Here is a 72,089-nt window from a genome sequence, read left to right on the forward strand (position 1 = left end):
AAGAGTACAAGACTGCATGTATGGACATTTTTATTTTTTTACTGAAATTGTAAATCAAATCAAATCATCATTGTATGGGCCTACAGAGCTGAGATATTCTTCTACAAATCTTCATTTGTGTTCAGCAGAAGAAAGAAAGTCATACACATCTGTTATGGCATGAGGGTGAGGAAATGATGAGAGAATTTTCATTTTGGGTCAACTCTCCCTTTGTTCTAATTGTTAATTTGAAATAATATTCGTTTTAATAAAAAAAAGCTAATTGCGGAATTAATGATAATAATTTTTAGAAAAGAAGTGACAAATGATGTTACATATCGTATATTTAGCTGTAAGGTATATACTGTATAGTAAATAGGTCTATCAGTTGTATAGTACAGAAGAGAGTAAAAACACACACGTTCATACACTGGAAGCTGCGATATTACGTCGTCCCCATTATAATATTATTCGACAAAGTAGTAAACAGCTGATTTAAATGTATGTGATAGTTTTGTCTTGTCTAATGTTAACCATTTAAAATTCGCACTGAACTTCAAAATTAGGGGCCGTTTACACGACAACGTTTTCAACTAAAAACAGAAAACTTTTTATGTGTTTTGACTGTTCGTTTACACAACAACGGCGTTTTGGGGCCTGAAAACTCAAACTTTTGAAAACGGGTTTCAAAGTGCAAGTTTTTGAAAACGATGCCGTTATCGTCTCCATGTAAACGTACAAAAACGATGACGTCATGCGCACGCGTATTACGTGTTATATAAAGAATGATGTATTGAAGGCATCAATTTTAGATGTATAATTATCAATATGAATACTGGTGTCTGTGCAAATAACAATAGTCAACAATTTATTAATTTGGAGTGTTTTGTATGGAGTGTGAACATTGTACAGTAGGCAGAACCTGTAATTTGAAAATCTTGAAATTAATGTATGGATTCAGATGGGAAAAAAATATTTTTTAATATGTTTTAATGTTTTTAAAAATTTAGTATTTTAAATGTTGTTTATTTATTTACTTATTTTTATTTGATGTATCTTTACCCTGCAATTCATTCACCCACCGCTTATGTATATAGCCTATAGACAGAGATGTGATGCCATGTACAGTATTCAATGATATGCTTCGAATATGAAAACATGAGGCAATGCATGTTAGATCCAGTGTACACAAGACCTCTCTCTCCATCAGAAGATATCCATATTTCAGAGTTCTGTCTGATATCCAAAACCAGTCAACATCAACAGCTTGTTATGTTAACATACTCTCCTACCAGCCCAAGAGTCAGCAGGGGGAATACAGAAGAAGGCAGGAGACGAAGTGATGGTAAAAATGAGCAGAGTTTATTGAATAATCTTGAGAGTTCATTCTATAGGCATGCGCGCGAGTACTTCAAAACAACGCGCGAGACATTCAAAACTACAATAGCGGACTACAGGACTGTGTTTATGCTACTCAAGATTTTGAGTTTATTGACGCTTCTCCAGCAAAGTAATTGTAGTAATAAAGAAACCTCATCGTCCGTCCAGACAAAATTGCTCGATGCTTTCGCTATCTTCATTGTTTGTATTCACCGCTCTGTGGAAGAATGCTTATTTGCACAGGTGCGTAGTGTTTCTTTACAAAGTGACAGCGCCAATCGTTTTGACAACGTTGTCGTCTGTACGCGAAATTTTTCAAAAACACAAAGGAAAAACTTTTCCGTTTTTAGTACATCGTTGTCGTGTAAACATACCCTTAGTGGCTGTTTGTTTTTCTACAACTTATACGATATGATGTCCCTCTGTTTACTATGGTTATTAAGGCTATACGAACGACTTCTCAACTGGCCAATCGCAGACCGCTTGTAAGTAGCTCTTAGCCAATCCGAACGCAGGAGGCGGGACCAACCGGAATACGGGTGGGGGAAAAATAACGCGCACGGAACGCAAAAGGACGTATGTTTGTTACTTAGCCGGAGCCGTGAACCAGCCAATCAGAAAACAGAATGCCGGAAATAACCGTCCAACATATCCGGTCCTTCTGTTGACATAAACACAGAGCATGTGGATTCTGTATTCATTCATTTGTGTGTGTTTGCTTGCAGATGTTTTAGGACCGTAAAATTATTTTCGCTTTAGCGCTTTGTTGTTTTGAAGACGCATTTAGAGATTCAATGTGTTTCAAAGTGAAGTAACTTTATTATTACTCTTCAAGTGACACAGCAGTAAACTCGTTATTTTGTTATCAAAGCACCGTTATCTGTCCAGCTTATCATCATTATCGATGTAACCTACAGTACACGAACAACCTGCGCACTTGATGTGCATTATATAAATTCAATCTGCGCACTTGATGTGCATTATATAAATTCAATCTGCGCACTTGGCGCTGCAATATATTTTAGGTGTAATTCAAAATCTGGAGCTGTCAGGTTACACTAAAAGAACCACTAAAAACAGAACAACCGTTTCAGTAATGTTTTGGGGAAGTGTTGTTTTTAAATGAAAATAACCAAATGGATTTCACCGAATGCTATGAAGACACCTGCTCAGCCGTCGCGCTAGTGGCCCGACAGGGGAAGAGTCGACGGGTGCAGAAGCTCATCCAGCGAGGCTTTGCCGTGGATGTGAGAGATAACCGGGGCTGGAACGCCCTGCATGAGGCTGCGGCGGCTGGATCCGCGGAGTGTGTGCGCCTTCTCCTCTCCGCAGCAGGTAAGGAGCTTCAGCCGGGGTCATCAAATAGAGTGTTTAAAAAAAAAAAAAAAAAAAAAAATCAAACACTGTTTATAAAATATCTATCAGCCAAATGTGTGTAATATTTTCCTTTAATGTGTAATAATTCATCTATTGTATCTCAGTGTCTTTTTTTTTATACTTCAGTCAGCTGCGAAGACTATGTCAACACTTTGACACACAACTCAGAGACTCCTCTTTACTTTGCTGCAAAGAATGGACACCTCCGGGTGGTGAAGTGGCTTATTAAGGGTCATGCAGACCTTAACAGGACAACCAATGACCTGTCCTGTCCCCTCTTTGCAGGTAAACCCAAAGAATCTGGGGTCATGATCTCAGATCACGTTTACAACGTGTATTTTTGTTATATATTTTGTCTTTTGCTTCATGTTTCAAGCGGTAGAATGTGGGCACCAAGATGTGGTGGAGCTGCTGGTGGAAAGTGGGGCAGAGGTCAATGGGACTCACTCTGTGTCAGGCTGGTCTTGTCTCCATCAAGCTGTTTACAAGGTATCACTCTAACTCTTCTTCATGATCTATGAAGCATTTATAATCTTGAAACTTTTACACTCAAAAAAATGATTTTGCTGCTCGTTCGAAAGCAACACGATTCAAGAACATTTTGTCACAACTTGATTTTATTGATTTTATCCATTTAAATGTATAAAATGTACTTCATTTATTTGAGTTGGGACTACATTAATTATTTTTGGTGTTAATGAAGCACTGATGCAACTCGGCAGGGGGGGGTTCCATTTTCCAGCTTGCTTTGCAAGGGTCTGGATAGGGAGAAAGTGTTGAAATTAAGTTTTATTGTATGCATTTTTGAGCAGAATGAGAATTGGAGGAGATTTGTTAATGTTTAATGTTCTGTTATATTGGTATTTTAAAAGATTGTCTGTAATGCTGGAATTTTGGGGATTACCATTGTGGTGGAGACTGGAGTTTAGGTTGAGGATGGACTTTTACTTTCAAGTGATACTTGATTCGAGTGCTGCTTAGCTTTATAAGCAGTTGCTATTAAATTGACAGTGCAACAGTTTCACTGTCCTTACACTTGCTCACCTGGCATACACTAATGATTAATAAAGCAAATTAATTTGTGCCAACATAAAAAAATTGATTGAATAAAACCTTAGTGAACCTAATGAAGTTGAATCTAGTACACTGATTTGACCTAATCTAACCAAATTATTTTGCATTAAATTGCTTGTAAAACTTTCTCAAATCCAATTAAGTAAGGATAATGACTTCATTTTTTGAGTGTAGTTTTGCACAAATGCTACATTCACATGCTGCATACACACTACAAAATTTCAGAAGTGACATTGGCATTTAAATGCGGGAGTGAATCCCCTAAATTTTCATGTGTGCAGAGGGTAACTGGCCATTGGGTGGTTTCCCGGTGGGCCTGTCACAAACGGGGCCGCTATATGCCAAAGTGGGCCGTGATATGGTGAAAGGGGCCACGAAATGGTGCCGCGATATGCCGAAGGGAGCCATGATATGCAAAAGGGGACAGCAAAACACATTGCCATAACTAATTTGTGCGGTTGTCACTCCCGTATTTTATCAAACTGTGTGTGTACAGAACAGGATTAAGTGCTAAAAGGCGAACTGACAACCAAATTTAGCTGCAGTGTGTATGTGGCCATAAAGTAGTGCAGCTACTTTTACTCAGTCTTGAATTAGTTAAATCTATTCATTGTACAAGGAAAAGGGAATAAAAGCTATTTAGAACAATAACCAAATTATTATTTCTATTGTTTGTTGTCAGTTTTTGCATGTACTTACAATAAATATTCAATAAATGTTATACTTGTAAATGCTTAATTAAACATAAAACAATTGAAAGCCCAGGGCTATTTTGCTTGTTATAAATTCATTGAGGTTGTAAATAATAGATCTGAGATAGCAGGGTGTAAAATGAAGTTTTTGCCACACCTGCCAACAGTGTTTCATTTATTTCATTTTGATTAAAAATATATTGTTGTCCCTTTGAAAGTAGAATTATTTAGCTGTTTTTTTATTGCATATTTGTGCCAAACTGCAGAGGGCATTTTGTCACTCGCAGCATAATATATTCATATATTAGCCAGCCAGTCTCAGTGTGAAATCTCTCATAAAAACACTGATACACTTGTTTTGATGGCTTAATGTGAAGAATATTTCACATATGTGTCACCACATTGAGTTCTGAAGGGGAAAAAAGTATTATTTATATATCTTAGATAAACTAGTTTAGATATTAGATAAACTTCTAATGGTACATTTTCCACTTAGGTAGACGATGCGCAAGTTGCGACAGTCACATAATAGGCTTTCCTGTTTATTAGTCATCATTATTATTCACTTTAGTAGAGGGCTGGAATGTCATCAATTTGATTCACTCACGCCACTTACGTCAGGTAAAAAACAACGAAGGTCAGACTATCATTATTCCAATTTAACGATTATTCCAATTTAAACCGTGCAGTATTTTGCAGTTCCTAATTAAAGGAATATTCAGGATTCAATACAAGTTAAGCTCAAGTGACAGCATTTTTGGCATAAAACTATTTTAGACTTTTTTTCTTAAAAAAAAAAAAAGCAACAATCAAGGTTATACTGATGCATTTACAATGAAAGTGAATGGGGCCATTCACGTTAGAGGGTTTAAAGACAGAAATATGAAGCTAATAATTTAATAAAAGCACTTGCATTAATTCTTCTGTTCAAACTTGTGTATTATTTGAGCTGTAAATTTGTTTAATGGTCCTTTTAGGGTTTATGGCATTACATCGTCATGGCAACAAAGTTGTACAATTGGATATAACTTTACACAGAAAAGGTTAGTGCGATTTTATCACACTAAAATCATGTTAACATGCGTACTGTTTACATCTTGAGGCTATACTTTTGAAACAGTGAGTATTTTAATGTTTACAGATTGGCCTCATTCATTGTAAGTGCCTCACTGTTACCTCTATTTTTGTTTCTTTAAAAAAAGAAAAAAAAAAGAGAGGGAATTTTCGAAATCAATTTATTTGGTAATCAACATTATGGCACAAATTCTGTCGATTAAGCTTAACTTGTATTGAACCCAGAGTATTCCTTTAAGTTACCGGCCAAACGGCCAGTAACGTTTATATAGCTCTTCGCAAGTGTCAGTTTGTACCCTGTGAGACAGTCATTAAGAAATTGAATATCTCTAATAACATTTACAGGGTCATACTGAGATTGCAAGGCACCTGGTGGGTGTGTGCTCTCTTGAGGCAGTGGATGACTATGGGATCACACCGTTATTTGTTGCTGCGCAATATGGACATCACCAATGCTTAGAGATTCTTGCAAAGGCTGGTGAGGCCACTTTTTCAATAATTAACCTCATATGAGCTGCATCTAGCCAATGATATGCTTTTTGTACATTGCTTGCTCTGGTTAATATTCAGTGCTACCCATTACGACATCATATTTACAGTGAAACATTGTTCAGAGGCAGATAAGCAGTTTAAAGTAAATGGTTAGGCTATTAAATAAAGAAAGCTTAAAGTGGCACAGCGGTCATGTATTAGAGTTAAGTTGCCTAAGTACAGGTTGTTTTTGCCACAGGGGCAAATGTGAACTGCCAGGCAAATGATCTGGCCTCGCCACTGTTCATTGCCGCTCAGGAAGGCCACGTACGTTGTTTGGAGCTTTTACTGGCCCATGGAGCTGACCCGAACCTGTACTGCAATGAGGACTGCTGGCAGCTACCCATCCATGCTGCAGCCCAGTTCAATCGGCTTAGGTATGGCAGCCTGGTCAATGATGTACCATATTTCAGACTTACATGTTTGTTGAGTTGTCCTAAAGACTCAAAATGATAGTTCACCCAAAATGAAAATTATGACATCATTTACTCACCCTCGTGTTGTTCCAAACCAGTATGATTTACTTTCTTCCGTGGAACACAAAAGGAGATGTTAGTCTCAGTAACAATATATTTTCCCATACAATAAATCCCATACATCTCCTTTTCTGTTCCACTGAAGAAATGCAGGTTTGGATCAACATAAGGGGGAGTAATGATGACAGAATTTTCATTTTTGGGTTAACTATCCCTTTAATTTTAAAAATTAAAACAGTGTAACAGTTATTTAGTATAATAATAACTATTAATGAAAGCTAACCTTTTATTTAAATTTGTATTTAATTTCTTGTCATTCTGTTTAGTATTCTAGAAAAGCTGATTCCAGTAACGAACAGAGAGTGTGACCGGGGTGAAGGAAAAGTCAGTCCAGTTTACTTGGCAGTACTTAGTGGGCAAGCGGACAGTCTTCGGGCCTTGCTAAAACAGGGCTACAGTCCAGATGCACAGAGCTGTCGACAGTTTGGATACAGCTGTCCTTTGGACATGGCTCTGTGGTGCAGCTCTTGGAAGTATGACATTTTTGTGCATTTGTGCCCTGCTTTTCATTTTAAACACATTATATTGGACAGTATGACATATTTTATTCTCATTCTGCTTGTTTCTAAGCTTGGACAGTGAGTATCACCAGACTCGGGAGATCACTCTGATGCTTTTGGCCGCAGGGGCCCATGTGAGCATGGGCATCTATGCATGTACATTACAGGGCCATGTACCTGAGCACCTGCCCTTGATCCTGGAGCACACTGGCCTACCTAAGGGTGACCGACTCAGGGAGCTGGTCCAGAGAGCCCTTGCTGAGATGCAGAGTGCCTCCTTTTGGCTCCCCCTTCTGCTCAAAGCAGGAATGGACCCCATGCTGCTCCTACAGGACAAAATGTAAGCAACACATTTGCAGTTACTGTGCCAAACAATATTTTTTTTCATCAGTGGACTCACCATGCATGGTTTTTAATAAAGATTGTGCTTTATTAATGTCAAAGTTAAAACCAAAATGTTAAGCTCTTCATTACGCTCTGCCTGTTATGCTCTAATTGGGTACAGGCTTGAAGAAGCTGAAAGCAGAGTGCTTAATTTCTTTCTGGAGTTCATTAATTGGAAGACTTTTCCCACTGCAATGCTTCATATTCTCTCTCACCGCCGAGCAGATGGCACATGGACACCACGGAAGCATTTTGGTAAAGAACTGGAATGACATATACAATTATGTCACATTTTAAAATGTATGAATGCAATTGCATTAGATTACAAGATATCAAACCAATTGGCTCATGCAAAGAAATGAAGCTAGACCTTTTTAAACTAACTTCACTTTTCATAGCCATTTTCGCAATTGGTCTCAGAATCATTTTTATTGGATGTATGGCATTTACACAGTTGTCCTAGCAGAGTAACACACAAACTGTTGATATACAACCAGAAAGATTCAAAATATTTGTATTCTATTATCTATTTTATATGTAATACTGTATCTGTTGTTTTATCATTTAAAAAATGACAATCTTCTTTTTGGTAAATGTTTTGCTTGAAAAGTGTGCTTGTGCTGTCTTCCATTAAAATAAAGGAAACTTGGTTTGATACTTTATCTAATGCAGTGACATTCAGGCGTTTTAAGTGTGGCTGAAGTGTCCAAATACTTTTTAGGGCCACTTAACATTCCCAGTCATATATTGATTTGTGTATTTGTGTATGTTCACGTGTGTGTCACCCTACCACTGTTGGGGAAGCTACTTTTAAAAGTGGAAGCTTCCCAAGCTACTAGCTTTTCATAATTTAAAGTATTTAAATTACACTCATTTATAGAAAGTAGTTAGGTACACTACAAGTTACTAACTTAAAGTAGCTAACTACGCTGAAGCTATTTAAATAGGAAAATATTTGTAAATATATACAGTTGAAGTCAGAAGTTTACATACACTTAGGTTGAAGTCATTTTAACTAATTTTTTAACCACTCCACAGATTTAATATTTGCAAACTGTAGTTTTGGCAAGTCGTTTAGGACATCTACTTCGTGCATGACACAAGTAACTTTTCCAACAATTGTTTACAGACAGATTGTTCTCTTTTAATTGACTATATCACAATTCCAGTGGGTCAGAAGTTTACATACACTAAGTTAACTGTGCCTTTAAGCAGCTTGGAAAATTCCAGAAAATGATGTCAAGCCTTTAGACAGTTAGCTTCTGATAGGAGGTGGACTGAATTGGAGGTGTACCTGTGGATGTATTTTAAGGCCTACCTTCAAACTCAGTGCCTGTTTGCTTGACATCATGGGAAAATCAAAAGAAATCAGCCAAGGCCTCAAAAAAATAAAAAATATAAAACATTGTGGACCTCCACAAGTCTGGTTCATTCTTGGGAGCAATTTCCAAATGCCTGAAGGTACCACATTCATCTGTACAAACAAAAGTATGTAAGTATAAACACCATGGGACCACGCAGCCATCATACCGCTCAGGAAGGAAACGCATTATGTCTCCTAGAGATGAACGTAGTTTGGTGCGAAAAGTGCAAATCAATCCCAGAACAAAAGCAAAGGACCATGAAACAGGTAGTCAAGTATCTATATCCACAGTAAAACGAGTCCTATATCGACATAACGTGAAAGGCTGCTCAGCAAGGAAAAAGCCACTGTTCCAAAACTGCCATAAAAAAGTCAGACTGCAGTTTTCAAGTACACATGAGGATAAAGATCTTACTTTTTGGAGAAATGTCCTCTGGTCTAATGAAACAAAAATCGAACTGTTTGGCCATAATGACCATCGTTATGTTTGGAGGAAAAAGGGTGAGGCTTGCTAGCCGAAGAACACAATCCCAACCGTGAAGCATGGGGGTGGCAGCATCATGTTGTGGGGGTGCTTTGCTGCAGGAGGAGGTGCACTTCACAAAATAGATGGCATCACGAGGAAGGTAAATTATGTGAATATATTGAAGCAACATCTCAAGACATCAGCCAGGAAGTTAAAGCTTGGTTGCAATGGGTCTTCCATATGGTCAATGACCCCAAGCATACCTCCAAAGTTGTGGCAAAATGGCTTAAGGATAACAAAGTCAAGGTATTGGAGTGACCATCACAAAGCCCTGACCTCAATCCGATAGAACATTTGTGGGCAGAACTGAAAAAGTATGTGCGAGCATGGAGGCCTACAAACCTGACTTAGTTACACCAGTTCTGTCTGGAGGAATGGGCCAAAATTCCAGCAGCTTATCATGAGAAGCTTGTGGAAGTCTACCCAAAACGTTTGACCCAAGTTAAACAATTTAAAGGCAATGCTACCAAATACTAACAAAGTGTATGTAAACTTCTGACCCACTGGAAATGTGATGAAAGAAATAAAAGCTAAAATAAATAAATCTCTCTACAATTATTCTGATATTTCACATTCTTAAAATAAAGTAGTGATCCTAACTGACCTAAGACAGGGAATGTTTTCTACAATTAAATGTCAGGAATTGTGAAAAACTTAGTTTAAATGTATTTTGGCTGTATGTAAACTTTTGACTTCAACTGTATATAATAATATCAACAATCTGAGCATATTATTTAATTCTGCAATCAAAAGTTCTGAGTGCAGAATTAAATAATATTACCGGATATACAGTACTGTGTAAAAGGTTTTGGCACAAGATGTTTCACAAAAACATTTGTCTTAAGATGGTTATTTATAACTTCAGTTTTAGTGTGTCAATAGGAAATCTACATTTTTAACTCCCAAATATTACTTTTGCAAATAGAATAGAATAGAAAAACAGGGAGCCCTGCAACAGATGGCAATGCCCTCACAGAGTCCCCCACTGAACATTGAGTCAGTCTGGGATTACAATAAGGGACAGAAGCAATTGAGACAGCCTAAATAGATAGAAGAACTGTGGTGAATTCTCCAAGAAGCTTGGAACATCCTATCTGCCAACAACCAAGAAAAACTGTGTCCAGGTGTACCTAGGAGAATTGGTGCTGTTTTGAAGGCAAATATTGATTTAGCTTTTTATGTTTACTGGACTTAGTATGATGTTAATTGATAAATGAAAACTATTTATGGCATTATTTTTGAAGACATCCTCACTATGCAAAATTTTTCACAGGTGCCTAAAACTTTTGCACAGTACTGTATATTTAATTAGGGTGACTTTGAAATGAACTTATACATTAATACAGAATATAAATATTACCTAACTGAGTTGAAATAGAGTGATAAACAGCAGCAATTAACTAAATATTTTCGCAGAGTCCCTTTAAGTCTTAAGTGAATCATTTATGCGAACTAGTTAATTTACATAAACGGTCCAAACAAACTGACTCACTGAAATGAACTGAAGTTCCCAACGCTAAATATAAGTGAATTGTTTATTTTAACCGATTCATTTACATGAACTGTATAAAAAAAAGATTGGATTTCTGCACCCTGCACCAATGTGACTTTGATCAGGCATATTATAATGTACTGCATTCTATAGATTTATCATCTGATGCGATAAGTGCCCTTTGCTTTTGCTTCCAGAATTTGTCCCTGCTCTCACTCATCTGTGCAGACTGGCAGTGCGGGCATCTGTGGGCAGCGATGCTCTGTGTAAGTGCTCCTTTGTACAACAGCTGCCTGTTCCAACTCTGCTTCAGGACTACCTCCAGTTCAGCGACGTCTCCCTTGCTTACACAGCAGGCTGACTGTCAGCTGTGGCTAATTAAGTTGTTGCAACTTGTTCCACTGTAGTATTTTGCACATAATGTTAATACAATTTTAATGACTGTTCATTGAAGCTGGATTGAGGCTCTTCGCATTACCTTGATATTTAAAAAATGTGGGAGGACAAACGGTGAATTCCACCAATTTATCTTCAACCGTTATGTTCCCCTTCTTACACAGCTGGCCTTTAGACTGAGTTGGTGTTGAAATTCATCTCTGCTCTGTGTCTTTGCTTTGCCTCGTTATCTTCTCTCTCGCAGCAGCTCTCCTCTCTGTCTGCCTCCAAGGTCACTGCCTCAAAGACGCATACTCTCTGCGAATGTTAATTGCCAACACAGGCACGCTCATTCAGAGATTCTGCTATCTGCCTTTGGTCACACTATTTATTTTACAGTGTATTATTGTACCTTTAAGGGATGTGCATAGCACACTGTCAAAAGCTTGCTGTTAATATAAAATTGTGCGTATCACTGCAGTGTGATGCGGTCACCCCATGCTGTTTTCAGAATAGAACCATGCCTTTACAAATAAACAGTTAATGTATGTTTCTATTTCACGCAGGCATTCGTTTTATGTTTTTTTACCTCAAGCAAAAGCAAAACATTTAGTTTTAAACTACAGTCAGTTCTGTGACAGATAGGTTTGGCTACATTTTGAAAACTAGTGACTACAAAATTCACACTGAAACCAAGTAAATTTGACAGCATTTTTCTCTGTTTCAGTGTTGGCCTAGTTACTGTGTTTGCCTTGTTTATTTAGCATTATTTATGGAAAAACCCACTAGTTCTGCAATCATTGTATTAAAGAAAAAAATCCTATTATATAACACAAGTAAAGGTGTTCATTATTTCTAAGCCATTTCTTTTGGAATATCTAATACCATGTGCAAACAGCAGGGGGAGAACATGTGTAACTGACTGCATACCAGGACTAGTTCAATACATAGCACCTTGCAGCTTGACTACATGAAAAAGCAGAGCCATTTCTGCTCCCTCCCTGTCCCTGATTTTTCACATTCAGAGCAAACCGGAGACTGTGTCTCAGCAACTCTGTGCCTTGTTCTAGACAATCAGGCCACCTCTCTGTGGGAGTCTCTGGAAAGGCAAGGCATCAGTAATCATGTGCATTAAGCTTTTCTTCTGCTGCAGGTAAGCTCAGGTCCAACAGTTAGGCTTTGATTAGCAATCAGGCTTTTGAAATACAGCCAAAGGACTGACTGACTTTCGGCATTCCACGTTATTTCTTATAAAAATAGTTATTAGGGCTGTCGATTCAACACTTTAATTCAGTGTGATCAGTTATATAAAAATGAGCGCAATTAATCATGTCCCCAGACCATAATAAGGAATATTCCTACCATCGGGCAATTCAAGCTTGAAGTACCACCTGTTTTCTCCAGGGGGCAGTAAGCGAAATTCCAGCTGTATTGGCAACGCGCAGGTTTATACAGAGAACAACAAGCCACCCAGCAGTAGTGCGGTCTTAATGGAGAGCATGCGCAAATCGACAGAGTCCAAAGGCTCGAAGGGGGGCCCTGCGAGAGATTTTAGGACTAAAGTTAAGTCCCAAGTTGGGACTGTAGCTGGCCGAGGTAGGTTTAATCGTCTTGACCTTTAAGGAACTTTATGATTAAATCATGCTTGTCTATAGAGGCGCCGGCTTCATGTGCGTGATACGCAGATATAGTTGCCACATACACTTTGAGCGTTGACGGAGTGAGTCCTGCGTCTAATCGCTCTTGAAGAAATATTAGAATTTCATGTACGGGGCAGTTTACTGGATCCTTGCTATGACCAATCAGTGAACACCTTCCATTTTAGTGCGTAGAGGCATCTCGTGGACGGTGCTCTGGCCTGTAAAATGGTGTTCATGACTGAACGCGTCAGTTTTGGTGCGTGTAGTGTGCCCCGTTCAGGGGCCACACATGCAGGTTCCACAGCTGAGGCTGGGGATGCCAGATTGTGCCTTGCGCCTGAGAGAGGAGATCCCTCCACAGTGGTATTTCCCATGGTGAGCTGTACAGCATCTCCATTATTTTCGGAAACCATGGCTTGTTGGGCCATTTCGGCGCAACTAATAGAACCATTTCCTTGTCCTCTCGGACTTTGCATATGACAGAGTGAAAAAGGCATACCGGGGGAAACGCAAATTTGCGTTTCACCGGCCATTTGTGTGCCATTGCATTCATTCCCAGCGAGGCTTGGGACTTCGAATACAAGAGGGGACAGTGGGTATTCTCCACTGAGGCAAATAGATCAATTTCTGCTTTGCCGAATATTTCCCAAATCCTCAACACAGTTTGAGGACCAAGTCTCCATTCGTCCGGTATCACCCCTTGGCGTGACAGTAGGTCTGCGCTGTAATTCAGGCGGCCTGGGATATATGTTGCTCTCAGGGAGAGGAGATGATGCTCGCTCCAAAGGAGGTGGTGACGCATCAGTCTCAATAGTGGCGGTGAATGAATTCTACCTTGGCGGTTTATATACGCCACAACTGTCTTGTTGTCTGAGCGAACAATTCTAGTCTCTAAGGCTAGAATTGCAGGCGACAGCTCTAGGCGGTTGATATGCCACGCCCTCCTCGCACCTGTCCAGGTGCCGAAAGTCGGGCGTCCATCGCATACTGCCCCCCAACCTGTGTTGGAAGCATCTGTAGTCACCACTTTCCGCCTGACAACTTGCCCTAGCACGACACCTCGCTGGTAAAACACAGGAGCTGTCCATGTTACTAAAGCAGCTATACAGCGGTGGGATATAGTGATGCGCATGCGCCCTTGGCGCCAAGCATGTTGTGGTACGCGGCGCTTCAGCCAGCACTGAAGAGGTCTCATGTGTAAGAGACCTAATGTGATGATGGCTGATGCTGCCGCCATAAGTCCTAATGCTTTCTGAAACAGTTTTTGAGGAAATGTTCTCCCCAGTTTGAACTGAGACAGACACTGTAGAATGGCCTGAACTGGCACGCTCGTGAGGTGCGCGCGCCCGCTGGTGGAGTCGAGGCGGACTCCCAAAAAGTTTTGGCTGGGGGAAAGTGCGCTCTTTGCCCAGTTTACATTGAGGCCCAAGCTGTTTAGATGCTGAAGCAGTAAGTCTCTGTGCTGGCATAACAGAGCCTCTGATTGCGCCAGTAACAGCCAATCGTAGAGGTAGTTCAAGATGCGTACGCTGCTTAGTCTCGGAGGGGCGAGAACCGCATCGATGCACTTCGTGAATGTGCGAGGAGCCAGAGACAGTCCGAAGGGCAGGACTTTGAATTGATGTGCTGTTCCCTCAAACGCGAATCTCAAAAACATCCTGTGATGTCGTACAGTTTGGATATGAAAGTACGCATCCTTCAGATCTATCGACGTAAACCAATCGTGTGGGCGTACATGCGATAAGATCCATTTCTGAGTAATCATTTTGAATGGCCGCTTTAAAAGTGCGCGATTTAAATGTCTCAGATCCAGGATTGGCCAAAGTCCGCCATCTTTCTTTGGAACAAGAAAATAACGGCTGTAAAACCCCTTTTGTGCTTGAAAATTTGGTACAATTTCGATCGCGTTTTTCATGATGAGACTGTGTATTTCGGCTCGTAACACGGGCGCATCTTCGGACGTAACCGTGGAGACAGAACGCCGTTGAAACGGGGTGGCCGACATGCAAATTGGATCGTATAACCATGTTCGATCTTTTTTGCACCCATTCTGAAATGCCCGTTAGGGCTCGCCACACGTCCGCGTAATGATATAATGCGTCGCTCACCATAGGGAAGCGGTTGCGCATAATGTGTGTGCTTTGAAGAGGAAAAGGGCTCTTTATTGAGAATGTATGAGCATCTTGTGCATTTGCAACAAGTGCTGTATTCTTTTTTGCATTTTTTATTGCTTAGGACACAGAAACAACATTTTGCAAAACATTGTGAACAACAATATTCCTCTCCCGACGAACAGCGGTGGGGAGATGGGGAACAGTGTTCTGTGTCTCCAATCGAGCCTTCTTCGGAGCACCGGAGGGAACCACAGGCTCCATTTTCCACTTCAAAGCGTTGTGCCTGTCAGGAGCACTTCCACTGCACGGGGGAGTTCCTCCCATCGGTGCGAGGTGGGCGCTGGTACGGCTGCTTCCGTCTGGGCCACGGCTTGCGTGGCCTCACCGGTGGCAGTCCGTAGCTCTTTGAAGGTCTCCGGATTAAAGCCTTGCTCGTCCATTTGTCTGAGGAGCTTTGCTTGGAATACCTGGAGCACTGCCCAGGTTCTTCTGGGGGAGACCACTCAAGGTTGAGTTCTTCGACCGCCCTCGCAAGGACACGAAGCATCTCCCTGTCAGTGACCACTCGCCTGATGCAGCGAGAGACATGACATCGTCATTATCGTCCCCAGGGTCAGAACCGCCAAACGAGACGAGGCCGCATGCTCCTTCGGAGGGCCGGAGCTCGTCTTGCATATAGCATATTGGGAAACCTGCGCTTCGTGGAGATTGAGGGGCTCGTGGGGCATGTGCCGGCACGAAATCCACCTCAAATTCATCCTGCTCGACCTCGCGGCCCCACCGTGCCTCCTCGTGTGAATCCTCGGGTATCACAGAAGAGGCGGGTGGGAGGGCACGAGAGGCTGAATCGTTCCTCAGAATGAGGGTGATTCGTGAGCGAAGTGTCTTGAGACTCATGTCCTCACAGTGAGGACAGTCTGTCTCCATGAGAGCTGATTCTGCATGGGTGCGGCCCAGAAAGAAAATGCAGCTCTCGTGCTTGTCTGACGGTGGGATGTGTCTCTCGCATAATGAACACTTACGGAACGACATCTTGAAAAAGACACGAACACGTAAGTGGCTCTTTTAGATATATATAAATATATATAAGTGAATATATATTTATATTTTATATAATTTATATTTATATCACACAATTTATAATTGCTTTAAAAAGGATACTCTACCGACGTGCTGCGGAGAATCAGGATGCTGAAGCCCGTTCACCAGCGACGCGGCGAGGCGGAGAGATGTTCGCCGGAGCACTGCAGGGGAGCGGAGAGTCTTCTCGCTGCTGTGAAGATTCCGTCCGCTGACTCGTGAGTATTGAAGGCGAAGGGTAGAGTGCTTCTAGACGAGAGATGAATCACTGTCTTGAAGGAAGAAATTCTGAGGAAATGGTGTCTGTGCACCTGTTTTTATAGCGATCAGTTTCGCGCCTAAACAGGCGGGGCTCAAACACCATAGCCAATATTAGAATATTGGCGTTATTGTAGAGAGGTTTCAAATAGGTCGTGTATGAAGGCATTCCCCATATGCGTATCTACGCAATGTCAAGTGGACTGAGTCGTAAGGGAACGGCTTATGTTCAATAATATGGAAATAAACAATATATTGCATTCTAAAGACACTTTTTGTATTGTATTATCAATGCTTTACTCATCTGCCACAATAATGTAATTCATTTTAATTATTTGTATTATTTTTTATAATATATATATATATATATATATATATATATATATATATATATATATATATATAGTTGTAATTATTTAAATATAACTATTCATAATTATTTCATCATAATGTATTAAATTATTGTTCTTTGAGGGGCTTTCTTATCAAATATTTATATATGTAAATAATTCGATTAATTATTTGGCATACCTTGTAATTAATCTGATTACAAATTCTAATTTATTGACAGCCCTAGTAGTTATATGCGTAGTTTTAGTTTTTCATTGTTTTTCTATCCGCTGTTTTGTCGGAAGCACTACAGATTTTGTCAAAACTGAGTTATGATTGAATTAGATTTTTTTTAATTCTGTTTTTTCCCCGTGACAGACAAGTTTGGCGAAAACGAAGTGACAAAACAGTAAAATCTACACTAAACCAAGGCAAACCGCAATACTTTGAAAAGCCATTTTTCCCAGTTTCAGTGTTGGCAAAGTTACTGCGTTTTGGTTTTGTAGGTTAAAGATGCTGTAAGCGATTTTCTTTTTTTTTTTTTTTTTTCTTTCATGGAAAGGTATGCCATTATTTTTTTTTTACTACTGCCTGAAAGATATGAATTAAATAAGTGTTGTGAGATATCTCACTGGTCTCTTTGACAGCTCTAGACTCTATAAGCAAACAGAAATGCGTCCGCGGACACTTTCTGCCTGTCAGTCATTTTGCATGTTCTCATAGTATTGTAGTTGCAGCGAATTATTGAGGCAAAATGTCACTTTTATGCCATGTTGCTCATAACAGTTGTCAGTTGAGGGCGCACTTTTGCTGTTGTTGTTTTTGACAACTGTTTCTGCTTGTGTCGGTCTCAATAAAGCTCATTTGGTATCTTTGAAGTGCAGGGTTTTGGAAAAATGGGGCGTGGCTAATCCAATGGCTCAATTTGTAGAAATTCTAGAACAGCTAACGTCGCTTACAGCACCTTTAACATGATATAAACAGTCCATCCAATCCATTTACACCATCAGTTGTTTGCAACAGTGCCGGATCTAGGGTGGTGCTATGACGATAAAATTCGACCCTTTGCTTCAGTTGCGCTTGGTAGCATAGGTATAATTTTGGGGGGCAAAGCCCACCCAAATCCCTAACTCTTAACGAAATGAGCTATCCCCCCCCAATACACACACACACACACATTTTAAAACGCAACCACATTGATTTGACTCCCCTAATTAAAATGTAACAGCAGTACAAAGAAATTATATCTAGAATAGACCACGTACATAATTGATGCAACATAATCTAAAATGTATCAGTCCTGAAATGTGCCACACGTGCTATAAAAAGCCATTCTGATGTGTAGCCCAAAGCCAGTTGGAGCTGTACACCTGAATTGTTGAGCGGCCACCACCCTTCACACCGTGAATTTTGTTGATTCCAGAGTGGTTCAGGATTTTGGGTAAGAAAAAGAGGCTTTGCTCTCAGGAAAAAACATCACACAGCGAAGCACATTGCCTGTCTCTTTATTTAATCATATGGCACATCTTACATTGAAGAGCTCAGGCTTTTCAGAAACCTGATAGAGAAGTAATTCTCTAAGCTTCAAGGGCTGGAGAATTACACAGAAACTGTAGGTGACCGTGACTCTATTTAGTCATTTATAAATAAACAGCTTTTTGGATGATCTAATACATTTTTATCTCTGTGAATTAGCTTGTTTTCCTATTTATGCTGCACATAGGGATTTAGTTTATCTCAACACAAGATCTTGCAAGGAAACACAGCCATCTTATTACTGGCTCATTGTGCTGTATTCTCACTATGGACCTGGAACGCAAGGACGCAGTTGCCTGGCGACCTGCTGATGGGAATATCTGCTAAAATATTACCAGGGGAGTTGTTTTTTTTTTTTTCCAAGACCTTCTAGATAGAACATCCTCAACATTTTTACATCCTCCTGGGTGTTATTTGTGTGTTAATGAGACATACTGTATAGATTTCAATAATTAAGAAAATGAAGAGCAGAAACATTAAAGATGCTTTGCCTCAGCACATTACATCACCTGTTGGGAATCGTCCAATTTTGCTGCTGCACAAATTATTTATTTGCCTCTGTATGATTTGATAAATCTTGGCTTTTTGATGGAAGAGTATGGCACCTTATTGCATTTGTGCATAGTCTGTTACCCACTGCTAACCCACTCCAAGGAAATAAACAAGGGTGATGGGGCTTCTGTTTGCTTTCACTAAACATGAGATTAATGTGTTTTTCCGAGTCAATTTGTTGTTTTATCTTCCAGGTCCTACATGTCTCATCTCATTGATTTTACTCTTTGCCACCTCACAAATAGGTCATTATGTATTTGTTTGCTTGTGTTTGTGTCAGTGTGTTTGTTTTGTCAGGAGTAATCTGGACAGAGGAAATGGGCCATTTCAGTTTTACATTTGTTTCAGGGAGTAGAAGAACGGTACTGCAATGTTGACAAACCTTTCTGTTGCTTGTAACTGAGTGAAGATGTGATTTTAAATGTTTTGTTAAAGGCAGATGTTATTTGCACCCTGGTGCAAATAGTGGTAGATACTATGTACACCCCTAATTAAATACCAACATACAGTATAGGGGCATCACTGCAGCGTGTTTATTGTGTTTATTTAGAGTCCCACAGAAACCCTACACCAACCCCTAACCCTTCCCTTACAAAAATGGTTTTACCACAGTAGCCATAGTATCACCATGGTATTTTGTGAAAAAAAAATCATAGTAACCACAAAACTAAACATTGTTAGTATATTAACACCATATAACTGTAGTAATACCATGGTTAATGGCTTTAACACTTTGGCTTCTGCAAAAAAACAAAAAAAACAAAAAAACAACAACAACATGTTTACTACAATATTTCTATAGTAAAACCATGGTTAATTTTACCCGGATCAAACCTTTCTCTTAACACCCTGACCTTCACCGTGACCAGATCAGTACGAGGAAATCAACCTTTATATTCGTTTTATATTTTATAAGTATTAAAGGAACTATTAAGAGTGGGGACAGGAAACAGGATGGGAAAAAGTGGGATAAAAGCCTGATTAGAACCCAGGTTGTCCGCATGGGATAAAAAGCACATCCACACCGTCGTTACAACCCACACGCCACTGCAGTGACAGTGGAGGTGCAGTTTGTTTTCAATTTGGGTTTCTACTAGATGACTGGAGTGCAAATAGTCACTCCATTTGTTAAATGGACAGTTTACCCAGAAATAAAAATTCTGTCATTATTTACTCACCTTCATGTTGTTCAAAACCAGTTTTACTTTCCATTTTAGACAGCTCTTTTCCACACAATGAAATAAATCATCATTACCAAGGACAGTCAAGCTCCAAAAAGGACTAAAAACATAAAAGTAGTCCGGACAACTCGTGCACTGTATTCCAAGTCTTCTGAAGCCATTTGACAGGTTTGTGTGAGGAACACACCAAAATTGAAATCGTTATACCTTGAAAGTATTTCTCTCAACTAGGGCTGTCAATCGATTTAAAAATTAATAAATCGCAACATGGATATTTGCTTAGCCCCTCAAATAACAATAATTCGATATATAATGATTAAATAATACTTATATATATATATATATATATATATACAGATAATAAAAATGCATAATTTTAGTACACAAGTAAAGCATTAACAAAAGACAACACAAAAAGTGGCTTTAGAATGCAATATATTGTTTATTTTCATATTATTGAATATAAGCCTATCATTGGTCTACAGTCCATAGCAATCCATTTAGCTGAATTCATCAGTCAGTCCGAGGTTTATTATAATAGCTTGTTTAAGGACATGTCAATGTACACCTGCATCAGATGGATGCTTTTGGACTATCTCGGTTGTGTGGCGTCATAAACGTTTTTAGGTCACTGTGTCAAGTTAAACGAAGTTTGAAACTTAAAAAAACACATCTCGAGACCCACGCGTTCAGATTTGCACTCCATCAAACTGTGTTTGAATGCAAGAATGTGTTCTTATCTTGTGCTGTCTGCTCCATTTGAGCTATAAAATACCTCTTGGTAAGTGTGGTTTGTTCTCTGTCTAAGCTGCTTGTTGCCTTTACAACGAGTTTCGCCCACTGCCCCCTGGAGAAAACAGGTGGTACTCCAAGCTTGAAAAGCTCAGATAAAAGGAATATTCCTTATCACGGTCCGGGGACAAGATTAATTGCATTAATATTTTTAACGTGTTTTTTATTTTATTTTATTTTTTTATAATTAATTGCACAGAATTAACATGTTAAATTGACAGCCCTGCTCTCAACCATAGCCATCAAATCTCCTTTGCTCTTGCACATATTCAAACTTGCCGTGTGAAAGCACTAGGTTTGATGTCAATGACAGCAAACACTACTAGTTTACATGTTTCTTGTGACCAATGTCAGAAATGAACTGTTATGGTAAGGAATTTGATTATGGATCTGATTTTCAGGGGCATTTTTTATTTATTTTTCTAACCATTTAAAACAAACTGTCTCATCAGTTGACTTTATTTCACCAATTCATTGATACAAATTGTCAAATTGTATTTATTAGGGCATTTTTTGTCCCCACATTATGAATTTCTGGGGTACTTTTGTGGCATTTTATTCCCTGAGCCCCCCTTATTTTCTGACCTTTCTTGTGACCAGTGCATACGCATGAATGACGTTTACGTACAGCTAGAGCAGATGTGAATATTTTCAGTGAATTACAACTTAAATTTGGTCTGTTCCTCACACAAAGCTATCATATGGCTTATGAAGACTTGGAATAGAGTGCAGGAGTTGCATGGAGTAGTGTAATGTTTCTTTTACAGAGCTTTTTGCCACTACACTTTCATTGTGTGGAAAAGAGCAGCATTTGCAACATATTGCAAAACATCTTAGTGTTCTGTGGAAGAAAGAAAGTCATACCAGTTTGCAACAGCATGAGGGTGGGTAAATGATGACAGAATTTTCATTTTTGGTGAAACTATTCCTTTAACAATGTTAGCTGTATATCTGTGCTCCTCGTTACTTACAGAAGCAGATGAGCAGAAATACAATCCCAATTCCAAAAAAGTTGGGACAGTATGAAAAATGCTAATAAAAACAAAAAGGAGTGATTTGTAAATTATATTCACCCTTTGCTAAATTGAAAACACTACACATTATATGAAGTTTTACCTTGTGAATTTCATAGTTTTTTGAAAATGTACAGTAATTTCAAATCAGATGATTGCAACACGCTCCAAAAAAGTTGAGACATGGGCAATTTAAGACTAATAACAATTTGATGAGGTGAAATAACAAGGTGATGTGAAACAGGAGATGTTAAACTGGTGAGGCAATCACGTCATAGTATATAGGAAGCCTCCAAAAATAGCCTAGTCATTCAAGTGCAAGGATCATTTGAGACTTGTCAGTTTGCCAACAGATGCTTCAGCAAATAATCCATCACTTTGAGATCAATGTTCCCCAAAGACAAATTGGAAGGATTTTGGGCAATTCAGTGCACAATATAGTTAAAAGATTCAAGGAATCTGGTCAAATCTCGGTGCGTAAAGGGCAAGACAAAAACCACTTCCGAATGCACGTGATCTCCGATCCCTCAGACATCACTATCTTAAAAAACATAATTCATCTGTAATGGATATCATGAACATGGGCTTGGGATTGCTTTAGTAACATTTGTTTAGTCAACACCATTCGCCGCTGCATCCACAGATGCAAGTTAAGACTTTACTATGCAAAGCATAAGCCATACATCAACAATGTCCAGATGCACTGCTGACTTCTCTGGGCTCGGTCTCATTTTAGATGGAAATTAGAACAGTGGAACCGTGATTTTTGGTCCAACGAGTCCACATTTCAAATAGTTTTTGAAAAACACAGCCGTCGTGTTCTCTGGGCCAAAGAGGAAAAGGACCATCCAAGCTGTTATCAGTGTCAGGTCCAAAAGCCAGTGTCTATATAAGCCAGGGGTGTGTGTCAGTGCCCATGTCATGGGTAACTCACACATCTGTAAGAACACCATTAATGCAGACAGATATGTACAAATTTTGGAGCAACATATACTGCTATCCAGCACGTCTTTTCCAGGGACGTCCCTGCATTTTCCAGCAGGACAACACCAAACCACATACTGCCTGTATAACAAGTGCATGGCTGCGTAAGCAGAGAGTGTGGGTGCTAGATTGCCCTGCCTGCAGTCCTGACCTGTCTTCAATTAAGAATGTGTGGCGCATTATGAAGCACACCATACGGCAACGAAGACCCCGTACAATTGTGCAGCTGAAGCCCTGCATAATGGATGAATGGGGGAAAATTCCACTTTCTAAACTTAACAAAATTGTGTCTTCAGTGCCCAAATGCTTAATAAGTGTTATTAGAAGAAATTGTGATGTTTCACAGTGGTAAACACTCAACTGTCCCAACATTTTTGGAGTGTGTTGAAATGTTTCTGATTTGAAATTACTATACATAAAAAAGAAATAAAAAAATATGAAATTCACAAAGTAAAACTTCATATAATGTGTATTGTAGCGCTTTCAAATTAGCAAAGGGTGAATATAATTAACAAATTACTCATTTTTGTTTTTATTAGCATTTTTCATACTGTCCCAACTTTTTCGGAGATGGGGTTGTATTTGTGTGGATTGGTACTTGCATCACATGGGTGTTCCAGGTGTGAAACAGTGAAGAAGTTGCTGATTGAGAGAAATCTGAACCTCCCTGGTGAGGTAACCATCCCTTTAAAGTTTAAATAATGACTGCAGTCAATCACTTAGACATATTGTTAATCAGCGAGGTAAAGAGCCCAGCAGAAGAGATGATGTAGGAGATTAATCCAGGAAGAGAGTGAGAAGCTTTGGCCACAGACTAATCCTCCATGGTCCTGTTCTCTCCATTCAGGCGTTCATGTTTATCCATTTTGTGTGTGCATGCTATTGTCTTTCATGACTACATCAGCCTTATCAAAGACTTGGAAATAAAAAATTTAATTAACCTATATTAAAAGCAGGCCACTCTTATTAATAAGCTTCCTAAATAATTAAATAGACAATCTGGCGAATTTTCACACTTCACATGCTTTTGTTTGCTGAGGACGTCCACAGTTACTCGACACCTGCAGTGACCCTGCTGAAATGATGGGCATTTGCTCTTATTCCCCAGGCAAAGAATCAGTTTTAACCTTGTTTGTGATCTTGGTGTTTGAACAGTCTGCCTTTCTTATCATGCTTATTCTCAACAACTGTGCCACCGCTCCCCAGTCCATAAGAAATGACCCTTTGGCAACCTCCACACCAGTTGACTAAACTCAGTCACAGACATGCCAGCTCCCCAGCCAGACGAACATAAGTGCTATCTGATTAAAACACATCAAATAAGGTTACAGTGACAGCCGCGGCAGAGGGAAAAAAAGAAAAGCGTTAGATCATTTAAATGCTAATTATCCATTTTCAGTCCCTCATAAACTTTAACTGCAAGCCTTTGAGATTTTAGCAAAAATAACATCTTGAGAGAGAACATCCCATTGGAAGGCGGAAAAGAAAAGTATTACATGTAGAAATTAACATGGCTCACTATTCCAATCCATATTATGCCCATCAGAGTGTGTTTTCTTCCCATTTCTAATCTGTACATTTATTACGTATTTACACCACAGGCATCGTTGATCTTTGTCCTTTGTATTTTACATTTTAGCCAGGAGCTGTGCCTTTTGAGTTAATCACAAGCTTAAAGGCTGTAATACAGGAACTAAAAAAATATTTGATTAAATAGAAGTATCATATTAAATGAATGGTTTAAAATGGTACAATCTGCCCTAGGCAGTGTCATTGTCCAACTCAAACGTATTGTTGACGTGTCTGACGTGAGCTGATTCACTAGCATTAGTTTGGATTTTTTTTTTTTTTTTTAATAATGAAACTTTTAATTTCTTGCTCTGTTCTCATGCTTTTGTGCTTTTTTCCATAAATGTTACTAGGAGGAACCATGAAAAAAAGATCACTTGAAATGTGGCCTCCACAGAACTGTACTGACTCACTTCCTCTCGAGTTTGTGAAGAGTATTTAACTTTTCTTTTTATGTTGATCGGAAGAATGGTTGAATGACTAGTTTTATCTGATTTATGGAAGATGTCTGTGTTATTTTGTAATCATCTCTCATAAAGTTGCCTTAAAGGATATTCCAGGCTCAATACAAGTTAAGCTCAATTGAAAACATTTGTGGCATATTTTTTAATTCCACAAAAACAAATGTAAAATTGTCCCTACTTTTCTTTAAGAAAAGCAAAAATCAATGTTATAGTGAGTCACTTATATGAAAGTGAACAGAGACAGAAATTTTAAACCAGGACAACAGAGCAACACATGTTTGTCTTTCTTCATTAATATGAGTAATGGTTATGTAATTAAAATGATTTTATTAATATGATTATGATTCATATATACAAATGTAGAAAATGTATAAACTTGTATAAATATACTTAAATCTTGTTTTATATAAATGTAAAACATTTTTAATCACATAAATGAAAGGAACTAATTGTATCATTAGCTTGGCTTGAACCGTGTGTGTGTGTAATAGGCCTAATAATAATAATAATAATAATAATAAGTATTATTATAATTATTATTATAGATTATTTTATGTTAGATATGTGTGTATTTAGAGGTGTTAAGTTGGCAAATAGTAGGGTACAATGGGGCTAAAGGCACACTATAAGGAAAATTTGCTTTTTTCTGGTCACAAAGAGTATCAAGGCTGAATAATACATTTCTTTTTTTATAGAAAATTGATGGAGCAACACAGTTTGTGAAAAAAATATTCACAAAAATCTATCCTCACAACACAGGTGTAACAGTTCAATGGAATGAGGAAGCGGGAGACAGCGAATCCAACTCAATGGTGTCTAGTTTTATTAATGCACAAAACAATAAAACACATTTGCATAAGGCATAACAGAGAAGCTTCAATCTATCACTGAGGGCCGGGCAATCAACACACAAACAGCTTCAGGTAACTGTCTCACTCTCTCTCCTCTCACACTCTAAGGACTGGCCCTTTTTATTTCCCCCGTCTCTCACTGCGAACACAGAAACAAGCAATTACCAGCAATTTATCTCAAGTGAGAACCCTTACCGCTTACTCTCTTTCCAGACGAATGCTCGACCATGCCCTCGCCTCCACATACCCCCACCGCCTGACTCAGTTCGGGGAAACGTCCGGACTGCCGAATACCCCAACTTCTGGAGAGGAAGTCCACAACAGCCATCTGCGCCCCGGGTCTGTGGACCACCTCTTAGATGGGAACTTAAATGGCTGGAGTGCCAGGTACCAACGGGTGATCCGGGCGTTGGCATCCTTCATGCGGTGGAGCCACTGGAGTGGGGCATGGTCCGAACAGAGGGTGAATGCTCGTCCCAACAAATAGTAGTGGAGAGTGAGGACCACCCACTTGATGGCCAAGCACTCCTTCTCTATGGTGCTGTACTTAGTCTCTTAGTCTACTTAGAGAGCTTCCAACTGATGTACAGCACCGGACGCTCCTCCCCCTCTACCACCTGCGACAGTACAGCAGCCCCATGTCTGATACATCCGTCTGCAAAACAAAAGGGAGCGAGAAGTCAGGGGAATGCAGAAGCGGCCCGCCACAAAGTGCGGCTTTTACCTGCGTGAATGCTTGTTGGCACGGCTCTGTCCACTGGACCGGGTCTGGAGCTCCCTTTCTAGTGAGATCAGTCAGCGGGCTGGTGACATCCGAATAATTTGGCACAAACTTCGATAATAGCCGGCCAGCCCCAGGAACTGTCTCACCTCCTTTTTGGTCTTGGGCAGGCCACAATCGCTGTGGTTTTATAAATTTGGGGCAGCACCTGCCCGTGACTCAAGTGGAACCCCAGATACCATACCTCCACCCACACAATTGCGCACTTCTTTGGGTTTGCCATTAGCCCCGATTGTCGCAGTGACCTCAGAACGTCCCCCAGATGCTGCAAGTGCCACTGCCAATCATTACTGTAAATAAAGATGTCATCCAAATAGGCAGCGGCATATGCAGCGTACGGTCTGAGTACCCTGTCCATAAGACGCTGAAACGTAGCCAGTGCCCTAAACAAACCAAACGGAAGGATCACAAATTGGTGTAACCCAAACGTTGTGGAGGAGGCCGTTTTTTTCATGGGACATCGGTGGTAAGAGGATCTGCCAATATCCCTTTGTTTAATTCAGTGTTTTTTTTTTTATCCACTTTTCTCCCCAATTTGGAATGCCCAATTCCCAATGCGCTTTAAGTTCTCATGGTGGCGTATTGACTCGCCTCGATCTGGGTGGCGGAGGACGAATCTCAGTTGCCTCCGCGTCTGAAACCGTCAAGCCGCGCATCTTATCACATGTGGTGGAATGATCCGCCCCTCTGGCTCATCATCGTCACCCCGCCTCTTAGTGCCGCCCTTCAGCCAGGCTCACGACGGGAGTTGGGCGGGAGAGCGAGAAGAGGTGCATAATTAATAAGCCTCATTTGGTCAGCGGTGAATGAAGCACACCTGATGGGGATAATGCTTCATCACCGCTGTCTTTAAAACTCAGTGCGCACCTCTTCTCAGGGAGCCGGCTTCAAATCTCCATGTGTGCACACACTGGCATCCTCGCACGCCCAGGTCCAGAGTTGGGAGGGATGCGCTGCTGGACCCATTCTTCGGATCCCCGGATGTTGTAATGAGTCGCCGGGGGTGAACTGCTCATGTTGCCGCTGACGGGCTAGATGCCGGGCCGCCTTCCCCTCACGCTTGCCGCGGGCCTGGGAAGACAGGCCGCCAGTGACGCCGCTGCCCCACGCGCCATGGACTTTGTAGGGGAGCATGAGCAGCCGACTGACTCAGTCCGTGCCTGGGCTATCCTATGGACACTACCCAGCCACTTTCACGGAGCCAGATTCCCCCTTTTATTATGAACACTATTCCCCCTTGGACACTTTATTACCCCTTTTGGACATTTTCACACCCACTATGTCTGTCTCTTGCTCACCCTGCAACACATGGCTTATTGAGCGCGTTACTGCAGAGACATAGCGTGTGTGGAGGCTTCACACTATTCTCCGCGGCATCCATGCACAACTCACCACGTGCCCCACCGAGATTGAACCACATTATAGCGACAACGAGGATGCTACCCCATGTGACTCTACCCTCCCTAGCAACCAGGCCAATTTGGTTGCTTAGGAGACCTGGCTGGAGTTACTCAGCATGCCCTGTGTTAAATCCAGTGTTGAATAAAAGTGAGCCGTGCCCAACCGATCGAGCAGTTCGTCACAGAACTGGACTGAGCCATCGCTCTTAGGCATCAGGCTGGCCCAATCACTGTGGGATTATTCTATTACTCCCATATCAATGATGGCCTTTAATTCTTCCTGCACTACCTGTTTCTTGTGTTCAGGTAGGAGGTAGGGACGAGTACGTATCACTACCCCAGGAGTTGTCTCAATATGGTGTTCTATGAGATTAGTGTGGCCGGGGAGAGACGAGAACACGTCCGAAAAATCATTTTGCATCCTGGCAACCTCCATATGTTGTGACGGTGAGATGTGGTCTCCACAAGGGACCGGGATGAATTGATTGGCTTTTAGATTTACCTCCAGTCCAAGCTCCTCCCTCTCCTGAACTATCGTCGCCAAGGATACGGAAACCGCCTCTCTCCATGGTTTTAGAAGGTTGAGGTGGTAAATCTGACATGTCCCACCCCTATCCGTACGCACTACCTCATAGTCGACTTCCCCAACTTGCCGTGTGAACTCAAAGGGCCTTTGCTACTTCGCGAGTAATTTCGAGCTTGATGTGAGCAACAATACAAGTACTTTATCTCCTTGTGCAAACTCCCATAGCTGAGCTCCCATTATACAGCCAGGACTGACGTTCTTGCACCTGTAGCAAATTCTCCTTTGATAGTCGCCCCAGTGTGTGGAGTTTTGCTCTCAGTTCAAGAATGTATTGAATTTCATTTTTGCCCTTTGAAGGTCCCTCCTCCCAATTTTCCCTCATGACGTCTAACACACCATGGGGCTTACACCCATATAACAATTCAAACGGGGAAAACCCCGTGGAGGATTGTGGGACCTCTCGCAATGCAAATAACAGGGGTTCGAGCCACTTATCCCAGTTCCGAGCATCTTTGTTCACAAACTTACGAATCATATTCTTTAAGGTCTGATTAAATCGATCGATCGTTTGTGGATGGTACACGCTTGTCCGAATCGATTTAATACCCAATAATTCGTACAGCTTGCATAGTATACATGACAAAAAAGCAGTGCCCTGATCAGTGAGGATTTCTTTTGAAATACCCACTCAGGAGATAATTCTGAAGACTGCCTCCACAACACTATGTGCTGAGATATTGTGCAGAGGTACTGCTTCTGGATATCACGCTGCATAATCCACCAGGACTAATGCAAAGTGATGCCTGCATGCTGTCTGTTCTTATGGCCTGATGAGGTCCATGCCATTTCGTTCGAAGGGGACCTCAATCAACAGGAGGGGACGCAATGGCGCTTTTGGAGCAGCTGGTGGATTCACCAGCTGACATTCACGTCATGCTGCACACCACCAGCAAACAACCCCATGAGTTCCCGGCCAATAGAAATGGGCCATGAGACGGCTTAGTATTTTCCCCTGTCCCAAGTGACCTGCCATCGGATTATGATGAGCTGCCTGGAATAACATTTCCCGACGGCTCTTTGTTACCAACAATATTTTCATTTGTCTGAGCATCCTGTGTCACTCTATACAACCGATCTTTTACAATTGAAAAATATAGATATGTGAATGCGATGCCCGGCTGAAGGCGTTGACCATCAATCACTATCACTTGGTCAAATGCCTGCTTCAGTGTTTTGTCTTGCAACTGCTCTAGAGGGAAATCCTCTATCGGGAATTCCCTAAGGGCGGAGGAGGATGACACCTCCCCTTCCCCGGCGTCAGCCTGACATGGAGACGAACCACCACCTCAACATTATGCTTTTGTCCCCATAATATTATCGTGATAGTCACTACAGGATAATCCTGAATATCACCGTGCACACACCTCACCCTCATCCGATTATTTGCATCCAGTGTCCTGTTTTGAACCAAGCATTGATGAATGGAGGTTTGATTACAACCTGAATCCACCAAGGCTTGGTATGTACCCCCCTTAACACTCACCATTATTTGGTACATCCCTGCTTGATCGGGGGTGGTCTGTGGAGTGTTGAGGACCCGGATCAAAGCCCCTACCTTCATTACCGGGCACAGATCTCAGACATGACCCGGCTCCCCACAACTCTAGCAGACCGGCCCAAGCTTCCCACCCACACCGGTGGCAGCGGGTTCCTTCACCTGGAATGAAGGGAGATGGGAGACAAACTTCTCCAACAACACCAAGTTGATCACGTAATTGGCGTCGCTATTCTCCCTAGCCAGCACCTACCACCGGCAGGCGTCACAGAGCTGCTGCGCAAAGGCAAATGGGCGGCCGACCTCTCTCAGTGTCAAGGAGCGGAAACACTGCCGATATTCTTCTGGGCTGCAGCCGACCCGTTGCAGGATGGACTTCTTCAGCAACATGTTGTCCAGGAGGTCGGTGACCGGAAGTTGTTGTGCCATGATCTGGGCTTCCCCGGTCAGCAGCGGCAGAAGCCCCATTGGGTTCCCTGCTGCTGGGGAAAGGGTGGTGGCCACCCCCTCCTGGGGTACTAGGCTCTGCAGCACCCACCGGTCATCCTCCTGGGCCTGAAGGAACGCCTCAAAATGCTGCTGCTGCTCCATGTGTAGGTCCAGGAGGGCCTGGTGGATACTGGCCAAGGACATGAAGACCTCCTCCAGTGGCGACAACTCCATGGCAATGTATCCTCCTTCCTCAAATTCCGGGTTTCGGCATCAGTGTAACAATTCAATGGAATGAGGAAGCGGGAGATGGCGATTCCAACTCAAGGAGTCTCTTTTTATTAATGCACAAAACAATAAAACATGTTCGCATAAGGCGTAACAGAGAAGCTTCAATCTATTGTTGAGGGTCGGGTGATCAACACACACACAGCGTCAGGGGTCTGTCTCACTCTCTCTCCTCTCACACTTTGAGGACTGGCCCTTTTTATTTCCCCCGTCTCTCACTGCGAACACAGAAATGAGCAATTACCAGCAATTCATCTCAGGTGATAACCCTTACCGCTTACTTTCTTTCCAGATGAACGCTCGACCATGCCCTCACCTCCACAAGTTTTATCAAAAAACAAATATTTTTGTCAAATATATGTGTGACACAATTATTAGCACCCTTGTATTCAATACTGTGTGCAACCTCCCATTGTCAAGATAACAGCTCTGAGTCTTCTCCTATAATGCCTAATGAGATTGGAGAAGAGAATCTCTCCAGATCCTTCAAATTCAGAGGTCCACACTGGTGGTCTTTCCTCTTCAGTTCACCGCACAGGTTTTCTATGGGGTTCAGGCCAGGGGACGGGGATGGCCATGGCAGAACCTTGATTTTGTGGTCAGTGTACTATTTTTGTGTTGATTTTTATGTGTGTTTTGGATCAGTGTCCTGCTGGAAGATCCAACCACAGCCCATTTTAAGCTTTATGGCAGATGCAGTCAGTTTTTGATTTTTATCAGTTGGTATTTGATAGAGTCCATGATGCCATGTATCCGAACAAGATGTCCTGTGGCATAAAAACATTCCCACAACATTAAAAATCCACCACCATATTTAACCGTGGGCATGAGGTACTTTTCCATATGACTACCTCTCTGGGTGTGCCAAACTCATCTCTGGTGTTTACTGCCAAAAAGCTTTGTTTTTGTTTTATCTGACCATAGAACCCAGTCCCATTTGAAGTTCCAGTAGTGTCTGGCAAACTGAAGATGCCTGAGTTTGTTGTTGGATGAGAGCAAAGCATTTTTCTCAAAACCCTCACAAACAACTTGTTGTGATGTAGGTGATGTCTGATTATAGTTTTGGAGACTTTCTGACCCCAAGACCCAAATAATTCATGCAATTCTCATGCTGTGATCCTTTGGCCACTCAAATCATCCTCCTCACCATGTGTGGAGACAATATAGACACACGTAGAGGACCGATCCGTAACATTTCCAGTTGATTGGCACTTCTTAATTATTGCCATGATGGTGGAAATGGGTATTTTCAATGCTTTAGCTATTTTCTTATAGACACTTACCTTTTTGTGAAGCTCAATAACATTTTGCTGCACATCATAACTTTTTTCTTTGGTCTTACCCATTGTGATGGATGACTAAGAGAATTTGGCCTGTGTGTTACCTCATATTTATACCCATGTGAAACAGGAAGTTATGGCTGAACAATTTCATGTTCCTTGTTACCCAGGTGTACTAAAAAATGTAAAATATGAATGGGAATATATTTCAGATATATTTTACTCATAAGAATTTCTAGGGGTGCCAATAATTGTGGCAAATGTGTTTTGGAGAAAAATATTTATTTGAGATTTTTTTCCAACTTTCAATTACTTTACTTTTTTTTTTTTTTTTGAATATTTTGAATGAAAGATCAAAAGGATAAACAACAAAGACATATTTTTCACAGCCTTCTTTGCTCATATTTACTAAGGGTGCCAATATTTTTGGCCAGTACTGTAAATCAGGAATATTTTGCAATGTATAGTGACAAACAGGTGTTAAGGAAATTACTGTGGATGTTTTAAAATCAAATCAAAAGTGCCTTTTACTCATTGTACTCTTTGAATGAAGGTTATGAGTTATATATACTTTTTTATACCCAGTGTTATAACCCACCCAAATCAAATGTGCCAAGCAACTGCACTCACACTCTTGATGATAAATGATATAATGTATGCCAGCTAACTTAGCTTATCACAGGCTTACAAATAGCTGATACCCATCACGATTGACTAAAATTAATATATATATATATTAAAAAAAAATCTTTCTTTATTTCTATAACATTTTTAGCAAATTAGTATCATTTTTGTTTTGATACAGATAAAATGAAAAGTTTTCTTCACAATATTAGATTTTTAACATTCAGATGCCCTGACAGAATCAATCAGTGTAGGACTAGAAAGTGAACATTTAGATGTTACACTTTTGTGAAAATAATTTCAATATAAATAAATGCAACATAGTGTGTGTGTGTGTGTGTGTAAAGAAAAGGAGGGAAAGTCAAAATTATTTTTTAGAGGTATTCAACATTATGACACAAATGCTGTCAATTAAATTGTTCTTGAATTGAACTCTGAATATTCCTTTGAAGCACTACACAACTCATGATTATTGATTACATACTGTTACGTCCGATTATTCTAACATGAGTTTTAATTACCTGTGTGGATGGATAATACATTTTAATTGTCTGGTATATGTGTTGCCACTCAATAATGCCAATAAAAGTCTGATGTCTGACATACATGAACTGTGTATGAGGAGTCTACATTTTGACACACCATCAATCAACCAGTTGCCACTAGATGTCACAGTGTAATTAACCATTTTTCATCATTGTTGATGCTACTGACAGAATCAGTCATTAAGACTTAATAGACCTCATGATGTCAGTCTCATTCCATTCTTTAAACGCCTGATTTCTTTGGTGTAATGTTTAACTAACAAACCTAATCTATGTACACCCAAAAGATCTTCTGTAAGCTGCAACAGACAAAGGAGACAAAAACAGACATGACAATTAATTTAGCTCTTATACATGTTTTTTATCCCCCTATAAATGGTAAAACATAGGAACCCACTGGAGATGCCATATGTTAGTGTATTGTGTAATGTCTTTTGTCTTTGGTTACTGTGATTTCCTTAGCTTTGGTCTTTCAGAGTGAGCAGCAATTCACAGAGCCGTTCCTTGGGACTGCACAGAGCTTTGCCTGATTGAGACTGGCCTCAGGAGAGAACCCATTGCTAAAGTGTGACTGCAGCCATCTCAAGGTCCTTTAAAAGTCAAAGGCAGAATATCAACTTGGCTCGCAGCTAGCCTTTTACAGATTCTGAGTGAGGAAAGCAAGATGCTTTGAAAGGCTGTTAAGCAAAAAATAAGAGCTATGTGTCATGACTGCACCTTTTTCTCTTTTGAGGGTGCAAAGATCCAAATCTTGCCTGTGGCCTCCAATGTAACAAATGCTATCTTGTTAATAGTTTTTGCTGTATTCCTTGCTTATTGTTTAATCATGGATTCTAAATGTCATTGTCTTGGGCTTGTTGCCATGGTGACATTCCCTCCAGATGTCAGGTCAGCCCCTCCATACAAACACCTTTGAAGCAATTACTTTCATCCTGCAGGAGAAGAGTGGGTCATTTGGAACTGTCACATTTTACTAGTCTTTGATGCTTTGCACTGTGGGAAATGTGGTTTCTTATACCCTCATTTATGGGTTTACGAAGAACCTCCAAGGACTTTAGAACTGCCTGAAACTTGAAGTCAGTCTCCTTTTAACGAAGAATAATTGACCTCTGTTCCATATTTAGCACTTGGAATATTACCATGCATGGTGCTGATTTTTCAAATGTGATAAATATACTATAAAGTGTTTGCCAGGGGCCCAGGTTCTCAGATAGAGATGCTTGAGAGAGGGAGAGGGAAAGCAAAACCCTGTAATCATGGTTCATTAAAATAACCTCAACCTGTCGTTCAGAAAAGCCTTGCAAAATCAGTTGTCATCATCCATTAAATTATTGCCTTCGTCTGTGCCAGATTTGAATACTTTGCACAGTTGCACTCTCAGCCTTGTCCTCACTTGTCAGTGAGAAGGCCATAGTTATAATTATATTCCAGCACATTAAAGTGGAGTAGATTTGCCTATATATTAAATATATATGCTTTAATGTAAAATGCAGTTTATGACATATTGTGACAGGTGTGTCAGACAGGGATGGATATTGATTATAGCTCTCGACCACCACTCCCTCTCTTTTCATTGTTTGATCTTCTCTGCTGCTGCAGAGTTTTGCAAAGTTTGGACACTGAACAGGTTAGCTGTGTATGAAGATGACGAGAGAGGAGTCACTTAATTGGGAAATATCAAATATCTGGATGGCAAAATGAAAGAAATGGAGTCCAGGAGCAGCACAGTGCATAACTTAGTTATTTCAGAGAAAGGTGAGTTATTTACAGATGTTTTGGTGCTGCGCACGTGGAGAACCATGTCACTCACATTTAAAAACATACGTTATTTTATGCTATGAATTCATGAAAACCCACCGTAAAGTTAAAAAATGTGGAGCATGTAGAACAAATAAATAAAGGTCATTGAACTTCATATTTGTTTTACTATGGGTAACGAGCATTTATGTTTAAGTTACCGCTATGCTGACCCAGCATGACACCAAAAAAAGCAGAAATTCGAACATTTATAAATTTTTCACATCATGTCGTCACTACCATAATTTCGAATTGTAATTTCAAGTTGGAAACTCAGAATTTTATGAAAGCTCCAACTTCACATTGAAGGTCGTTATGTCATGTAAATGGCAGTAGCCTCAGCAGGTAGAGGTAGTGATTTCTGTTTAACACTCTTTTCATAGCCATTTTAATAACCATTTCATTCTTTGTTTTTAAACATTGCAAGAACATATAGAAATTGTGTAGTGGTCATTAGATCATTTTGGCATTATGGCATCCCTCATAGCACACCTACATCACTGGTCCCAGATGTCTATATGATGTGTGTGTTTACATCTGGAAGACATAATTTTAACATTGTTTGCTTATCTGCAATACGTCTGATGTAGCCTATGTCAATATGTACAGTGGCAAGAAAAAGTTTGTGAACCCTTTGTAATTAGCTGGTTTTCTGCATTAATAGGTCATAAAATGTGATCTCAATCGAAGTCACAAGTATAGACAAACACAATGTGCTTAAGCTAACAGCACACAAACAGTTATAATCTTTCATGTATTTATTGAACACATCCCATTAAACATTCACAGTGCTGTGGAAAAAGTAAGTGATCCCTTGGATTTAATAACTGGTCAATCCTCCTTTGGCAGCAATCACCTCAATCAAGCATTTACAGTAGCTGAGGTTTAGACCTGCACAACGTTCAGAAGGAATTTTGGACCATTCTTCCTTACATAACTGCTTCAGCTCAGCCATATTCTTAGGATGTCTGGTGTGAACGGCTCTCTTGAGGTCATTCCACAGCATCTCTATCGGTTTAAGATCTGGACTTTGACTGGGCCACTCTAAAAGGTGGATTTTCTTTTTTTAAAATCCATTCTGTAGTGGATTTACTTCGATGTTTAGGGTCATTGTCCTGCTGCATCATTCAACTTCTACTGCACTTCAGCTGGCACACAGCCACCCTGACATGATCCTGCAGGATATCTTTATAAACGTGGAAATACATTTTTCCCTAGATGATGGCAAGCAGTCCAGGCCCCGAAGCACAAAGCAGCCCCAAATCATGATGCTCCCTCCACCATACTTCACCATTGGGATGATGTTTTCATGTTGGTACGTGGTGCCCTTTTTATGCCTTAATTTCATCTGTCCAAAAAACATATTCCCTGTAGCATTGCGGAGTGTCAAGGTGGTGTTTGGCAAACTTCAATGTTTTTAATTTAAAGCAGCTGCTTCCTTTGTGGTTTCCTGCCATGGACACCATGCCTGTTTAATGTTTAGAAGACTCATGAACAGAGATGTTAACCAATTCCAATGATTCCTTCATGTGTTTAGCTGTCACTCTTGGGTTATTTTTTTACCTCAGTGAGCATTCTGCAGTGTGCCCTTTGAGTCATCTTGGCTGGATGGCCACTTCTAGGGAGGGTAGCTACAGTACCAAATTGTTTCCATTTATAGACAATTTGTCTAACTGTGGACAGATGAATATCTAAGCTCTTCGAGATAACATTGTAACCCTTTCCAGCTTTATGCAAAGCAACAATTCTTGTGGTCCAGTCAGGCTTCCTAAGCAACCAATTGGCCCGGTTGCTAGGGTGGGTAGAGTCACATTGGTTTAACCTCTTTGTGGTTGCTATAATGTGGTTCTCACTCTCGGTGGGGCACGTGGTGATGAGTTGTGCGTGGATGCCGCAAAGAATAGCGTGAGCCTCCACACTAGCTAGGTCTCCGCTGTTACGTGCTCAACAAGCCATGTGATAAGATGCGCGGATTGACTCTCTCAGATGCGGAGGCAACTGAGATTCATCCTTTGCCACCCGGATTGAGGCGAGTCACTACGCCACCATGAGGACCTAGAGCGCATTGGAAATTGGGCATGCCAAATTGGGGAGAAAAGGGGAGAAAATCCACATCAGCAGATGCTTCTTGTGAATAGCACAATCAAAATGTTTGAGTGCTTTTTATAAGACAAAGTAGCTCTAACCCACACCTCCAATCTCATTTCATTAATTAAATGTCAGGTTTGCCAAATATTGACTCTAATTAGCTTTTGTTGACGTCATCAGACTAGGGGTTCACTTACATTTTCCAGTGAACACTGTGAATGTTTGAACGATGTATTCAGTATGTACAAGAACAATACAATAATTTGTGTTATTAGTTAAAACAGATTGTGTTTGTTCATTATTATAACTTAGATGAAGATCAAACCAGATTTTAAGACAAATTGATACATAAATGCATGTAATTCCAAAGGGTTCACATACTTTTTCTTGCCACTGTATGTCTCTGATGTCAATAAGAAGATCAGCAGATGTCTTTGAGACGTTTATGATTTAGAAATTAGAATGATTTTAAATCTGATCTTTTTAAGATGAATCCATACGACTCCAATGGTTAAATCTGTATCTTCAGAAGCAATATGATAGGAGTTGGTGAGAAACAGATCAATATTTAAGTTGATTTTTACTATCAATCTCCACTTACACTTTCACATTCAGCCACCTACTGGCTGGGGCTGGTCAAAGATGAAGATTTATAGTAAAAAAGGACTTGAATATTGATCTGTTTCTCTCCCACATCTATCATTTCTCTTCAGAAGATATGGATTTAACCACTGGTCTTATGGATATCTTTAATGCTGCCTTTGTCATTTTTGGACCTTCAGAGTTCTGGTCACCATTCACTTGCATTGTGAGGACCAAAAGAGCTGAAATATTCTTCTAAAAATCTTCATTTGTGTCCTGCAGAAGAAAGTAAGTCTTACACTTCTGCGATGGCATGAGGGTGAGTAAATGATAAGATAAATTTCTTTGGGGGGGAGGGGTGAACTATCACTATAAAGATTTATTACTTACTGCTTGCCACTTGCTTAGGTCTTGTTGTAAGAATACTTAAATTTGACTGGAAAAGTAGATCTTTAACATATTGGTAGCATAGACTAATTTTAAACATCACCCTATAATCAAATGCGTATGTGTTGTTGTTATTGTTAATTCGCATTCTTGTTTTTCTTTGTTTATTTCTGTGGCGTGGTTGTTTGTTTGTTTGTTTGTGATTTAACGCCATGCCAGCTTCTGTGGCTATTCTCATGGTGAATTATCTGGCCTAGTACCGCAGAAATACACTTTTGTTGTGGCAAACTGCTGTTCATGTGGTTCTTGTCTTTTAATAATTAATCCCACCATGTTGGCAAGTTGCTTTAATAACATACTTTAACTGTTAGTACTGTATCAGAAAACCCCTCAGAGCTTCATAGATAGGGAAACAATGGAGCACATCTAAGAATGATGCAATTAAGGAGAAACTTAACTAACAAATATATATATATATATATATATATATATATATATATATATATATATATATATATATATATATATTTTTTAATGTATTTATTTTTTTTTTACTACAAAACTCTACACCAAGCACTTGATATGCATTATTGCATTATTCCTTAGCTGTTCTAAGGATCTCTCTAAGGACTATTACTCACTGTTTCCTTCAAGGTGTTAAACATGTCTGAATGACATCAAAGAAATTGAGCTTTGCAGAAATTACCAGCATAATTCCCATTTTCAGCTGCAGAAAAGGAAACACTAGTAATTACATTTTTAAATCGGGGAACCTGTGGTATATCTCTTTAATTATACTTAAAGAGAGAGCCGGAAGACCTTAAGGCACTGGAGAAATCAGCTTTTGCATTACATCATTTGGCAGGGAATGAAAACGAGTGCAAGGTGTGAAAATGCCCAGGAGAGGCACTTTGAAATAAAAATTCACATGAGTCTTTTGTGTCTTTGTCAAGGGAATAGAATGCAAAATGTTCTCAGGGTGGTATGCAAGCTGTGGTGTTCACATGGCAGTCTTGGAGTTGCTCACCTTTCAATTCACTTGGCCTTATTATATGCAGTTGCTAATCTCTTGATGAGGCATAACTGCTATTCAACACCTGGTTCTGGCCGTATTCTATAGCATTTCCCTTTTTCCACTTTCTAGTCATATGCCTATGTTTTGACACCGTGGTTGCTGTCCTTGGTCCTGAATCAGTACATTGCCCACAGGCACAGAGTGAGTAATATTCTCAATAATTTCCCGGCACCATGCAGAATTTGAACTAATGTAATAGCAGCTAATGTTATGTATCCAGTTTGAAGTGCTGTGGTATGTGCATGTTCTTGTTATTCAAGGTTAACTCTGCCGGCAATGCCTGCGTGTGAAATTAGTTAAATGCTATCCTTTTATTTCTCTCTACGTGATGTGGTTTGCTTATGAAACACATACATGTAAGCTACCATAAGACCACCACAGAGAGTGCTTATCTACAACTGTGGACCTTTACATAGACAAGCTTTTTAGACATTTAGTTCCTAGTGGTGTGACTAAAACACATCTAAATCTATGCGTGCACCACAGTGTGTCACTCTGACTTTTCACACTAGCGTGTCAATTAGCCTTCAGGATATCATGGTTAGCATGTAATAGTACGGTCTGCAGAATGTGATACATTTTTTTATGATGAATGGCTCCCCTCCTCTGTCCCTTTTGTGCAGAACAGAATCTATATGGTTTTGTAAATGTCAAGAGCATTGTTTAAAGAGAGAACATTAGGTTTAAAGGATAAAAGATCCTGACCTGTTGACACGCATTACAAATCCTTCATGAGTGTGAAATAAATCTTTCTGGAGTGGTTTGATTTAGTTTAGCATGAAATGTTATTAAATTGATAGTTCACCCAAAAATAAAATTCTGTCATAATTTACTCACCCTCATGTCATTCCAAAGCCATATGTCTTTCTTTCTTATGCAGAAACAAAAGGAGATGTCTTAATGACCATTATGGTCCATCTTTTCAATACAGTACAATAGCAGTGGTTAGTGACTCCCTTTAAAGCTGTCACCAAGTGTCATAAAAGTAATCCATGTGGCTCATTCATCATATTCCAAGCCTTCTGATGGAATACAATAGGTTTTTGTGAGAAAAAACTAGGGCTGGGTATCACCAGCCACCTCACTAAACAATACGTATTGCAATACACGTCATGATTCGATATATTGCTCACTGAGCACTTTATTAAGAACACCTGAACACCTACTTATTCATGCGATTATCTAATCAGCCAGTCGTGTGGCAGCAGTGCAATGCATAAAATCATGCAGATACGGGTCAGGAGTTTCAGTTATTGTTCACATCAACCATCAGAATGGGGAAAAAATTTGATCTCTGATTTTCACGCACAACAGTCTCTAGAGTTCACTGAAAATGGTGTCAAAAACAAAAAAACATCTAGTGAGGCAGTTCTGCGGACGGAAACGCCTTGTTAATGAGAGAGGTCAATGGAGAATGGCCAGACTGGTTTGAGCTGACAGAAAGGCTACGGTAACTCGGATAACCACTCAACCACTCACTACAATTGTAAACATGTCGAACCTTGAGGCAGATGGGCTACAACAGCAGAAGACCACTTCTGGCACTTTGTTAGGACCACAGTGTTTCTAATTAAGTGCTCAGTGAGTGTATATCATAATTCAATATATCACCATAGTACATCATGATATCATGATTTGATTACAATTTACAAGCTTTCAATTCAAATTCAATTGGGTATACAGTATTTCAGTTATAATGTTCTTTTTGGAAATCCTCTTTCAGCTAATGCTGTTATTAATTATACAGGGTTCCTGCTAACTTGTTAAATTAAGGAAATATAAACTTTACGTTTTCATCATTTTGGTCACATTTTAGCTTTTTTAAAATATACAAAGTACATGTATCCCATCAATTAAGTCATGGAATTGCATATATTATGTTGCATATAGTTGTGCTCAAAAGTTTGCATACCCTTGGAGAATTGGTAATATGTACCATTTTTAAAGAAAACATGAGTGAGCAGGCAAAACACATTTCTTTTATTTCTTATGGGATTCATATTCAAATGTAGGTTATAACAGAATGGCACAATCATAAAACAAATGATCCCTGTTCAAAAGTCTGCATACCCTTAGTTCTTAATACTGTGTATTGCCCCCTTTAGCATCAACGACAGCGTGCAGTCTTTTGTAATAGTTGTCTATGAGGCCCCAAATTCTTGCAGGTGGTATAAGCTGCCCATTCGTCTTGGCAAAATGCCTCCAGGTCATGCAAAGTCTTGGGTCGCCTTGCATGCACCGCACGTTTGAGATCTCCCCAGAGTGGCTCGATGATATTAAGGTCAGGAGACTGTGATGGCCACTCCAGAACCTTCACCTTTTTCTGCAGTAACCACTGGAGGGTCAACTTGGCCTTGTGCTTAGGGTCATTGTCGTGCTGGAAAGTCCAAGAGCATCCCATGCGCAGCTTTCGTGCAGAAGAATGCAAATTGTCTGCCAGTATTTTCTGATAACATGCTGTATTCATCTTGCCATCAATTTTCACAAGATTCCCCATGCCTTTAGAGCTCACACACCCTAAAAACATCAGTGACCCACCACCATGCTTCACAGTGGGGATGGTATTCTTTTCACTATAGGCCTTGTTGACCCCTCTCCAAACATATCGCTTATGGTTGTGACCATAAAGCTCTATTTTGGTCTCATCACTCCAAATTACAGTGTGCCAGAAGCTGTGAGGCGTGTCAAGGTGTTGTCAGGCATATTGTAACCGGGATTTTTTGTGGCATTGGCGCAGTAAAGGCTTCTTTCTGGCAACTCGACCGTGCAGCTCATTTTTGTTCAAGTATCGTCGTATTTTGCTCCTTGACACAACCACACCATCTTTTTCCAGAGCAGCCTGTATTTCTCCTGAGGTTACCTGTGGGTTTTTCTTTGTATCCCAAACAATTCTTCTGGCAGTTGTGGCAGAAATCTTTCTTGGTCTACCTGACCTTGGCTTGGTATCAAGAGATCCCCAAATTTTCCACTTCTTAATAAGTGATTGAACAGTACTGACTGGCATTTTCAAGGCTTTGGATATCTTTTTATATCCTTTTCCATCTTTATAAAGTTCTATTACCTTGTTACGCAGGTCTTTTGACAGTTCTTTTCTGCTCCCCATGGCTCAGTATCTAGCCTGCTCAGTGCATCCACATGAGAGCTAACAAACTCATTGACTATTTATACACAGACACTAATTGAATTCTTAAAAGCCACAAGTGTGGGAAATTAACCTTTAATTGCCATTTAAACCTGTGTGTGTCACCTTGTGTGTCTGTAACAAGGCCAAACATTCAAGAGTATGTAAACTTTTGATCAGGGCCATTTGGGTGATTTCTGTTATCATTATGATAATAAATGGCTTCATATGTTCACTACTCTTAAATAAAAGACAGTTGTTTTGCATGATCAGTCATATTTTCAAAATCAATGCCAACATTTCACAATTTCTGTCAGGGTATGCAAACATTTGAGCACAACTGTGTATATATATATATATATATATATAATGTTACATTTTGCATGTTTAAATGCCTAATTTGTACCATTTACAAGCATTTACATTGATATTTAGAACAAGTGCTAAAACGGAACTGTCTCTTTAAGACCATCGGCAGGAACTTTTACAGAAGTGCTTCTTTTGGTCGAATGGCATCTTTACAGCATCCGTGGTATCTGTGATTAGAATTAAATGTTTCGTTTGTTGCTTTTGATCAATAACTGACTGTAGAGAACAGAAAGGGTATTAAATTAGACATTATTCAATGACAAAAGGATTGCCTGGGCCTCAGTACACGGAAAGAGTCCAGACTTTTACTCTCAGCACACAATGAAAAGATCTCTTTGCTGAACTTCTTCGACACCACTCTACTTAATCACTGTTGACAAAAGTCTTGATAAATCACACACATTTTTAGTCAGATATGCAAGTGATTTAGTGTGAGGGTTGTGGATAGAAAGAAAGAGCGATCTTAGGATTTTAAGAAAAAATCAGGATTGTTTAAATGAAGATCACGATTAAGCGGAAAATCAATAGATTTGCCCAGCCCTAGAGCCAAACACGTGAGAGAGGCCCAGCATGAGAGAAAAGTTTGGGTGAACTATTCCTTTTAGATCACCTTTAAGATGTTTCTGAAAGGTAAGATTCTAATGACAGCATTTAATTGATGGACTTGAAACTTAAAGTTTCCCTTCAGTACACTGATCTACATGATCCCAGTAATGGATCCAAAAGATCTATTTTCTTTTTTTTTTTCTCCCCTTTTCTCCCCAATTTGGAATACCCAATTCGCTCTAAGTCCTCATGGTGGCGTAGTGACTCGCCTCAATCCGGGTGGCGGAGGACGAATCTCAGTTGCCTCCGTGTCTGAGACAGTCAATCACCGCATCTTATCATGTGGCTTGTTGAGCGCGTTACCGCGGAGACATAGCACATGTGGAGGCTTCACGCTGTTCCTCACGGCATCCACGCACAACTCACCATGCACCCCACCGAGAGCGAGAACCACATTATGGCGACCACGAGGAGGTTACCCCATGTGACTCTACCCTCCCTAGCTACTGGGCTAATTTGGTTGCTTATGAGACCTGGCTGGAGTCACTCAGCATGCCCTGGGTTTGAACTCATGACTCCAGGGGTGGTAGTCAGCATATTTTCTCGCTGAGCTACCCAGGCCCCCAAGATCTATTTTCTTTTAAGAATATCACATTGACCCACACCTTCTAATGGTTTGCAGAGGCATAAGGCATTGATGTTGAGAGTAGAGGGAAGGCTATATGTCAGTCTCTGCAGAACAGTGACCACAATATGAACCAACACCTCTGTAATTACCATAATACTCTGATTCTGCTGGAATTGTAAGCATAAAATTCTGTCCTGTGTTTCATCTGTTAAATATAATGCCAAATGCATTACATATAATGCTATTACACCATAGAAGCAAAGCCAGCAAGCTTCTCATTCTGCATCAAATGAAAGATTTAAAGGCTGAATATTTTATTGCATTTGACATCTTCATTGCTCCCACCTGAAAATATGCTAATGTAAGCCTGAATGCTGTGGCCCGTCAAGTCAAAGTGTGTCATCCCCAGTGTTAACAGAACAGCTGGAATGGACGAGATCTAGATTTGACTGAGCAAATATGTGCCTTTGATTATGGGTGCAGAGAAAGCCTGCCTTGGAAACCTTGCCGTAGGATATTAGGAGGCTGTTGCCATGGTAACAGCACCTCAGAATATGAGTGGAAAGCAGAGGTGCTCTCTTCTCCACTGTTTGCGCTGTCAGATATGTGCCGGAGGTATATTTAATGGGAGTTCATCAGCTAAGCACTTCTGAGGAACTCATCTGATGTTTCACATCCAAGATGACTAAAATATCCATTAGTCTGTGTTTTTATTATGTGTGAAATGTGCATGCGTGCACGTTTGGGGTCAGTGTATTTCTTGCAGTCATTACCCTTCTTTTGTTCATAGCTTCACTCTGGCTTCGATCTCTGTCCCAGCCCACTGTCTACTCTAAACAACCTGGTCAAATGCCGTTAGAGCCACTGAGTGTGGGCTTAAAGCCCCAGTGGCTTTTCAGTAAAACGGCAAAAACATTGTACCATTTTGACTGTATATCTTTAAGGCTTTAGGCCGACATTTATCGTATTGTTCACTTTGATGCCTATTTTCGGCTTGAACAAACACACTCTCATAACGATACATCCCATTCACTATAGTGACTTTTTGCCTGCATCATCAAAACATCACCGTTTGTCAGTAATTTAAATGTCACACTGATACCATATCCAACTCATTTCTGAGGATTTCTGAGGCTGCAATTTGGTGACTTTGGTGGATTTGCCCATAACATAAGGGATCATCTTGTAACTAAACATAAAATGATGTGTCACGAATCAAATCAAAACAGGATGCGAATCATCCCATATTTAAACTGTCTGCACAGTGAAATCCTTCAAGGGGAAAGCCCTGCCCACCCATCCCCCCATATATTAGATATATCACATATCGTACATTCTAAAGGTTGTAGTAGGTTCTCAGTTAGTAGACTGACTTACTAAAGGTCATATTTCCCCAGTATGTCCAATTATTTAGATGCAGTGTTCTAATATACAGGTGCATCTCAATAAATTAGAATGTCGTGGAAAAGTTCATTTATTTCAGTAATTCAACTCAAATTGTGAAACTCGTGTATTAAATAAATTCAATGCACACAGACTGAAGTAGTTTAAGTCTTTGGTTCTTTTAATTGTGATGATTTTGGCTCACATTTAACAAAAACCCACCAATTCACTATCTCAAAAAATTAGAATATGGTGACATGCCAATCAGCTAATCAACTCAAAACACCTGCAAAGGTTTCCTGAGCCTTCAAAATGGTCTCTCAGTTTGGTTCACTAGGCTACACAATCATGGGGAAGACTGCTGATCTGACAGTTGTCCAGAAGACAATCATTGACACCCTTCACAAGGAGGGTAAGCCACAAACATTCATTGCCAAAGAAGCTGGCTGTTCACAGAGTGCTGTATCCAAGCATGTTAACAGAAAGTTGAGTGGAAGGAAAAAGTGTGGAAGAAAAAGATGCACAACCAAAGGAGAGAACCGCAGCCTTATGAGGATTGTCAAGCAAAATCGATTCAAGAATTTGGGTGAACTTCACAAGGAATGGACTGAGGCTGGTGTCAAGGCATCAAGAGCCACCACACACAGACGTGTCAAGGAATTTGGCTACAGTTGTCGTATTCCTTTTTTTAAGCCACTCCTGAACCACAGACAACGTCAGAGGCGTCTTACCTGGGCTAAGGAGAAGAAGAACTGGACTGTTACCCAGTGGTCCAAAGTCCTCTTTTCAGATGAGAGCAAGTTTTGTATTTCATTTGGAAACCAAGGTCCTAGAGTCTGGAGGAAGGGTGGAGAAGCTCATAGCCCAAGTTGCTTGAAGTCCAGTGTTAAGTTTCCACAGTCTGTGATGATTTGGGGTGCAATGTCATCTGCTGGTGTTGGTCCATTGCGTTTTTGAAAACCAAAGTCACTGCACCCGTTTACCAAGAAATTTTGGAGCACTTCATGCTTCCTTCTGCTGACCAGCTTTTTAAAGATGCTGATTTCATTTTCCAGCAGGATTTGGCACCTGCCCACACTGCCAAAAGCACCAAAAGTTGGTTAAATGACCATGGTGTTGGTGTGCATGACTGGCCAGCAAACTCACCAGACCTGAACCCCATAGAGAATCTATGGGGTATTGTCAAGAGGAAAATGAGAAACAAGAGACCAAAAAATGCAGATGAGCTGAAGGCCACTGTCAAAGAAACCTGGGCTTCCATACCACCTCGGCAGTGCCACAAACTGATCACCTCCATGCCACGCCAAATTGAGGCAGTAATTAAAGCAAAAGGAGCCCCTACCAAGTATTGAGTACATATGCAGTAAATGAACATACTTTCCAGAAGGCCAACAATTCACTAAAAATGTTTTTTTTTATTGGTCTTATGATGTATTCTAATTTTTTGAGATAGTGAATTGGTGGGTTTTTGTTAAATGTGAGCCAAAATCATCACAATTAAAAGAACCAAAGACTTAAACTAATTCAGTCTGTGTGCATTGAATTTATTTAATACACGAGTTTCATAATTTGAGTTGAATTACTGAAATAAATGAACTTTTCCACGACATTCTAATTTATTGAGATGCACCTGTATACATATACAGTTGAAGTCAGAAGTTTACATACACCTTAGCCAAATACAGTGCATCCGGAAAGTATTCACAGCGCTTCACTTTTTCCACATTTTGTTACAGCCTTATTCCAAAATTCTACAAACAGTACCCCATAATGACAATGTGAAAGAAGTTTGTTTGAAATCTTTGCAAATTTATTAAAAAGAAAAAAAGAAAACAAATCACATGTACATAAGTATTCACAGCCTTTGCCATGACACTCAAAATTGAGCTCAGGTGCATCCTGTTTCCACTGATCATCCTTGAGATGTTTCTACAACTTGACTGGAGTCCACCTGTGGTAAATTCAGTTGATTGGACATGATTTGGAAAGGCACACACCTGTCTATATAAGGTCCCACAGTTAACAGTGCATGTCAGTGCACAAACCAAGCTATGAAGTCCAAGGAATTGTCTGTAGACCTCCAAGACAGGATTGTATCGAGGCACTGATCTGGGGAAGGGTACAGAAAAATTTCTGTAGCATTAAAGGTCCCAATGAGCACAGTGGCCTCCATCATCCGTAAATGGAAGAAGTTTGGAACCACCAGGACACTTCCTAGAGCTGGCCGCCCGGCCAAACTGAGCGATCGGGGGAGAAGGGCCTTAGTCAGGGAGGTGACCAAGAACCCGATGGTCACTCTGACAGAGCTCCAGCGTTTCTCTGTGGAGAGAGGAGAAGCTTCCAGAAGAACAACAATCTCTGCAGCACTCCACCAATCAGGCCTGTATGGTAGAGTGGCCAGACGGAAGCCACTCCTCAGTAAAAGGCACATGACAGCCCACCTGGAGTTTGCCAAAAGGCACCTGAAGGACTTTCAGACCATGAGAAACAAAATTCTCTGGTCTGATGAAACAAAGATTAAACTCTTTGGCCTGAATGGCAAGCGTCACGTCTGGAGGAAACCAGGCACCGCTCATCACCTGGCCAATACCATCCCTACAGTGAAGCATGGTGGTGGCAGCATCATGCTGTGGGGATGTTTTTCAGCGGCAGGAATTGGGAGACTAGTCAGGATCGAGGGAAAGATGAATGCAGCAATGTACAGAGACATCCTTGATGAAAACCTGCTCCAGAGAGCTCTAAACCTCAGACTGGGGCGAAGGTTCATCTTCCAACAGGACAACGACCCTAAGCACACAGCCAAGATAACAAAGGAGTGGCTCCGGGACAACTCTGTGAATGTCCTTGAGTGGCCCAGCCAGAGCCCAGACTTGAACCTGATTGAACATCTCTGGACAGATCTGAAAATGGCTGTACACCAACGCTCCCCATCCAACCTGATGGAGCTTGAGAGGTCCTGCAAAGAAGAATGGGAGAAACTGCCCAAACATATGTGTGCCAAGCTTGTAGCATCATACTCAAAAAGACTTGAGGCTGTAATTGGTGCCAAAGGTGCTTCAACAAAGTATTGAGCAAAGGCTGTGAATACTTATGTACATGTGATTTTTTTTTTCTTTTTTTTTCTTTTTTTCTTTTTAATACATTTGCAAAGATTTCAAACAAACTACTTTCACATTGTCATTATGGGGTATTGTTTGTAGAATTTTGAGGAAAATAATGAATTTAATCCATTTTGGAATAAGGCTGTAACATAACAAAATGTGGAAAAAGTGAAGCGCTGTGAATACTTTCCGAATGCACTGTACATTTAAACTCTGTTTTTTACAATTCCTGACATTTAATCGTAGAAAACATTCCATGTTTTAGGTCAGTTAGGACTGCTACTTTATTTTAAGAATGTGAAATGTCAGAGTAATAGTAGAGAGAGATTTATTTAAGCTTTTATTTCTTCCCAGTGGGTCAGAAGTTTACATACACTTTGTTAGTATTTGGTAGCATTGCCTTTAAATTGTTTAACTTGGGTCAAACATTTTGGGTAGACTTCCACAAGCTTCTCACAAAAAGTTGCTGGAATTATAGGCCCATTCCTCCAGACAGAACTGGTGTAACTGAGTCAGGTTTGAGGCCTCCTTGCTCGCACATGCATTTGCAGTTCTGCCCACAAATATTCTATTGGATTGAGGTCAAGGCTTTGTGATGGTCACTCCAATACCTTGACTTTGTTGTCCTTAATCCATTTTGCCACAACTTTGGAGGTATGCTTGGGATCATTGTCCATTTGGAAGACCCATTTACGACCGAGCTTTAACTTCCTGGCTGATGTCTTGAAATGTTGCTTCAATATATCCACATAATTTTCCTTCCTAATGATGCCATCTATTTTGTAAAATGCACCAGTCCCTCCTGCAGCAAAGCACCCCCACAACATGTTGCTGCCACCCCCATGCTTCATGGTTGGGATGGTGTTCTTCTGCTTGCAAGTCTCATCCTTTTTCCTCCAAACATAACAATGGTCATTATGGCCAAACAGTTACATTTTTGTTTTATCAGACCAGAGGACATTTCTCCAAAAAGTATGATCTTTGTCCCCATGTGCACTTGCAAACAGTAGTCTGGCTTTTTATGGCAGTTTTGGAGCAGTGGCTTCTTCCTTTCAGGTTATGTTGATATTGGACTCATTTTACAGTGGATATAGATACTTGTCTACCTGTTTCCTCCAACATCTTCACAAGTTCCTTTGCTGCTGTTCTGGGATTGATTTGCACTTTTCGCACCTCTTTAGGAGACAGAATGCATCTCCTCCCTGAGCGGTGTGATGGCCGCGTGGTCCCATGATGTTTATACTTGCGTACTATTGTTTGTATAGATGAATGTGGTACTTTCATGCATTTGGAAATTGCTCCCAAGGATGAACCAGGCTTGTATTTTTTTACTTTGCTGATTTCTTTTGATATTCCCATGATGTCAAGCAGAGAGGCACTGAGTTTGAAGGTAGGCCTTAAAATACATCCACAGGTACACCTCCAGTTCAGTACACCTCCTATCAGAAGCTAATTGGCTAATTGTGTAAAGGCTTGACATCATTTTCTGGAATTTTCCAAGCTGCTTAAAGGCACAGTTAACTTAGTGTATGAAAACTTCTGACCCACTGGAATTGTGATATAGTCAGTTAAAAGTGAAACAATCTGTCTGTAAACAACTGTTGGAAAAATTACTTGTGTCATGCACAAAGTAGATGTCCTAAACGACTAGACAAAACTAAAGTTTGCTAATATTAAATCTTTGGAGTGGTTAAAAAATGAGTTTTAATGGCTTTAACCTAACTGTATGTAAACTTCTGACTTTAACTGTATATATATATATATATATATACATACAGTACTATGCAAAAGTTTTAGGCACTTGTTAAAAATGTTGCATAGTGAGGATTTCTTCGAAAATAATGCAGTTTTCATTGATCAATTAGTCCAGTAAACATAAAAAAAGCTAAATCAATATTTGGTTTGACCACATTTGCATTAAAAATAGCACCAATTCTCCTACGTACACCTGGACACAGTTTTTCTTGTTTTTTGGCAGATAGGATGTTCCAAGGTTCTTGGACAATATGCCACAGTTCATCTATCTATCTCAATTACTTCTGTCTCTTCATGTAATCCCAGACTGACTCGAAGTTCAGTGGTGGGCACTGTAGTGGCCATGGTATCTGTTGCAGAGCTCCCTGTTCTTCTATTTCATTCTAATCTATTTACAAAAGGAATGTTAGTCTAAAATTTATATTTCCCATTGACACTAAAACTGAAGATATAAATAACCATCTTAAGACAAATGTTTTGTGAAACATATTATTAAGATATTAATAATAACATATTAAGACTTTTGCACAGTACTGTATATATATATAGATTGCCCTGGTTGGGACTGCCGCACGTCTATTTATAAACCATTACGTCTCCTTATCGCACCTTCTATATTCATCACACGTTGCTCTGTGCACTGTGACGTTATCTAGAACTTTACACTTTAAATAGTTGCCAGAATGTTCAGCCAGCCAGTATAAAACAGCCCCCATCAAGATGGTCACAGAGGAGTTTACAATTATGCATCCTACATGGTGAATCAGTCATACACAAACAAGCATATGAATTTATAAAGCAGCCAGCCTTAATTGCCTGTGCAAATAAAATCATAAACTCCCACTCATGTATTCCTCATATTTTCTACCTTCTTTCCTGCACTCAGTGTAGTGCTAGGAGGTGGCAAGATCCTCGCTCGTTCTGACTCACAAAATCCCACCAGATCCTCCAGCACAGTCTGAAGCTCAGCAGAGCACTGTGGAGACAGGCTGATTTTCAGATAACTTAAGTAATCCACCCTAAAACAAGTCCAGCTCATAAGGCATGGGGTTGTTGTCTGGTCACTCAATATTGAGTATTTGACAGTCTGGAAAAATAGACAAAGGACAGCTGGAGGAGGTAATCAAAAAGTACTTCTGTGTTATAGTAATGTGAAAGTCTCAGCGAACAGGAAAGGTAGTGGATCTAAATGGAGCTTTATTTTAATTAAACAAGAATTCAGTATGGGAAACTGTGAACCTCAAAGCTGCCCAACAAAACCAAAAAACAAGGACTAATGACTTAAATGGGATAGTTCACCTAAAAAAACAATTACAATTCTGGCATAATTTACTCATCCTCATGTTGTTCAAAACCTGTTTGACCTTCTTTCTTCCATGGACCTCAAAAGGAGATGAAAGGCAGAATGTTGGCCTCTGCTGCCATTCAATTTCATTGTATGGAAAAAAAGATGTTATGAAAGTGAATGGTGACCAGTGTTGGGTAAGCTAATTTAAATAGTAATCCACTGCAAATTACTAATTATTTCTCTAAAATTTTAATCAGATTACTTTACTAATTACTTCATTGAAAAACAAATCTCATTACTAATTACTTTACTTTTAAGTTACTTTCTAAAATACTTTTCCACCCAACAAATTCAATATAATGTCTATTTTGTAGACATTAAAAATAATTGTTACACACAAGTCACACACTCAGCACCTCACATTTCTCCTTCACAATGACTCGTTACGGGCCATAATTAATGTATTCTACATAAATAATATATCAGAAATAAGTACAACCCTATAATGTACTTAAAAGTAATTAAATTAATTGAAAGTCATTAACTATAATCTATTTACAAGAATTTAAAATGTAACGCTCTACACAACTTTTTTTTTTAATAAAAAGTAATTTGATTACTGTAAATAATTAATATGTAATTGGATTACACCCAACACTGATGGTGACTAAGGCTAACATTCAGCTTAACATCTTTTGTGTTTCACAGAATAAATGAAAGTCATGCAGGTTTGAAACAACATGAGGGCTAGTAAATGATGACAGGATTTTTGGATAGTGGTATCCCTTTAACAAGACTATTTATCCAATAAAAAGACAAGACACAACTGGAAACAATTAGGAAAGAACAATGCAACCAGACATAACACAAAAAAGAACAGAACTGCAAAATTACTTAACATGAACTTCAAAATAAAATGCATGACATGAACATATTAAACTGTTACTGTTATTTCCACAGCTTGTCAAAAGTATGAAGCTGATCTGTTGGTCTTTCCCTTAGGCTGACCTTACGCAAAGAAAATATATTTCCTTATATATTAAGGCTCAATATATTAAATAATTTTCAGTATATTCATAATTATATAGAATAATACATTGTGTTAATATGTTACAATATACTGAGTAATACATAAGGAATTGCCGCTTTTCATATATTGGGAAATATATGACAATATATGTCCTTATATATTGTAATGTATGTCATTTTATATTCAATAATACACTTCATAATATATAGATGTGTATGTGATAAAAAATGGTAGTGTGTGCTTAAATATATTTTAACATATATGTTGTACATATAGTCACATTTATATGGGAATATGAGCAATATATGTACACAATTCTGATGAAATATATACTGTAATATACAGTATATCCATATATGTGAAATGTATATATTCATATAGTAACAAATATATCTATATTGAGTATACATACATTTGAACATATATGCACTATATTTTAACATATATATGGGAACATGTATGTTAAATATATATAAACAAATCTGAGAGAAATATATTCTGTAATATATTTCCATATATATATATATATATATATATATATATATATATATATATATATTGTGTGTGTATGTGTGTGTGTGTGTGTGTGTGTGTATATATATATATATAAATATAAAAAAATAAGATTTTGTCCAACAGTTTGAAATACTGTGTGGAAAGCAAATCTGTCACTGAATTTACATTTATGTTTTCATTTGCCTGAATCTGTAAAGAATTGGGGACCTTTGTAGGCATACTGGGAATATATTTTTGAGAAATTTAATGCTGTATGTAAACCCATGTGTTAACTAATGAAAGAGAAATTATTTGAGTGTTTCAATAAAGCTATTACATGTAAAAATGTAGTACAGTTTTTGTCTTGTTATTGCTATATATATTTTTTTATATGTATCAATATATAGCCATACATTATATGGTCAAATCACATTATATTTTCCAATATATTCACATATATTTTTGTTTCGTAAGGGTGCACATCTTGTCATGGACACGCTTGGAAAACTGGGCCTGTGTGGTCACATGAAACTCAACCCTTGACCTCTCAATGACTCTTGTAAGGCAAACAGAAAGCTTCCCTCAGGCGGGACAGAGGTATCTGTGTTCCCTCACAGTACTTCTTCCCTCTTAGAGGTGCTACGTCAACCTCAGGAGAGAACCTTGACCAATTTACAGTGAGGAGGGAGAGGAGATCACCATTTTGCCTTAATTACCTTATTCCAGACATTGATTTGCATACACACACTTAGTTGCTCTTGCTTCAGGTTTATGAAAATCTCTTGAAATGTCTTCTCAGACTTTGAATCAAACACAATTTGAATTTTATTCCTCAAGAAATTAAATATACTTTCCAATAATTAGCCAATAATTAGTTGTGAAATACAGTGACCTATGTGATAATGACATGAAGATTATGACAGAAGGCAAAGGAGGATATGAAGCTATTATGCTAAATTTCACACAATAATTGTGTGAAAATGTAAATATTTAGATTCTCTTCAATTTGAGGAACTCTGAGCCTGTGTCAAAGCAGTAACACATCCAAGAATGTATAGAGTGTGTGGATATCTGTACTGTATATCTACAATAATTTTGGACAAGCCTTTTGTTGCTTGCATAATTTGTTTTGACAGGTGTTAAGCTAAATTAAATTCTGTAAATTGAAGATTTCAGTCATCACACATGTTTGGCTCTGTTTGGTTGTATTAACCTCATATTTGATACAGTATATTTTGAAAGCTGGAACTTCAAGGCTTCATGTTAAGCTTTAAACTGTTGTTTAATTCTCATTTTCCATACTTTCTGATCCTAATTAACTAAATACACTAAATATAAATGATGCCCTCATGCAAAGAAGCATCTACAACAGGTCAGAGATACCTAAGACCGTTTAAGCTCCTAGGAGAAAGCCTGCCATCCACTGTCATATTCCATGGCTGGCCATGTGAAGCTGCTGTGGTTGAATGCATTAAATGCATAGATGACTGGCTGTGCCTAACCTCTAAGCTGCTTTATATTTTGGTTCCCTCTTATCATATTCAAAGGCTTATCAAAGGGCAAGGAATTTAGAGTGGAAGACGTAGTGGTGGACCAAAAATGGCCAGACCAAACCTTGAATGGAAGATTTGGCAGAGCTGTTGGCAAGCCCTCTCTAAAGCCTGCTTGAAAGATCAGACATGTGCTCTGCTCAAAAACCTAGAGAACTGCATCTTAGTAAAATATAACTTCATAAGTGACTGTTTTGGAAAGCTCTACATAGGCAGCACCTAGTCAAATAACACTTTTTATGCAAAGTGTATGGAAGACTCGACTCGACAATTTATTTCAATAGAGCACAACAGTGCCCGTCCACTTTTTCAGCATCCTGGTTCTGAAAGTGTTTTTTCTTGTTAAATTTTCCATAGGGATTTCATGAAAGTCTTCATAAAAGCAATCTAAGCCATGAACCAAACCAGCCAGCTCTGAGGTGAATCACAAGATTACTAACTTAGTACTTAACTCCTTTAATAAGGGAATGAACTACAATCCCATGAATCATTGTGAATGACATAATTAAAAAATATGGAAAAATATAATTATTGATTTAAAGTTCTTTTTTATAAATAAATAAATAATATATTTTAAAGATGCACTCAGTAATTTTGTCCTCATTAAAAAGTTTTACTTCTAAATAAATTAATTGTAACTTTAATTATATATATATATATATAAAATCATAAGCAGTCACATAAAATGAAGAATCCAGACATATCAGTAACCATGTAAAAGCTGTTTTATTCTACATGGAGAGGGTCCCCTCATGGGGGCTGCCATGTTGAGATCACATGACCAGTCAAGTACTACTCACTTAATCGCAGTAACCAGCCTGTTATTGGACACTTCCACTCTTGGATTAAGTTAATCATGGCTGACTGTGAATAGTGAATTTCTACAATGGCATCTGTGACTGAAAACTATTGATTTTGAATGATGCTGTATCCATGCCACTAGGTGTCACTGCAAGTCCTATATGACACAAGCAAAAAGTTACTGAGTGCACCTGTAAGTTTATTGCAAAATATTCAGATATATGCAAACATATTATTAATTTGAGAGACTGAGAGTGTAGGTATACCAACTCTTACTGCGTCATTCACAGTAAAGCAGTCACTGCTTTGCTGCCATTGGTTAGCCGTGACTCTCTGATTGGTGGATATTTCTCTTCAGGATTCACTGCTATTAAACTGTTTTTAAAATATGAAGTTGAAATAACTCGGACTGATGGCTTCAACAGGAGCATATTCCATCGATTAACAACCTTGGAGCTCACAATAGGTCTTTCAGTAAGGCTTAGCCTTTAATTTATTGTTAAAAATCAACTCCCCTATAAAAAAATGAATGGGATATTTTACTTCCGGAACCAGAATGTTGCACTCTATAGAGTTTGGTATTGTTGGCATATTGAAAAGGTAACAATACCATACTCTAATAAGCATAAATGTATACGTACAGTATATATATATATATAGTACACACAAATATTGGGTAAAATATTTTTCATAAATTCTTTTTAGTATTGAATGAATTATTACAATGTACATTTTTCCTGCTTTGTCTGCCAACCTTTTTCTCTCTGCTGCGAAGGATACATGCAATGCTGCCTTCGAATTTGGCTAAAAGAAAGCATAATTATCCTCCCTGCCTTTTGAACAGACTTTGTGTCAGTAGCATGCCTATGATGCCTTAAAATGCTGCCTACACAGGCAGCCCGCTGGGTTGTAGGACAGAGTCTTGGCGTCTTAAGCTCAGGGGAGTTGTTATGTTAGATAGATAGTACTGTCTTCAAGTGCATGTTCAGCCTTTAGATGAGGATCTCTTGAGGTTGTGCCATCTTGTATCTGAAGATTCTGACACCATCTTAAGCATCCACCTCAAGGATTCTTTATTCTAGGGAGCTGAGAAAATGTTGTCAGTTAAAAGTGAACCCAGTGAAATATTTCCTCAGCATTATTGCTCCATTTGGCAGTTGCCTGGAAGATTCCATTAGGTTTTTTTGGCCGCTGTTGAAGGCATATAAAAGAAGGGAGAGTTGCTTATGTCTATTTGTTTTATAACAATCGTCTGTTGAAAAATGCAAATTATTTTATTCATGTTTTTAATGGTTTAATGGCCTTATATACCAATCATTTGTAAGCTTGAGCATTAGTTGTCTTGTTTTTGTTTTCAAAATGTGTAAATGAGTTTCTTTTGATGCATGGTTGCTGCCTGAATTTTGAAAAAAGGGAACTCTATGTTCTTGGATAAACCAGTTTGTTGATTCAAAGCACCCTGTCTTTTGGGGTCAGCCTCTTTTAAAGCATATGTTATTTGCCTTTTTTTGTGGAAGATCAAATAGACATATTTTGTCAAAAGAACACTTGACCAATGGACTGAGGGCACACTTGCCTTCCTAAAAACAATTCTGTTCTGTATACTGCTATAACATTTTTCAATCTAAAAGCAAAATCAGTGGATACACATCTTTAATTGCAATGTATTTTACTGCTATAACACATTCCATGATATCAATAGTCCTTATGCAGATTGACTAATATCAGTGCCTTATTGACCCCCAATGCAGAAGTCAAATAAATCAATTGCAAGGAAAAATACTTTGAGATGCTGCAGGTAGAAGATGGGACAAGCTAGTCAAATGTCCACATTTCATTGGAGGGATGCAATTAATAACTACAGTAGAACCATTCACAGTTTAGATCCTTCATGGTTTACAAAGAATAGGATTCCTACACAGATGTGTGGCTTCTCAGGCTATTCCAAACTTTAGGGGCCACATAAGAGAGGGTTAAGAAATTTTGCTATTATTAGTAGTGATAAAACACCTGCATTTTGTGAGTGTAGGGGGTGAAACAGGCTTAAAGATGTGAGAGATCTCTTAGGTAAAGGTCAGGCAAGATCATTTAGAGATTTACATGTCAGAAGCAGTATTTTGTTTAGTCAATAAAAAGCTTTTAGCCAGTGCAGAGCATAGATATAAGAGGACTGTCATGCTCAAACTCTCTAGATTTGGTAAGAATTCTGGCTGCTGAATTTTAAACCAGATGAACTGTAGAGCATCTGGCCTGTAGTGCACCAAGTACAGTACAATATCGTAACTAACTTCACTCAGTGTTCATCAGGTATGGAAAGCATTTTCTGTAACGCTGGTACGTGGAGAGGTGCCTGGTGGGGCGGCTTAGGGGCTGGGAATGGATCCGGAGACCTGGGGGGGGCGGCTTCAGGGCTGGGAATGGATCCAGAGGCTTGGGAGGCAGCCACAGGGCAGGGACTAGGTCAGGAGGCCTGGGAGGTGGCCACAGGGCAGGGACTGGGTCAGGAGGCCTGGGAGGCGGCCACAGGGCAGGGAGGCGGAACCACTGGAGGAGGAGACTCTGGGGAAGTGGGCAGAGCCATGGAAGGCTCTAAGGGCGGAACTGGGGATATTAGTGCCTGGAGTGTAGCCGAAGGCTTGAAGGACCATGGTGGAGCCGGGGGCTCAGAGGACTGAGGCGGAGCTGGGGGATCGGAGGACTGAGGCAGAGCTGGTGGGACTGAGGACCAACGATAGGCTGATGGCCCATGGTGGAGACAAGGGGACGTAGAGCCGAGGTGTTGATGAGGGATCGGAGGGCCAAGGCAGAGTCCAGGGCTCAGAAGGCCAAGGTGGAGGGTCAACAGATCCCCTTGCCTGTGAAATCTCAGGGGTCGATGGTCGAGCCGGTGACTTGGGGAGAACCAGCTGACCAGGAGGAGGAGGAGGAGGAGGAGGTGTCTTGAATGGAGCCAGTGGAGGAGGAAGGGCCAGGGTACTGGACGGAACCAGAGTGTCCATTAAGCTGGCTGGATGAAGGGTAGTTAGGGTGGGAACTAGGGCAGGGAGCAAGTCCAGATCTATTAGCTTGGCAAGAGCTGGCTCAGGGGTGGTCAAGGCAACAGGCATTGGCACAGGGATGGTCGAGGCTATGGGCACTGGCTCTGGGACGGTTGAGGCTACGGGCACTGGCTCTGGGACGGTCGAGGCTACGGGCGTGGGCACTGGCTCATTGACTGTGGCAGGTGTGGAAGGAGGAGTCGTAGAAGGCTTGGAAGGAGGGTCTTCCTTGTGGGTCATTAGAGGTGAGAGGAGATGTAGGGACAGCATGGCTTGGATATATTCTGAAAAGGGAAGATTCTCCACTTGTGGAAGGGCTGCGGGATGATGGAAGTTTAAGCCCATTCCATAACTGGCACAAAGGTAGGGGTCCGAGACAGTGGAGGAAGTGACGAGTTGACAGAATTTGACAGTGTGATCCAGGAGAGGAAGGTCATGTTTGAATAATTCCATTAAAGGAATGGTCAGCTCCATGATTTAGGTGATTTGGACGTGTAGGAGAGGAGGTTTAGAGGGATCGCTGGAGTAGAAGGTGGACGTTAGGATGAGCAGGTAAGTGAATCCGTATTCTTCATAGGTCAGTCCTTCTGTAACTTTGGGTACGTGGAGAGGAAGAGGAAGAGACACAGGAGTAGAATCTTTCAATCTTTTAATTATAAACGCTGGAATGGAACAAATGCTGGAGTGGAACAACGATAAAGCTAAACATCACAAAATAACAAAACAAGGAAACACTTCAAGGACTGACCAATGAATGGGCCAAACAAGAGGATATTTATACAAAAGGAACTAATGAGGGAATGGAATACAGGTGAGGATAATAAGAAACATTTGGAAGTGATGAGGGCAGTGAAACATGGGAGATGTAGTCCGGAGGATTTCGATCCGTCTGCACGGATTTCGAACAGCGCTGCCGAGTATTCACTTAGCGAATCTCCGCTCTCTTCCTAACAAAACGGATGAACTACATCTCCTCACCCACACAGACAAGGACCTTTCAACCTCTGCTGCCTTGTGCTTCACAGAAACCTGGCTGAGTGAAGCCATTCCGGACAGTGTGTTACATCTGCCAGGCTTCCAGCTGTTCAGAGCGGATCGCATCGTGGAGTTAACGGGCAAAACGAGAGGCGGTGGAACATGCTTTTATATCAATGAAAGTTGGTGTACAGATGTAACAACGTTAAAGAGGATGTGCTGTCCTAATTTGGAAGCACTCTTTATTAACTGTAAGCCTTTCTACTCGCCGCGGGAGTTTTCCTCGTTTATTCTGGTGAGTGTGTATATCGCGCCAAATGCGTATGTGAACACAGCGCTGCAGCTGGCTGATCAAATCACAGACATGGAACAACAATATCCGGACTCAGTTTTTATTATTCTTGGGGATTTGAACAAAGCAAATCTCACACGTGAACTGCCCAAATACAAACAGCACATCACATGCCCCACCAGAGACAGGAACATACTGGATCATTGTTATACAACAATAAAGAATGCATATCACTCTGTCCTTAGAGCAGCTTTGGGACTTAAATTAAAATCAACCAAGCCAGTAGTAAAGACTGTAAAGAGATGGACCAATGAAGCAGAGCGGGAACTACAAGCCTGCTTCGATTGCATGGATTGGAGTGTTTCTGAGGCTGCAGCAACAGACCTGGACGAGCTCACAGATACTGTTACATAATATACTGCATCAGTTTCTGTGAGGATATGTGCATTCCTACTAGGACTTATTTAAAGTTCAACAATGACAAACCATGGTTTACAGCAGAGCTCAGGCAGCTTCATCAGGCCAAAGAGGATGCTTACAAGGGTGGGGATAAAGTCTTGTACAATCAGGCCAGGAACACATTGAACAGGGAAATCAGAGTGGCTAAAAGAAGATACTCTGAGAAGCTGAAAAACAAGTTTTCAGCTAATGACCCTGCATCAGTGTGGAGTGGCATGAAACAACTCACAAATTACAGGACTCCTACCCCCAACCCTGGAGGGAACCAACAACTGGCTGACGACCTGAATGTGTTCTACTGCAGATTTGAAAGGCCCAATCTCACACCCTACACCCACTCTGACCTTCACTTCACACAAACTCCAACACCTCCTACAACCCCTCTCCTCCCCCCTTCTGCTACTCAACCTGCACTTAAGATCTGTGAAGATGATGTGAGCCGCGTCTTTCGGAAACAAAAGACGAGGGAGGCTTCAGGCCCAGATGGCGTCTCACCAGTGTGTCTTCGATCCTGTGCTAACCAGCTGGCCCCATCTTCACACAGATCTTCAATAGATCACTGGAGCAGTGTGAAGTCCCATGCTGCTTCAAACGCTCAATCATTATTCCTGTCCCAAAGAAACCAAAAATCACAGGACTTAATGACTACAGACCTGTCGCCCTGACATCTGTGGTCATGAAATCATTTGAGAGACTGGTGTTGGCCCACCTGAAGAACATCACTAGACCCTTTCTAGACCCCCTTCAATTTGCTTATCGAGCAAACAAGTCTGTGGATGATGCAGTCAACATAGGATTGCATCATATCCTGCAACATCTGGACAGACCAGGGACATATGCAAGGATCCTTTTTGTGGACTTCAGTTCGGCTTTCAACACATCATCCCAGCTATACTCCAGAATAAATTACACCAACTCTCTGTTCCCATGTCTATCTGTCAGTGGATTACCAGCTTTCTGATGGACAGGCAGCAGATTGTGAGACAGGGGAAACTCACTTCTAGCACCTGTACAGTCAGCACTGGTGCCCCCCAGGGATGTGTGCTCTCCCCACTACTCTTCTCCCTCTACACCAATGACTGCATTGCCAAGGACCCCTCTGTCAAGCTCCTGAAGTTTGCAGACGACACCACTGTCATTGGCCTCATCCGAGATAACGATGAGTCTGCATACAGAATGGAGATTGAACAGCTGGCTGTCTGGTGCAGTCAAAACAACCTTGAGCTGAACACGCTCAAAGCGGTGGAGATGATTGTGGACTTTAGGAGGAACACTCCAACACTGACCCCCCTCACCATTCTAAACAGCACTGTGGCAGCAGTGGAGTCATTCAGGTTCCTGGGCACTACCATCTCACAAGACCTGAAGTGGGAGACTCACATTGACTCCACTGTGAAAAAGGCCCAGCAGAGGTTGTACTTCCTTTGCCAGCTGAGGAATTTCAACCTGCCACAGGCGCTGCTGATACAGTTTTACTCAGCAGTCATTGAGTCTGTCCTCTGCACTTCAGTAACTGTCTGGTTTGGTTCAGCTACGGATGGTTTGCGTTCTATGTGATTATCAGATTATTGGTTGCCCCCTGCCCCCCCTTCAAGAACTATGTTGGGCCTCATGTATTCAGATAGAAGACAAAGGCAGGCCTAACAGTCATAAAAACATTCCTCAAGCCCCCACCTTCTTAGTCGTAAATTTTACTGATAAAAATCGCGCCAAAATCAAACAAAGGGAGTCCAAAACAGACTACAGATACATGAAGCCTTGCTCACTAAAGGATTGAGCACTCAACTCCTATTGGATGAGGCACACCACAGAACGTCCCTCAAACATGACATCATCAGTACTTCAAATAATTCTGAAATGCTTCCAGAGTTGCTTCCAGCGACTTAGTTCACCGAATACGGACGTAGCTTTTTGCTGCTCTCCGGTGCAGCCTCGTGGCATAAGGAAGTAATGTCCGACTTGAAACTGTAGCCATACAATCTCCATCTCGCTGGACGAATTGAGATTACTCTGTGTTCAACCGAACACTCTAACGGATCCGAAGGAGACCGCCGAGCAATTTGCATCTTCATCCGTTGGCCTACAGAAGTGAAGAGATTAAAGATTTCTCTTCCATCTTCAATCAAGTCGACATTTCTGAGTTCTCCGCCAGCCCACCGAGAATCAACAGCCGTACCGCCCTCTGAGAATCAACAGCCGTACCGGCCGCCGACAATCAACAGCTGTACCGCCCGCCGACAGCACGAGGAAACGACCTCTCGTCATCACACGAGCCTCAAGGAACCGGGTCAAAGTTAAAGGATGGAGGAAAACACATTCTACCTGTGTCCTCATGTGATTCAAGTAAGAGGTTACGTCTGGGCAGAGATAGAATATTATAGCGTGTTATTCTTGTGTTTCAAGGTTTTTGCTTGTACAGTTTACGGATCGCCATGTCCGCTCATTATTAATACTCAGGGTATTAATTATCACGAATTTGTTTGCTGTATTGTGGTCCAACCAAATTGGATTGTTGTGCATTTTCGCCATCGCGGGTGAGACAGAAACTGAGTTCATCCATTAGAGTCAAATAACGCAGGACTTTTACGAGCCCCGCTCGTAAAACCGCATCTCTGAGTGATGAACACGGCTGCTTTATCTCCAGCTATAGCGAACTCAGCTTTCGGGCTGTCACTGAATAATCTCTATCTCTCTCTCTCTCTCTCTCTCTCTCTCTCTCTCACTCACTAACCACACTGACACACACACACACACTGATACACACACACCTTATGTGTTATAGGATTATTTTTATTTCCATATCTAATCATATCACTGTTTAGTTTGTAGTTGTAAGTCGGCAGTTTATTGACTGCATTGTATTAATTATTAATTGATATTACTGCATAAATAAACTTTTGTTTATATTACAAAGAGAAGTGTTTTGGTTTGTTTTGCATACGCCTGTGTCATGCTGATGGGATGTCAGTGCTCGGATTCAAACCTTCATTCATTGTTTTTTTCCCGAAAATCGACATTCTTCGGATGTCGATTTTCCTAAGAAAACAATCTAATATTGAGACTGTTTTAATATTCGGTTATTAGTCCCTGATTCCAGGGTTTTGCCCCGTCAATGTTAATCCTTATTAATATTCTATTGATTTTTGATAATTGATAATTATCTTTGATTGAATTTGAATGATCAATAAGCTAGTGTTCATTTTAATGTTTCATCGATGTTAACAATTGATAAGTGTTGCTTTTAAAGGATTAAAAAAAAGCTAACATTGATTCTCATCAATGTTCTATTGATTTTAATAATTAATAATTATCTTTGATAATTATTAATTATTGCTAATAACCAAACTTGCTCCTAAACGTAGCACACTACATTTACTGGAGTCCCATATGAGGTTTTAATGAGTTAGATCCAATTAATTAATTTAAATATTGATTAATAACTACAGAAATAATTATTAATTATTTCTGATAGTAACACTGATCTAAACAACCAGTAAAGCCCTACAACTATACACTTCCAGAGTGAGGAAAAAGGCTGGAAAAATCACTCTGGACCCCACTCACCCTGCCCACTACCTTTTTGAACTGTTGCCTTCTGGCCGACACTTCAGAGCTCTGAGCACTAGAACCGTCAGGCACAGGAACAGTTTTTTCCCTCAGGCTATCCATCTCATGAACAGTTAAACTGTCCCATTGAGCAATAACTATGTGCAATATACAGTTTAGTCTTTCTTATATTTATCCAACACATCCAACCTCTTCTGCCATTTCATTCCTCTGAAAAAAAAACAACAACAAAAAAACATTTGCACTGTACATAACAGATTTGTATTTGCACTGTACATAACAGATTATATTAGATTTGCACTACCCATGTGTATGTGTGTATGTATGTATGTATGTGTGTGTCTGTACATATGTGTATAATTATTTTTTATTATTATCTATGTCTTGCTGCTGTTTTTGTATTGTTTTTGTATTGTTGTACACTGGAAGCTCCTGTCACCAAGACAAATTCCTTGTATGTGTAAGCATACTTGGCAATAAAGCTGATTCTGATTCTGATTCTGATTCATACTTCAGTTTTATTAGAGATGTGAAGGAGAAAATTACGGGTCATCCAGTCTATAAAGTCCATTATTCTGCCAACTAATGTAAGACAAAGAGAATTCATTTTGTTCAATCTGACAGGTGAGATCTAAACCAGGCAAGCATCTATTCACAAATGCCAACAAACAGTAGTTCTCAAGCGTTTCAAAAGGATATTCTGATCTATAGTGTCAAAAGCATCAGCAAGGTCTAGTAATGGAAGCACAGAAATACGTCTACTGTCAAAATTAATTAAGTTACTCTATTGTCCATAGGGACATTGGTGAAAATGCTTCTATTTTGCTTTTTTTTTTAATTGAATACAGTTTTTTTTTTCATTTTAAATTATATTACTGTATCAGCATAACAAATTCAGTGAAAAGTTTAATTGAAAAAGTACCATGAATTTTCAGATTTTCTTAGTATTTGGTATGTGCCCCTTTTGCATTTATGACAGCATGGCCAAAGGCCATTGACCGTTGGCTCCGAGAAAGCCCCGAGGAGGCACGATGAAGCCCTAGAAGTGACAGTGGGAATGCAACTGGCACTGGCACACACTAGCATGCCCTCATTTGGTAAATACACAGACCTTATAGAAAATACCCCAACAAATACAAAAAAATAAATAAAAAAAAAATAATAAAAAAAATGCCACCATCATATTGCAGGGTGTAATTTTTTTTGCCCAGTGATGTTGTATCAATACAAAACATAAATACTAACCTAATCAATACAGTATATAGACAGTAATGTCAGCCACTCTCTCATCTCTTTCTCATTAATTGCATCTGACTTTGTTCCCTTTGTCAACATATCAATACTCCTGCAAACATAATAATAATTCTGATCATATACTTTACCAGAAAATCAAGTTCCTTAATGCAGTGATTCCTAGCTGGAGGTATATATGCAGGTTCAAGTGGGTACAAGATAATAAATGGATTTTACTTTGTTTAACCTATAAAACAAAATGTATGACTCAAAAATAATAGGGATTAGGGCTGGATAAAAAGATAATTTTTCTGATTAATCTTGATCTTCATTTGAACTGGATATCGGTTCTTAAAATCCCAAAATTGATCTTTTCATATGCAAAGTTAAGCACCAAAATCCTTTCACTGCTTGTTGAGAGTAAAAGTTTGGTTTGACTTGTTCTGATTAATCCATGTCCAAAGACAATATCCATGCAATTAATTTATCCTAGTCTTATTTCTGTCGTGACTGATGAATAAATTATGGTAATAAATGTATTTATATATTGTTTAAAAAAAATGCTAAACTGACTTGTGTGTGTGTGTGTGTGTGTGTGTGTGTGTGTGTGTGTGTGTGTGTGTGTGTGTGTGTGAGTGAGTGTGTTAATTAGCTTTAACACAGAATCATAGACCATGTGTCTGTTCTATATTCTATTTTGACCAGAACGGGCTGCTTGACCTCTAGCTGAGGGCTGCGCTTATGGGCCAGTTGCACACAGCAGATGTGTGCTTGGAGCATGTGTGCCAGTGTGGACTCTGTCTAGCTCGACTGCTGGGGAAAAATGACAATGCTTGTCACTGACATCATTTAAGAGGCCATTAACACTAACTTCACTGTGATAATGACATGTAATGTAGCACAAAAGGCCTTTTTGACATGAAGCAGTGTGTCTTTTTAAACCTTTGACATAATGTACGGTATACAGACTCAAGGACAGATGATAAACAGACAATGTTAATCAGACCTTCGGGTAGATGGATTAACCAGAATAAGCGTGTGTTTTGCATGGCAGTATAGCTTTTTGGAATAGTTGTTACAAAAAAGAATATCCTGTTACCATTTACTCACCTACATGTTGTTCCAAACCTGTTTGACTTTATTTCTGTTATGGAACACAAAAGGTAAAGATTTTGAAGAATATCCTGGCCTTTTCCGTATAATGAAACTGAATGGGGACTTAGGCTGTAACAGTCAAGAACCAGACACTAGAGAACCAGCAGAATGGTGTTAAATGGCGTCAATGTGCAATTTTTGTAGTCCATACAACTTTTGCAGTCCATTTCAGAACATCAGGGAATGGGAAGATTATCAGTGACCTAAAATGACTCAAATTGTTCCTCTGACAAAGCTTTTATATGGCTTAACCCTTTAAGCTTGCCGCAGCGTTGAGAAAAAATAATTATCAAAATATGAATAACTACAATCTTGAGCAACCCAAAATTGGTATCATTTTAAAGCTTAGAAGCTGTACTTTACAGTGCATGTAGGCATTATGACCAAAACTGAACAAGTGCTGTGAAATTTGAAGACAATTCAGAAGTGTTCCATTTTGAAAATGTATAAAAAATTATGCACTGTACATATTATTGCAAACTCATCAAATAGCCATGTGTCAGAATACAACCAGCCTATTTGTTTTACCTTACAGATAAAAAATATAGCGAGTTCTAGCTAAGTATATGTCTTAGACATACAGTACATGTTACATGTAAACCGATGTTGCTTATATGCCAGATTTTCACTTATAACTCCACAAAAAAAAAAAAAAAAAAAAAAAAACTGGAAATCTTTAAAAACACACTCAGAGCTTAAAGGGTTAAAAAGACTTGAAATATAGTTCACAAGTCATACAGACTACATTTCTAATACCTTTCTATATACTCTCATGGTGAAATCGTCAGGATTCATATGACTTTGGCTAAATTTGGCTAATTCGTATGATATCGTATGACTGCACTTTTAATTATTAATAAAGATTCAGACCCTATATGGGCTGATAAAATGTGACATGGTTTTAAGCCATGAGGTACAGAAGGGTTAAATCCACAAAGTTGTGAGAAGGATCTTGGAGTGGGCGACATGAGCAGAAAAAGGATGGATGTCTGAAATGAGTTAGTAATGTTCTCAGGCCAGTTCTTTCCCCTCCTGTGGAGAGAGACCTTTGGTGAATATTGAATGATGCTAATGTCAGTCTGCCTCCAAAAGTCATTCTCATTTTCCATCGACCAAAGCAAGAAAAACAATTCTGGCCGACCAGCAGAGCAGGCAGTAATGAAGCAGGGACGACAAATTAGAGCTGAAATTAAATAAAGGAGATTACATAAAGCAAGGGTGTGGGAGCATGAATTTCCACTGAAAGATTTTGTGCAGTGGAGAGAGGGAGAAAATATTTACAAACTCTTATGGTGTTTTTTTTTTCTTTGTAGTTGGGAACATTGCATTCATATTCCTTTTTCAGAATATTAAAATTTATCTACCTGTTCATCCATCCATCTATTCTAAAAATACCATCCAATATTTTGTTCACTTTCTTGAACTGGTTATTCAGCATTGCAGCATCAATGGTGGCCAGCAATGATCCTCTGAATGGACATCAAAATAGAGTGTGCCTTTATTACCATTGTTACTCTAAAGCCTTTGCTCTTTGTGTTATGATATAGAACTCCTGGTTCAGATATGAGGAGAGGAGTGGAGTCTCTTGAACAACATTGTGTTAGGGCTCATTAATTACAGCACAAATTAGTTACGCCTGGCCAAGTCACACATCTGTTCAACACTTCTGCATGCCTCTGTCTAATGCACCACTGATCACATAGAACACAAACCATCACATATAATGCTCCAGTTTATGTATGTTTTCAACAATATTCACTCTTTATCTCTCTTCTTTACCCTCTGTTTCTGTCTATCTGGATAATCAGATTTCTCTGTGTTTCTGCATCACCCTCCCTCTCTCTGAGCTTTTAAAGAAAAACGCTTCCTGAACAACCAAATGTCTCATGTGAGAAGCAGAGAGCAGTCAGTTTCATTTATACAGTAGAGGCACTTGCTTGAAGCACTTGCAGAGACATATTTTAAATATGACTGTAAGTGTTTGGGTGAAAATTACAAGCTTGAGGTTTGTAATAACTGCCTACGGTCCTCTCCTGTTTGATATATACACTAAAAACCCCTCTAAAGACTTATACAGTACATAATGTGCTGGTAAAATTAACTATGGGGGTATTTTGGAGTTACATCGCTTTTTTTTTTTGGCTGCCAACAGGAATTAGTGTCATAATTTATTTTTAATTTATGTAGCTCTTCAAAAATAAATGTAACTGTAGTCCCTGCATGGTTTTTTTTGGATACTGTATACACTATGATCATATGTTGATAATTAAGTCACTCTAATGTTCCTCCAGTTTTTAAACAATTAAATGATTGGTACATGCATGCTAATGCTAAAGTTGATAAAACTAAAGTTGATTAACACTAACAACAGTTTTTAATAACTATAATGAGGTTTAGAAATACAGACATCACAGCTGAAGACAAAACCAAAAATAGCAAGCCTTTTTCACCAAAAGTTTGGTTTGCTCTTGGCATCACTGTGCTTCATAAAAACAAAAAGAAAAATCTAACAGCTGTCTAAAATTAAAGTTGGGATTTTCTCACTGGCAAAGGTCTGATTAATGCTATTTCTCCCGCAGCTGGGAAAACTGATAATTCCTGTTTCACTCATTAAATGTTTGAGTTTGGGACACGTCCTCTTGCCACATTGTTGTTCAGCTGTCTTTCTTGTTTGCTTGCTGCTGGATAAAGATGTCAAAGCAATAAATTTACACAGGCCATGCAGTTTATTTGTTGTTTTTCTCTTTGTCAAAGATTGCTGCATAAACTGTGACATTTTCAAATATGTGCCACAGTGGGTAGTGCACATGCTGTGAGATGTTATGTGGTGGAGTTAATGACTGGGTCACCCAAGTTTGGGTCTGGCTTGGTTTATTTCCCAATCCCATCCCCCAGTCTTTTCCCTGTCTTTTCTGGTCACCTCTGTTCTGTCCTATCCGTATAAGTGGAAAAAGATAATTAAATAAGAAATTAATAAAATTAACTGTAATACATAATATTAAGGCAGATAATATTATAAAAAATGTGATGGTAGTCCATTAAAAACAGACAAATGTAAAGTGGAAAAACACATAGATAAAAACGGCTATATAATTATAATATAAACTAAGACTACACTCACTTAACACTTTATTAGGAACACCGGTACACATACTTATTCATACGATTATCTAATCAACCAATCGTGTGGCAACAGTGCAATGCATAAAATCATGCAGATATGGGTCAAGAGCTTAAGTTAATGTTCACATCAACCATCAGAATGGGGAAAAATGTGATCTCATTGATTTCAACCATGGCATGATTGTTGGTGCCAGACAGGCTGGTTTGAGTATTTCTGTAACTGCTGATCTCCTGGGATTTTCATGCACAACAGTCTCTAGAGATTACTCAGAATGGGGCCAAAAACAAAAAACATCCAGTAAGCGACAGTTCTGCGGACGGAAATGCCTTGTTGATGAGTGAGGACCATGGAGAATGGCCAGACTGGTTTGAGCTGACAGAAAGGCTACGGTAACTCCTAACCACTCTGTACAATTTTAGTAAGGAGAATAGCATCTCAGAAAGCACAACACTTCGAAGATTGAGGCGGATGGGCTACAACAGCAGAAGACCACGTCGGGCACTTTATCAGGACCATAGTGTTCCTAATAAAGTGGTCAGTGAGTATATATAGTATATAGTATTTATAAATATCAAATCAAATCATAATCAGTCATCAAACTATTCAGAGATGAATAGGCCTGTCGCAATTATTAAATAATCGTCTGATCGTGGTTATTTAGTCTAACAGTGGTTATCTGAGATTACTGTGATTATTGTACACTTTAAATTCCAACCACATTTAACCATCTAAATAAGGGAATGAAAGGTGCGTTTAAGTGTTTCATTCAACTGAATTCCAACCATCTCCACACAGAGGACTCTGAAGAGCTAGTGAAGATTAACCGTTTCTGAACCAGGCTTTCCTGCGGAAAAAGAAACGTATATAAAGCGCACATACACCTATGATAAATGTATGTTCATTTGTTTGACAATTAATCGTGAAAGCCCTAAAACAGACAATTAATCGTCATAATCATTTGAGCCCTAAAACAGATAATTAATTGTCATAATCATGTGAGCCCTAAAACAGACAATTAATCATCATAATCATGTGAGCCCTAAAACAGATAATTAATTTTCATAATCGTGAAAGCCCTAAAACAGACAAATAATTGTCATAATCATGTGAGCCCTAAAACAAACAATCATCATAATCATGTGAGCCCTAAAACAAACAATTAATCGTCATAATCATGTGAGCCCTAAAACAAACAATTAATCGTCATAATCATGTGAGCCCTAAAACAAACAATTAATCGTCATAATCGTGTGAGCCCTAAAACAGATAATTAATTTTCATAATCGTGAAAGCCCTAAAACAGACAAATAATCGTCATAATCGTGAGAGCCTTAAAGCAGACAATTGATCATCATAATCGCAATTATTTGTTTGACAATTAATCATCAGCCAAATTTCATAATCGTCACAGCCCTAGAGATGCCCTATAAAAATATTGGTTAGATGATTAGAGTTTATAATTGTTTGGTGAGCAATCAGAAAGGTGTAGTACAACAAAGGTAGTAAATTAATAGACAGTAAATTGAACATGGGCCCAGCCAATCCATACTCTCCCTTTCATTAAATCGGAGTACAATTTTTGGTCTCTTTTGGTCTCTGAGAGACAAGATTTTGGGTGAGAACAGTGCTACCCTTTCATCAGTGAAAATGACACAAAACATGATGCGAACACCAAATAATGTCTAAAAATATTACACAAAATTCATTATCCTTCGTATAGCTGTTAAATGTAATACAGATCTATGTGTTGAATGTATTTTAAGTGGCATTTATTGGTGAAAACCAGAGAGTAAAATGTAAGTATGCACATTAAAGCAATTATGATACTGGCTCCTGACTTGTGATTGATAAAGTGGTGAATACATCCCTGAAATTTCAGCGAATGCTGTGAGCCCTTTAAATGCATCAAACTACTTACGTATATGTGATCATAGAAAATGGGCTGAAATGGGAGTCTGTTACACAGGAAAGTATGCCTTTAAAAGTTTGTCACTGTCGTCGTCGTTAAGAAACCTTGTCACATAGAACAGCCTGCTGTGTATTACACAAACCAGTGGCAGTCATTTTTAAAACTAAAGCTAATTCCACCATCATTCTGAAGTTGTTATAGCATACTGTACTAGTAAAGCTTATTTAACCTGACTGATATTTCTATTTTTTGAGAGCTGTAATAAGGCTGGCAGAGTCTTTATAAAAGAGACTCCAGTATCATTGAAGTTTAATATGTCTGAAATAACTTGAAACTCTTTGCAACAATGAAAAACACATTGTCGATGGTAATAACATTAATAAGAACCCCACTGGAGGACTGCGTTAAATAAAAAAATAAAAGAAATAAATAAGAAAAAATGTAATGCACAACATACTGAAAATATGTTGGGCTATTAAAAGGGAAAACTTTAGCCAAATTTGAGATTAATCACAATTAAGAACACTCACAGGATTAATTGTGCTCAATTATTTTAATAATTTAGAATTCAAATCGATATAGCCAAAGCATAGAGCAATGGTTTATGTGAATATAAATCAGGAACCAACAGGCAAAAAGCAGCACACCATGTAATCCGTTCACCGCAGGGGTTCCACCTCTGCCTCCTCTTCAGCCCATGATTGTATTTGCTGCTATCCTCTCTATCCTAAAATCTGTTTCCTCCACTCCAGATCCAATAAAGTTATTTATCTTTTATTAGAGACTGCTTACCTAAAGATTGGCCATGTTAAAGCATCTACTAGTGGCGTTAAATTACTATAACATTGTTTCCACTGCACCCATATTGTTTCATGTTGTATGATGGGGAAACAAACAGCTATGGTTGGATAACAAGAATGCCTTAATATATAGTAAGTTAAATGAGACATAGAACCTTATAAGTAGTCCATATTTCTATATTCCAAGTCTTCTGAGGCCATACAATAGTGATAATTAACATTCCTTTCGGTCTGTTTCTAACACAAACCCATCATGTTGTATGGAATACTGTTATTTTAATGTCTACTGCCCTTTTGTGTTCCACTGAAAAAATTACAGCATACAGGTTTTGAACGGCATGAGGGTGAGTAAATGATATTAGAATTTTCATTTTGGGTGAACTAGTGTAGGATACAAATGTTAAAATGTTTTGCCATTTTGTTTGATTTAGAGATATTATAAAACTAGAAATGCCCACCTACTGCA

At 39.6% G+C, this 72,089-nt stretch overlaps 1 protein-coding gene across 3 annotated transcripts; it reads left to right on the forward strand.

Annotated features, from left to right (window-relative positions):
• Positions 1-1,254: 1,254 nt before the first annotated feature.
• On the forward strand, positions 1,255-25,087 carry LOC127423399 (ankyrin repeat and SOCS box protein 3-like). Of its 3 annotated transcripts, none has more exons than XM_051667659.1 (10): positions 1,255-2,694; positions 2,863-3,021; positions 3,113-3,225; positions 5,922-6,054; positions 6,307-6,484; positions 6,910-7,116; positions 7,214-7,483; positions 7,649-7,782; positions 11,106-11,174; positions 24,686-25,087. In XM_051667659.1, coding segments are annotated over exons 1-10 (1,464 nt in total). In that variant the 5' UTR covers positions 1,255-2,495; the 3' UTR covers positions 24,688-25,087. The 3 variants fall into 3 exon arrangements, with proteins under 3 accessions (XP_051523619.1, XP_051523618.1, XP_051523617.1); XM_051667658.1 differs by lacking the exon at positions 24,686-25,087 and adding an exon at positions 16,194-16,680; XM_051667657.1 differs by lacking the exon at positions 24,686-25,087 and having other exon boundaries at positions 1,256-2,694; positions 11,106-12,086.
• Positions 25,088-72,089: the final 47,002 nt, after the last annotated feature.

This window comes from Myxocyprinus asiaticus, chromosome 32 (genome assembly GCF_019703515.2).
Source record: "Myxocyprinus asiaticus isolate MX2 ecotype Aquarium Trade chromosome 32, UBuf_Myxa_2, whole genome shotgun sequence".
NCBI lineage: Eukaryota > Metazoa > Chordata > Actinopteri > Cypriniformes > Catostomidae > Myxocyprinus > Myxocyprinus asiaticus.

Bases quoted from the DNA above. Each gene is read 5' to 3' on its own strand.
- LOC127423399 (XM_051667657.1), top strand. From the start codon at position 2,496: ATGGATTTCACCGAATGCTATGAAGACACCTGCTCAGCCGTCGCGCTA. The intron at 6,055-6,306 runs GTGAGGCCACTT...TTTTTGCCACAG, and splicing joins AGAGATTCTTGCAAAGGCTG to GGGCAAATGTGAACTGCCAG. The intron at 6,485-6,909 runs GTATGGCAGCCT...CATTCTGTTTAG, and splicing joins GCCCAGTTCAATCGGCTTAG to TATTCTAGAAAAGCTGATTC.